We start from the raw sequence: 72,089 nt of genomic DNA on the forward strand, positions 1-72,089 counted from the left end.
CAGTGCTTTGCTGCTCGCTGACAGTAACTGCATTCCATGGGAAACAAATACTACTAAACCAACTGCAGAAAAAGTTTTATTGCAGTGTCACTCAATCCTTCACACATGGGACGGATTATTATCAATTATTATTTTTATTATTATTATGCAGTTGCTTCACTGAAATGTGCACTAAGATGTTTTCATGGCTGTTTTTTTTTTTTTTTTAGATAGTAAAGAACTTTCTGATTCTCATTTTCACAGTCATGATAGAATATAAACTCTATGTTTCCATGTCCAACCCCCTCCACCGTTATCTTCAGCCAAATGCTTGAATGCATTTTATAAGTAAAATATGCAATTTAATAACTGCTGAAATCAGATATAGAAATTCTCTACTTATTTATTGAAATTAAGGTGTATCCAATGCCTTGTTTGCAAAATGTAAAAGTAATCCTGGCAATATCATTGTTTACATAAAAAAATCACATGGAAAATTCAATCTTAGAGAAAGGAATATAGGAAACAAATTGCATACTACTATTCCACACAAAAGTAATTACTTAAATGATTGGAACTTTTATTAGGTTATTTTGATGAAATTTGAAAGCCAAACAAATGCACAAATTAACAGAAAAAGGAAAACAAACATCAAAAATGATATTTACAAAAATTGTTGGTATTATTAAGCCATTTGAAAGATACAAGTGTTCATATATATGACCTTGGTCTTTGTTGAAGAAAACATCATTGTATATTTTCCATGGGCAGCAGTTCCTCTGAACTAAATTAATCTTAGAAATTTTGGATGCTACCACCCAAAGGGAAACCAAGAATAATAAGAAGAACCTGAGTTCACAGTTGCATATAAAGATTATCATGGTCAATTCACACATCTTACTTTTGGGAATCAAATTTCTGAAGGAAGGGCTATAGGTGTAGGGATGAGAAGTAAAAGGCTATGGTAGCATTTCAAGTTTTAGTTTTAAGTCTTTGAAAATCAATTTTCTTGCCCTATGAAACATAGGAGAACTCTCAGCTGTGTTCTATCTCTCCTGACTCTGGATCCCAATCAAGCTTCTATGAATGATATTAGCCTCTTGTATTTATCATGGACAGAGTGGGACACATTGGTAACAGGAAGGATAGACAATGCCAACCCTTTGGACAACTAGGCCCTGGCCCATCCGACAACTAAAAGGTAAAAAAAAAAAAAAAAAGACTTCAGAGTGGCCAGGAGCAGAGCATATGACTAAAGGCTGTGCAGGACTGTGGACATACAGATAATACAAGGCGCTTCATAGATTTGAGAGATTAGAGAAGACAAGAGGCTATTAGGAAATAAAATAAAAAAAAAAAACAGAAAAGAAGAGCCATGACAGCAGAAGAATGGCAAGAAATGATTGAACTGGCTTCAGGAAGGGCTCTAAAGAGTAATCATTGGCCACCAAGGGTGGCTGACAGAGTTGTTACCATTAGCTGCTGAATGACAGACTTCTGTCCCTTACATCTCAGAGTTGCTGGCTGGCAGTGAGTGGGCTATGCTTTGCTTGTTCATGACTTGCATCTGAACAGAGTGAGAATCTCCAGCCAACTGTCCTTTATTCTGGAGGTCTCCTGAGCTGTCAGAATTCCTTGAAACCTGGTACCTTCTTTTCTTTTTCTTTTTTTTTTTTTAAATGATTTCTCCCTTCTACATGATGCCTGTTTTATAAATTTTTCCCCCTGTTGGATTCTTCTTCTTCCCTTCTTGATTTTTTTTTTAATAAAAATTCAGTAAAAACTTCTTCAAACTATCTCTCTTTGTAGGTTTGTTTCCTTCTTGGTACCAGATTGATTGAGAAAGGTATATATATTTTTTTCTGTTGGCTACTTTGGTGGTTTTATTTATTTTATTTTTTAAATTTTACTTATAACTATTGTTTGTAAGTGTGTGTTTGTGTGTGTGTGTGTGTGTGTGTGTGTGTGTGTGTGTGTGTGTGTGTTTGTATGTGTGCACATTCTAGAATGGCATAGTGTATGTGTAGAGGTCAGAAGACAGCATTTGGGAGTTAATTCTCTCCTTTCATATGGTTACCAGAGAATAAACTTAGGTTTATTTAAACTTAGGTTGCTTCTATAGATAACACCTACCTGCTGAGGCTACCTCACCTCCCATTTCTGTTTTAACCTCTCCATCTCCACCTTTTCCTATTTCTTCTCATTGAATTTTGAGAAAATCTACAAGAAGATTCAAATATGCTTGTCAAAATCTCAAAAGTAGATGCTTCCTCCCAGATTATAAATTTCTTAATTTATCTTAAGGTCAGAAAGTTTAGGTTTGGACATTTCTAAGACTGCAAGACTAAAACACCTGAACAGAAAGTCCAACTTCTTCTCCAAACTACATATTTCATATTTTTTATTAAAAAAAAAAGCCAAAACATGCTTCACTACGGGGTCTGTAGATCATCCTGATTTTTGACCTAAGTGGTCAAGACCAAGCATTCATCCATAGTGATTACTCACTGTCCTAGTGACAGAAATAAGATTATATTTGTTGAGGTTCCACTAATTGTCACCTACTGCACAGGGTAATTGCTATTCATGTACTGTCCACCCTGGGGCATACTGAATAACAGTAGAGGATAGGTGACAAATGGAGGGACTGCCATAGATTCAGTAAGTTTTTGTTCCTTAAAATCCCATATTCCTTCCCAGAGCCAGGCGGCTTCTCTCTATAAATCTGACAAATATGTTATTCCTAGCACAGCTGTGGGTTATTGTCTTCCTTAGGTTAAAAGAATACTGTTGTTGAATGATTGCCTATATAAGATCATTTTAAATTATGTTTGTATTTGGCCACTATACACTAAATTAAAAAACAAAGAACAACAAAACTCACCACAATCCCTATCTGTTTGTCTTATATACTGCCTTCTGAAAATTTTGTCCCATATTAGGCTCACATCATACTCAGCTTATATAGTAATGAGAAACATCTGATGCTTTCCTGAACACACACCTCTAGCCCATAACCAGGAATTGGATTTCGAACCTGGACTTTAATGTATTTTCTTGTTCATATTCCTGTCAGCCTTAACCTACTTTAAGCCTCTGAGTGGTTTTTGCATTACAGATTTATGCAGTTAATGTCAAAAAGGCAAGCAACAGCCTTGTCGACATTCAAATGAACAATGGCAGGACAACAAGAGCTTCTAAGAAAACATACGGAAACTCAGCTTTAAATAAATACTCAAAACAAATCCCTTCCCCCAATGCTAAAATTATGGTAAATATTCACAATCTTTTTCTATGTCTTTAGGAACTTATGCTCAACCCACAGAACTCTGATTCACTTCATGCAATAATTTATGTTCCCCACAAAGCCCATATTTCTGAAGAAACTATTGTCACTAGCCTTTTTTATCTACTGTTCTCGTGGTAAGAGATTCCTGATATTCTCAAGAATGAAATTTCAGTATTTCCAGCATCATACCTAATGTTATAGTACTCTTGACTAGCCTCTCCTCAAGTTCAAATTTGATGCATATTTCTTTTTTATTGTTGCTTTCATGTTGAAAAATGTTTGTGTATTGTTTAAATGTTATGCCACTTGCCAAAGCTTAAAATTTTAACATTATAATAATATATATCTATTTGAAATAAGTTTATTAAAGTGAAAGCCATAAAAAGGAAAGGAAGCAATTAGAGTTTTTGTAATTACAGTCCTTTAATGTCAGATTTGGTGCTAACCATGCTAGCAGCAAGAAAAAACAAGAGAACAATTCTAAATACTATAATTTCTAGTATCTGCCAAGAGAAAACACACCAATTCTTTAGAAGAAATAAAAATTTTCTTCGCACAGTGAAACTTAATAAAAGTACTCTTTATGGTAGCCAAAATCTTTAAATTCTTTTTAAAAATGGGTACTATTTTTAGTGCCCCTAACTCTTACTGTCCTTAATAAGACCATGTTAGAATTATAAGTAAGAGTTTTGTCAGGACTCTCAGATATGTGTCTTTTTTTCCCTCTGTGTGCAGTAAACATGAAAAGAATGGAATACAGTTGATGAATCTGGAAGTTGCAAAAGAAGTTGAATAGGTCTCTAAGATATTCTAGATAGACCAATGTAGCTGGGAAAAAACAAATCATTTAAAAACTATGGGAAAGAGAGAAGTATGCGGAAGACTGTGAAAGAATTGATGACTGCAGGGTCAGGGTTGAGGTCTGAGGTCCACGAGGACAGTGAGGCAGACAGCTCTTTAGAGGGGGTATATTTATTAAAAGACAGAAGCAGCAGCATGTGGGTGAGTGCAGGCACACACGGCAACATGGGAGCTCCTTCTCATACACTTTAGAAGAAGGAGGGTATAAAGAAGATTGAAAAAGTCTCTTTTTCTAGTTCCCACCATTTGCCTGCAAATTTCATAATTTCCTTGTTTTTCATTGCTGAGTAGTATTCCATTGTATAAATGTACCACAATTTTTGTATCCATTCCTCTATTGAGGGACATGTAGGTTGTTTCCAGCTTCTGGCTATTAGGAATAAAGCTGCTACAAACATGGTTGAGCAAAAGTCCTTGTTGTATAATTGAGCATATTTTGGATATATGACTAGGAGTGCTATAGCTGGATCTTGAGGAACTAGAAAAGATCATCATGAGTGAGGTATCCCAGAAGCAGAAAGACACACATGCTATATACTCTTTTAAGTGGATATTAGATATATGATATAGGAGAATCATACTAAAATCTGAACACCTAAAGAAGCTGAGCAAGAAGGAAGACCCTGGGTAAGATGCTCAATCTTCATCCAGAAAGACAAATGGGGTAGACATCGGATAAAGGCAAAAACAAGGAACAAGACAGGAGCCTATCACAAAGGGCCTCTGAAAGACTCTACCCAATAGGGTATTAAAGCAGATGCTGAGACTCATAGCCAAACTTTGGGCAGAGTGCAGGGAATCTTGTGAAAGAAGGGGGAGATAGAAAGACCTGGAAGGGTCTGGAGCTCCACAATGAGAACAACAGAACCAAAATATCTGGGCACAGAGATCTTTTCTGAGATTGATACTCCAACCAAGGACCATTCATGGAGATAACCTAGAAATACTGCACAGAGGTAGCCCATGGCAGCTCAGTCTCCAAATGTGTTTTCTAGTAAGGGGAACAGGGGCTGCTTCTAACATGAGCTCAGTGGCTTTGTTCATCTCCCAATGATGGGGGAATAGCCTTACCAGTCACAGAAGAAGACTATGAAAGAGTCCTGATGAGACCTGATACGCTAGGGTCAGATGGAAGGGGAGGAGGACCTACTTTATCAGAGGCCTGGGAAAGGGGCATGGGAGGAGATAAGGGAGGGCAGAATTGGTAGGGGACAAGGGTGGGGCTACAGCTGAGATACAAAGTAAATAAAATGTAATAAAGAAAAAATATTTAAAAAATAAAAAAAGAAAATTTCTTTTTGGGTCCACAGTTAGCCATTGCCTGGGTTAACCAGTGAGTCATCAGAAAATGTTAGATGATCAGTACACATATTTCCTAGTAAGTCATTATTGGGGGTCAATGGGTTAAGGAGTTCAGAATCTAAAAACGCTTATAACTTTAAGAAATCAAGTACTGCAGTTACTGGAATTCTTACAGTTTACACAAAACAGAGGAATTTTACAAAATGGTGCCGCTATGGCTAGCATACAGAGTTACAAACTTAATGGAGAGTATGGGGACTAGCTATAGTGACCCAGGGCAAAAGCAGGTTCAACTTCAATGCCTCAAATGGCATTTCAGTCAGCATCCACCCATTCATTTTGAGTAGCTTTGTCAAAAGGGTTACTCTGACCTTGTTACTATGGTGTTCCACTTTGTCCATGTTCCCACACCAAGTTGAAAATCTTTTCTTTTCCGAAGCTATGATCTTGGCCCAAACAACACATCCTTGTGGGGGCACTCATTGGATTTTAATGAGCATCTGGGGGGACTCTGGAAAAGAACTGTGTTCTCACAGAGCAGGGCAGACTTGACGCTCTCAGCCATTGGCACTGCTCACAGTAGATAGTGTTCTCAGGGGCAGGAGTGTTAGTAAACCTTCATTTGTGTGTGTGTGTGTGTGTGTGTGTGTGTGTGTGTCTGAAGAAAATTGGCTGCAAAAGAGAAGTTCAATTCTCTTGTTTCTGAAAGCAGTTAAGGATGTTTCCAAATGACTTCCTCTAATGCGTTTGGTAAGCTGCCCTCAAGGGCTGTTATTTGAGCATCTCAAAAACACAAGCTTTAGAAAAATTTCCTTAATACCTGACAATTTCAATAACCTGTTTAATCTTTGCAAAAGATCAGTATGTTTATCATTTTTATTAAAGCTTGTGTTTGAGGATAATGCAGTACCCCGAGACACTAGGAGAAGAGGGAAAGTGGGGAGATACAAATCGGGGTCCATGTGAGCTACCCAACTCCAAACTGCCCTGCAGAATGCTTTTGACTACTCCACTGGATAAAAGGAAGTGGCTGATGCTGTCACCCTGCTGACTCTCCTAGGAATCACTCTGGAGAGGTGCCACCATCAGAATTCAGTTCACACTTAGCTGATTCTATATCTTCCAGTACCCCATTTTGTTCCGCTCTAAGACCATTCTTTTCAAATACTTATCTCTGTCTCTGGTTTATTCTTAACTCTCACTTAGCCCTCAAAACTTCCCTATAAAGTTTAACACAGTCATCTTAGGCAACGCTTGTTTGTCTTAAAATGTTAGGTCTTCTGCACTGCTGTGGTATTTTCTTTATCTGACTTCAACTGGAAGCATTGGCTATTTTACCCAACTGGGTACTTTACATCTCCAACTGTAACTTCTACTTATGCACTTATCAGATTGTCAAAATTTTAGGAGAAAAATGTTCATTACTTATTTTTCATTCCCATTCCTGGTATGATTGTTGAATGAATCAATGAATAAATTAATGAAAGATAAGATCGCGAAGAGCAAGTCAAGTAAAGCTGAAGAAATTCAACAAAAGGAATATAAGTGAGAAGAGCTGAATACAAATGGCTTTTAGATACTATATAAAGTGCTGGAGAGAAACAGAATGGACAAGGAAAGACAAAAGTGGGGCATGGTTACAGGATAGGTGGTTGTCATGAGCAAACAGAGCAGGAACTAGCCCAGAAGCAGAGAGGCAGTGAGCTAGGACAAGTCAGAGTGAACTTTCATAGCACCTTAGCTCTTCGTAGGAGCTAGTTTGTTGGCTGACAAGATAGATCCTGACCTGTTGCTCTCCTCTAAGAGCTAGGTAGATAAACTGCCTGGACATAGAAATTGGGACTGTTACAGTGATTAAAGTTAATATTCAATGAAAATGAGATTTACAGTAGGAAAGCTGTTACTTTCAAAGACAGAACAAAATCTGTACACTTTGTTTTAGTGTATTTGGTGTTGTGTGTCAAGAATAGGGGCCAAGAGCAGGTTGTTTCATGAGTAAGTCCTAGCCTGTATGTGGACATTGGTCTCCTTTCCTTCTTTCTCCTTGGATAGGTAATAAATACTGGCTTTTCAGGGTGCCACACACCAGTCTTTTTATTTTGTATTTCCAGGTCTAGGAATTCTTGCCTGAATTATCCTTTTGCTGTTGTTGGCACCATTGTTTTGATAAGCAGTATTCTGATGGCTTTTCTGAAGAAAGGCCATTTGGTATATCACGCTTATTCATTTGATTTGGACAATACCCTGCCATTATCCTTAGTAGCGTGCTTTTTCCAAGAGGATGTGAAAAAAAAAAGTCTTTTCTACCTAGAGATGGGACAATGACAGATCAAAGCAATGATTCCTCCAAAGTCTAAGTTGGCGAATCAATAAGTTTATTGAGGTTAGTCCACAAAGGACGAGTGAGGGCTACTTACGGAAGCATGGGTGACCAGGAGGCAAATCTACCACCATAAAGTCTGCTCGAGCATGAGTGAAGACTCATGAAAAGTACACCCCCGGAGTTTGCATTTTCCCATCTCTGAGGGTCTCAGCATTGCTAATTTACTCTGCTTAGCCTGGCTCTGGCCCAAGGACTGCATTCTGGCCCTTGGAATCTGCTTCTGAAGCTGGTTCCTTGATTCCAACAGGCCCTGGGCCAGCCTCATGGCTGTCACCTTTCAGTCAGCCAGAACCGATGCCGGAAGGACAGTAGTCTGAGCAAGCAGTATTTCCTCCTCAATAGAGCTTATACTACATCTGCTAGGGGATAACGGCCTACCCTTAGGCCGTTTTTCTTTCATGACTGTTTATCAGGCTTTAAAACCTCCTACCAGCACAATATTTGCTTATTTTTCTCTCTCCTAGGAACTCCAGCTTGACACAAATCTTGGCACATTTACTTTTAAGTGACTCGGGCCTCTCTGTCTACTTTTCTCTTCTACTTTTCATTTCATCAGTGTGACTTTTACAAAGCTTAAACCTGATTTACAGGCTGCTCTGGATTATTCTGAGCTGCCAGAGCTGCTTCTACTTCACAACGAATATAATGGAGCTCAGCAAAACCATGACCGTGTTACACCAGTCACGGGAATTCCTTTTTCCTCTTAAAGCATATTTCTCATGACGGGGCTCAGGAAAATCATGAACATGCCGGATGATAGGTCCCTGCTAAATCAGAGTCTTTTAAAATCCTCTGTGAATATAGTTTTATCTGGTCCAGTAAATTGGCCTTTGTGCATTACTTCTCTCATGCCCAATTGTCTCAGTAATGCCTGCATGTCTTTTCTTATCTTCTGGGCTCTGATATTTATTGTTTTTTTTTTCCTGAGATTTTAAATTTTATTTTACTCTTCATTTATTGCTTCTACCTGTAATTCAACAATTTTTTGATATTAATTTATTTTTTATTAATTACATTTTATTCTACAAACTATTTATTTATTCATTCCAGCTGTAGCTCTCTCCCTTGTCCCTTCCCAATCCCACTTGCTCTCCTTCTCCTCCCATGCCCTTCCCCAAGTCCACTGATAGGGAAGGTCCTCCTCCCCTTCCCTCTGACCCTAGCCTATCAGGTGTCATCAGGATTGGCTGCACTGTCTTCCTCTGTGGCCTGGTAAGGCTGCTTCCTTTAAGCGGGAGGTGATCAAAGAGCCAGACAGTTCATACCAGAGACAGCCCCTGTTCCCATTACTAGAGAACCCACTTGGACACTGAGCTGCCATGCGCTACATCTGAGCAGGGGTTCTAAGTAATCTCTATGCATGGTCCTTAGTTGGCGTCTCAGAAAAGACCCCTGTGACCAGATTTTTTTGGTTCTGTTGCTCTCCTTGTGTATTCCTGACCCCTCTAGGTCTTTCTATCTCCCCCTTCTTTCATAAGATTCCCTGCACTCTGCCCAAAGTTTGGCTATGAGTCTCAGCATCTGCTTTAATACCCTGCTGGGTAGAGTCTTTCAGAGGCTCTCTGTGATAGGCTCCTGTCCTGTTCCCTGTTTTCTCCCTCTTCTGATGTCCATCCTCTTTGCCTTTCTGAATGAGGATTGATCATCTTACCCAGGGTCCTTCTTGCTTAGCTTCTTTAAGTGTATAGATTATTGTATGTTTATCCTATATTATTTGTCTAATATCCACTTATAGAGACCCTGTGTGTCTTTCTGCTTCTGTGATAACTCACTAAGAATGATCTTTTCTAGTTTCCTCCATTTGCCAGCAAATTTCATGATTTCTTTGTTTTTAATTTCTGAGTAGTATTCCATTGTGTAAATGTACCATAATTTCTGCATCCAGACCACAATATAAAACCAGACACACTAAATCTGTTAGAAGAAAAAGTGGGGAAGAGCCTTCAACTCATTGGAACAAGAGACAACTTTCTGAACGGAACAGCAACAGCTCAGGCTCTCAGATCAATAATCAATAAATGGGACCTCATGAAACTGAAAAGCTTCTGTAAAGTAAAGGACACTGTTGTCAAAACAAAAGGACAGCCTACAGACTGCGAAATGATCTTCACCAACTCTATATCTGACAGAGGGCTAATATCCAGAATATATAAAGAACTCAAGAAGTTAAAAAGCAACAAATCAAGTAATTCAATTAAAAAAATGGGTACAGAGCTAAACAGAGAATTCTCAATAGAGGAATATTGAATGGCAGAGAAACACTTAAAGTAATGCTCAACATCCTTAGTCATCAGGGAAATGCAAATCAAAATGACCCTGAGATTTCAGCTTACACCCATCAGAATGGCTAAGATCAAAATCTCAAGTGACAATACATGCTGGAGAGGTTTTTGGGAAAAGGGAACCCTTTTCCATTGCTGGTAATAATGTAAACTGTAATTCAACCTTGATTTGAATTTTTGTGACTTGCATATTCTTTTTAGGTTTGACTATTCTCATTGTTTTTTTTTCTGTTATTTTAATTCCTCTCTTTCTTCTCCAAGAAAATATATTTAAATTACCATTCACTTGTACTGTTTCCTGAAGGTTTTTGTAGATCTTGTTTCTTTCTCTTTTTGTGGATATAAAACCTCTTCTCAAATCAGTTTCTAAAAGACTCTAACTAGCAGTGTTTTCAAAGCAAAGACTCATGACCAAACCTTTGGCAGAGTACAGGGAATCATAAGAAAGAAGGGGAGTTAGTCTGATGAGGAAAGGATAGGAGCTCCACAAGGACCAAAGATATCTGGGCACAGGGTCTTTTCTGAGACTGACATGCAACCAAGGACCATGTATGAATGTAACCTAGAACCTCTGCTCAGATGTAGCCTGTGGTAGCTCAGTAACCAATTGGTTTCCCATAGTGAGGGGAACAAGGACTATTTCTAACAGGAACTCAATGACTGGCTCTTTGGCCTCCCCACCCCCCAAGGGAGGAGCAGTCCCGTTAGGCCACAGAGGAGAGCTTTGCAGCCAGTCCTGAAGATACCTGATAAAATGGGATTGGATGAATGGGGAGGAGGTCCTTCCCTATCAGTGGACTTGGAAAGGGGCAGGGTGGAGATGAGGGAGGGAGGGTGGGAGTGGGAGGGAACGAGGGAGCGGGACACGGCTGGAATACAGAGTTAATAAAATGTAACTGATAAGAAAAAATAAAATAAAAAAAGACTTAAAAAAACAAATCAGTTTCTAATAATCATTGTGTGTTAATTCTTATTAATTGATCACTTTTATTTTAGATAAAAGATATTGGTTGTAACCCAAGCTGTTCTTGAACTCCAACCTCCTATTTCAGCTTTTCAAGTTTTGGGACTGCTGGACTGTGCCCTGACATGAAGCTAAAATTTCTTTGTCTTTAAAGATTTTTTTCCCCATTAATGAACATATTTCATTTGCCCATGACTTTATTATTTCTTGTTTGTTTAGCTTCATCTTTTATTTCTCTGTACTACATGGTTTCTTTGATGGTGGAGGAAATTATTTTATTTATAATATTATGTATAAGTATATTTAATGTGTATAAAATCAATTATGTATAAGTAATGATGAGAAGGCTTTTTATGGAGGAGTATTTTTGGTTAAGCAGAACTTGCTGTAGATGAGTTTATAAGCAGCTAAATTCTATACCTCAGAGACCCTATCTATTTAAAGTAAAAGATTTTACATGGGTGTCTTAGTCAGGGTTCTCCCGAAAAACGGAACTGATAGAATGAATTCCTATATATAAAAATGGGATTCACTAAAGTGGATTACAGGCTTTGGCCCAGCTAGTCCAATAACAGCTGTCTCCTGTCAGAAAGTCCAGGAATCCAATAGCTGTTCAGTCCATGAGGCTTGGTTTCTCAGCTGGTCTTCAGTATTCGTTGGAATGCTGAACATGTAGGCTCAAATACCAGCGAAGGAATCAACATGCCACGGAGAGTGGGGGAAAGTAAAATGTAAAAAAGCTCAGAGAACCGCAATTTTTTTTGTTTTGTTTTAAAAGACTGAAAATTGGAAACAGTATTGGTCAACGTGAGAGGGAATTGACCATGGGAAGCACAAAGATTTCAATAACTTTAAAAAGAAGAAACAGGTAGTTAAAAATAACTATTTAGATAGGAGCTTGAAATGCTTACTAGATTCTCACCTGAAACAACAAACCCAGAGAAGTATAGAAAACAACATCTCGGTATACAGAAAAAGAATTTGATAGTGGACCGCGCAGGTCTTGGATGGGACCATGATGGGAGTGAGCATTAATGGTCATAAGAAGGACATCGAGCCCTTTGCTCAGCAATGTAAATGGGCCAGAGAGATATAAGCGAAAATGAAGAGCAAGTACTAGCTGCTATCAAGTTGAGGGAGAATGGTGCCCAAGAAACCATGAGAAAGGATGGACTTTTGAAAAAGGAAATGGGTGATTTATTGCCCATTTATCAATTAGTTGCTTCATGTCTCTCTAGTTGCCAGGTGGCATTCTTACCTAAGCTGGGCTAGTATGTAGTTTCTTCTCTCTCTTTTTGACTGGTTTTTTTTTTTTTATTGTTTGTTTTAACATGGTGCGTAAAAGTCCAAATCCCGGTATTTTCACTACCCACGTGAATCTCTGTGCAGTGAGGAAAAGCTTGTATCCAGAGAACAAATAAAATGGACATTAAATGGTCGAGAGTCTCCAGGCAGAGCTTTAGGTCTTCATTATACTTCTTCCTTTTTCTTTACCTTTTGATATGTTAAGTGATTCAAGGTGGTTCATAATAGATTTTTCTCCGCTTAATCAAATTCGGGCTTATTTATATGGCTTTCAACCCCAAAATTCCAATTGACAAACAGCTATCTTGGCTACAATTTGATTTGAGTTTATCTTTTCCTAAAATGTTGAAAATTTTCTTATAAGGTGGCTAACTTAAGGATAGGAGTTTGAGAATAACAAGGTAGTGTCTCCTCCCCTCCCCCACACACATACCAGTACATGGACCATAAGATCAAGAAGCAATCTTTAGAGAATGCATTAGTCAGGGCTCTGTAGAGTAGTGATTTTCAACCTTCCTAATGCTGTGGCTCTTTTATTCACTCCCACATGTTTTGTTTTTGTTTTTTTTTTTTTTCTTTTTTTTTTCCCTTGCGGTGCCCATCCAACCATAAGATTATTTTTGTTGCTAATTCATAATTGTAGTTTTGCTTCTGTTATGAATCAAAATTTAAATATCTGATATGCAGAACGGTCTTAGGTGACCCCTGTGAAAGGGCTCATTTGACCCCTTAAGGGGTCGTGACCACAGACTTAGAACTGTGCTCTAGAGGAACAAAGCCAATAAATTGAATTTATATTACAAAAGGGATATATTAGACAGGCTTATTTGATCAGTGTTGGGAATAATTACAATAGCCTCCTGTTCCCTGGAGAGTCTAATAACATAGAAGTTCCTCAGTCCACCACGCTGGGTGCTTTAGCAATATCAGTCTGGTGTTGAATACCTGGAGGATTTCTGGAGAGCTGCTGGTTTGCAGCCCACATTGGAAAACTGAAGAAGTTTGGTTCCAATGACAGCAAAAGACAACAGGAGTGCCCACAACAAAGTATGCACTTAGCCTCAAGAAGCAAAGGCAGGCAGGCCAAGGAGCACTGGTTTCGCTCATCTGCCTTCATATCTGGTAATTTATAGACAGCGCTTATCACTATGTAGGATCCTTTTATTGCCCCAGTCAATCCCTTGAGAAAATACTAACACATGCTTACCCAAGTGTTTGTCTTTTAGTTGTTTGTAGATCCAATCAAGTTGACAGCCAAAGATCAACCAGAGCTATTGACCATATAAAATTAGAGTCTGGGGTCGAGGAGATGGCTCAGTGCTTGAGAGGACTTGTCGATCTTCCAGAGGATCCAAAATCTGTTCCGGTACCTACAACCTTTTGTGACTCCAGCTCCATGGGATCGTGAGGGTCCCTGTACACCATCGTTTATCATATTGTCAATGACAAGCATAGAATTTAAAGTTGTAGCAGAACTGGTGGTAAGGAGGCAGATATTGAGAAAGTATGGTTGACTTCTAGAGGCTTCTAATGGGTCCTGTCTTCAGTACTAAACCATGCAGTACAGGGGTCATGAAGATACAAACATCTTTTTAGGTTATAACTAAAAAGGAGTATAAATATCATGTTCAAGTTTACTCCATACTTAAGCATAACTATTAGATTACTGTGTAGTAACAGACATTGAATAAAATTAGGCATTAGTAGGAAATAAAACGTTAAAACAAAATGGAGATGTTATCAAGAGGTGAAAACACATGTAGTGTAGAGAACACACAGAGAGAAGTCATACTTTTAGAGAAAAATGGCCATTTAACAATCAGAATCTGGGCAAAACAAACAAACAAACCCCCAAACAAAAACACAAACAAACAAAACAAAACAAAAACCAAACCAAAGCAAAATGTCCTTGGGCTGAAAGGAGGCTTTGTTACAGCTATAGTTTAGTTTACCAAGCTGGAAAATGGAAATGAGATTTTATGTAGTTTATTCATGTTTGTCCAATTATGCTTTTCAAATGGGAAAGTTATGTTGGGGAGACAAGCGGAAAAGGGTTGTGTGCAAAGTTGGATGAAGAAGAACGAACTCAAGTATACCCATTGATTGTACTGGGCAGTGGTATGGAAGAAACACATGAAAATGTTGATGAGGAGGGTAAGACCCACCTATCCTATAGGCAGATTCAGTTTTCTCAGCTAGTTTTACTGATGTGACAGAATTCTGAGAGAACACGCTTATAGATGTACTTCTGAGGTATTTCAGTTCAGTTAAATAACATTGGACATGGAGCCAACTAACAGGGCACAAGGGAGCTTGCAGTGACTGAAGCACCATGCCTCCTGGTACCACGGAAGCTAGTCGTCAGGGAAGGGGCAGTAAGGCCAATTCCAGATCAGGGGCCTCTGGGCCCTGAATTGGAAGTGCATGTGTCTTCAGCAATATCCGCTAACCTTCCACCTTGGCAGTAATCAAGGGCAACAGCAGTAGGCTGTTTGATCTCTTCGATAGTCATGGCCATCAACACAAAAGAGGACTTCTCACATCTGGTCTTAGGAGTTTTGTACAGTGATCTTTGTCTCTTAGAATAGGGTGCCATCAGCCCACAGGAAAAAAGTTCATTAGAACCATATACGTATATCTATACATTGAATTATGTACACTATAGGTGTTTTTTGGGGGGAGGGAAGGTGTTTGTTCTAGGCATTGTTTTTTGTTTTTTTGAAAGGAGAAAAGAGAAATGTAATTAAAATACAATCTTAAAAATAAACAATAGAGAATTACATAGAAAATTAATTACATCATTTTCCTGATTCCTTCTTCAACCCCTCCCATGTTCATTCCTTTCAGCCCTTCACATTGCTCCCTTCCCTGCATACCTCATTTCAAATTGACGCCCTCTTTTTCTTTAGCTCTTATATCACACACACAAACACACACACACACACACACACACACATTGCTATGTAGATACAATGATGAATCCATTTAGTGATGCTTTTGTGCACATAATTTCATCATTGATCACTTTTTTGCCTGGTTTTCCTCTGGGAAACCACGGTCTTCAAAACTGTATTGTAGACATATGTGGGGCCACAACGTTTTCATTGTCTAATGTATAGAATTTGAGACTTAATTGTAGTATAATTCATAGGTACACTATAGTTCTTGAAATGCTAAGCAGCCAATGGCTTCAACTTAAAGTTACCAGCTTTAATCCATTCCCTCAATACCTGCTAAAGAAAGTCAACTAGTTCTCTTAAATTTTGAGATCTGGCATTGAATTCTTTAAACTCATTAAAGTTCTGTATGACATCTTCCACTATCAGGCTATCTCACCCATGTAGGAAAAAAAAATTATTTGGCATGGCTGGCCACTTTTATCAATGATCTTAATGGGATTTTTTGAAGAATTTGCCCCAGCTTGTGCATCAGTGGTTAATATTTCATTTTTGTTCTTAGAATAAGATTATGTTCTTAGAGATTCTATGCATCCTTAAACCTCATGGACCATCTCAAATTTGAGCTTCCTTTGTTTGCATATTTGGGAGAAATAAAACTGTCATTGTTTATGTAAGCAATGAGCATCCATGTACAAAATCCAGAAGAAAACACAAAACTGAAACCTCACAATTATAGTAATGTCACAGGATACAAGGATGATATAAAATTCAAAGATCTCACATGTCAGTGATGAATAATTAAAATTTACAACAATACATTACTATCCAAATGAAATGCAAAATTGATTTAAGATTTTAATGAGAAAAGATACAAAGTTTATGTTAAACGTCTACTACTCTGAATAGAGATTTTTTTCCATGTTCATGGATATGAAGACTCAATAGTATCCGAATGTCAATTCTTCCAAGTTTTATAGATTGTATAGGTTCTATAGCTTCAATGTTATCATAATCAGAATATCAGAAAACTGTTTTGTATATGTTGGTGAACTAATTCTAAAATTTGTTTGAGACGGTAAAAGATCCAGAATAGTCAATATATAATTAAAGAAGAATAAAACTGGCAAACAGATATGGCTTGACTTCAAGAATTCTATGACTCTCAGTAATCAACAAACCACTGGAACAGATAGGAATTTTGGCAACACAATCTGTGTAAGTATTCTCAACAGCATTTATAACAAGATTCACATGTAGTCATTAGTTTGACATTCCCAATGCAAACTCACTTTAAATTTAACAGTAAAGTTATGTGGATGGACGTTAATCGTTCCTGGAGGAGAGACATTTTCTCTACTGGGGTTGTCAGTGGGAGACTGGCTGGGAAGAACTTGTTCAGAGAGAAAGGAAAGGGGACACAGGATGTAATGGGAGATGAATAGTGTTACAACGTATGGAATATATGTATAGGACTGTCAAAATGAAAAAGAAATACTTTTTAAACTGAACACTGTACATTGACATGAAAAGCCTAGAAAAATAAATCTATTCACAGAGCAACTACTACTCACAAAAATCAACTTACAAAAGGGATAAAAATCTAAATGTAAACACAAATTTTCATGCTCCTAATAAGAAGCATGAGAAAATCATCTTAGTAAGTTTTTTTTGTGTGTGTGTGTGTGATAATACATCTGGATAAAAGCAAATTGAGGTAGAAAGGGTTTGTTCGGCTAATAGTTCAAGATGCCCAGTCAGTCACAGAGAGAAAGCCCTGGCAACTGGAGCTGGTTATGTTGTACCTACAGTCAGGAAGCAGACAAACACTATCGTTGGTGCTAAACTACCTTCCTCCCTTTGATGTAGTTCAGAAAGCAAACTCAGGCAACCATTTTGTCCACTTTAAGATGGGTATTACTCTCTCAAATAAAATGAAACTAATGAATATAATCTTTCACAGGCTTGTCCAAAGGCTTATCTCCTAGGTGATTTTGGATCCCGTCAAGCTTATTGTGAGTATAAACCATCGCAAAAAACTATCAACCTTTTCAGATATAATACCAAAGAAAAATCCATGAAAGAAACTGAAATTTTCTGTACCATGAAACAGAGATCAAGAAAAGTAAAAGACATAAATTTGAAGACTGATTTCAAAAGGCATCTGAAAAATGTTATCCAGTACACAAAAAGGACTCAGAATTCAATAGTAAAAGCATAGCCAAGTTGTACAGTTTATAAGTTCAGCGGTTTATAATGCTGTGGGCTAGTATCCTTCTCCGAAGAACTTCCTGAACCATCAAATAAAGCTACAAAATTGGATGCAGTGTGAGCAAGGCCATGCATGAACAAAAATACTCACACATTTGCAACAGTTTCATCCTTACTATTTGACACATGACACTGACACATTCAGAAAATGTGTTTTTCTTAACAAAAATTCAGTGAAACATTGTTTGAGCCATAATAGCTGAAACCTTAAGTATAATTGTTCTAATTTAGCTGTTTATGTCAAGCTTTAAATTATATAGAAAAACAACTGACCAAAATTAAAGTGACTGTAAGAACAAGAAACTTGACAATTGTAAATTTTCACATTATAATATTGTCATTCAATTTGGGATACTAGTTATAAAACTGATTTTAACTGCTTGTTGAAATATGGTCTTACTTGTGATTGATGTAAAATTCAGAAGCCATGGGCTCAGTCATTTGAAGTAAACAGCTGAACTTATCTTTATCCTGACTAATATGAAAGTACATCAATTGTTCCTTCGGTTGCCATTTAAGATCAATATGCTTTAGAAATCTTTAAACACTTACTTTGATTTTTACAACTGATTTTATGGATAAAAAAAGAGCATCTGAGGATAAACATCAGCTATGGGGTGGACTTGAGTGACATCTAGTTCTGTCTTTTTAAGCTCTTGTTAATTATGAGTATATCAGTCTTTCTCATCTTGCTGATCAATCAGCTTAAAAAATAATTACATTCATTGTCATAACTCTTTACTAAAGTAATTACATTTCTATGTCTATGAGATATTTATGTTTTTAGGGTGTTATTTCTGCCTTCATTCCATGTTAATTTCTTTCCTGTAGTTTTTCATTTCCTTTGTTTCTGTCCTGTCCTGTCTGGGCACTTTGAAGCTGTGGCTGTGAGAAATTTATCATTCCCTCCTAATGTTTCTGGCTCTTCTTCTCAAACAATTGCCTATTTCTTTAAATGCTTTAGATGAAAGTCTCCATTTCATGCCTTTCCAAAACAAAAAACAAAAAAACAAAACAAAACAAAAAAAAACTTGCTTCCTTGGACTGCTGAAACTTTACTTCAAAGTGAGTAATTAAAAAACAAAAACATAATTTGGCTCAGTCTCATTATGGAGGCTAGAATTCAGAAAGAGATGTCTGGAAGGCTGTACAATTTCAAAATGTTTTCTGACAGTGAGAGTCTCCTTTGCTTCTCTGGTCTCGGATGACCGCCTAAAAGCCCATCATTCTCTGGGTTGTAGGTGTCTCACACCAATGGCTGCTTCTCAAATGGCTTCCTTGTACTTTTCATGGCCATCTTTGTGGCTCTTTTTTTTTTTTTTTTTAAATGAGGACATCAATTAAATGTGGTCAGAGCTAACTCTCCTGTCGATTATGACTTAATTATTTGTGTATCCCCAATAAATGTATGTTTTATTCCCAGAGATTCTGGGAACAGCATGAACTTTATGAGGGGGCAGATACCTTTAGAAAAGAAACCCTGCATGGCATCATGTGGTGATTAGTTAATCTTCTCTGCTAAGTACTTTGTTGTTCTTACCAATTTTTCTCTCTATCTCTCTCTCTAAATCTATCTATCCATCCATCTCTTTATCTCTCTAAATCTATCTATATCTACCTATCTATCATCATCTATTACCTATTTATCTTCATTTGTGTGAATCTGTGGTAGTGTGTGTGTATGTGTGTGCATGTGTTTGTGTATGTGTGTGTGTGTGTGTAGGTGTCATTTCCTATCATTCTCTACATTTTGAGACAGATTGTGAACTTGACACTTGATTCAGTAAGTTTCACGGATGCACCTGTTTTCTCTCCTTGCAGCCAACTCCAAGGCTTGGCCTACACGTATGTGCCACCATGCCAAGATTTTTCTTGGGTGATGGACAAGATTTTTCTTGGGTGAGGGACATCTGAATTTAGAAGAACTGTCTTGTATTCCAGGCCTTTTTCCAACTGCAACATCTCCCTGGACCCCCGGGTTGCTCTTTCCATCCATAATGATTATACTTATATCTGTCTGCATTCTTTCTCCTTCAGTCTTTTGGTACAGTTGAACTGCCATTCTGGATGCACAGATGAAAGAGCAGAATATAATGGGCAGGAATGGACAGAAGGAGGTACAATGTGCTTACACAAAATTAAAAAAAAATATGTGTTACATAAGAGTAATAATTAAAGAATAGGGGCCTGGAATTTGAGAGGTAATGGTGGTGGACAGTGAGCACAGGAGTTTGCAGGACAGAAGAAGGGGGAAATGATATAAATACAGCACTCACATATGAGATTCGCAAATTTAAATTAAAATTTAAAATTACGTTGAAAGCCATTTTACTGTGTTTATGTTTTTTCTAACCTGTGAAGACCCTACACCGAAGTCAGGTTGAAATAGAGAATAAAGAATGCTTAAAGATATCTATGAATATATATTCTTTACTATGTACCATATGAGAGTTTAAAATGCATGTTGGAACACACTCCATGAATTTGACAAAATCTGTATAGTCTTCAAAGAGCTTATAATAATTTTATTTATTTATTATGTATTATTGTCATAATTTTAGTATTTCCCATTTTCAGATACCAGGACTCACTTTTGCTTTTAATATTCAGATTAAAAAAATTAGGTCTCTTCTTATGGTTCTTTGGCCACTTTCATGTTTACATTTAATGCTTGTCAATGCTTTCTGTGAATTCTTAGTCTCTTGTGTTCTTGGATTTCACTCCTACTAAATCATGCAGATTTACCCCAAGCCTGGATGTAAGTGCTGTATCACAAGAGCAGAGGCTAAGGGAGTTTCATGGGCATTTATACAGACCCAGTATAGTTGCTGTTTGTTTTGTTTTTGTTTTAATTTGAGAAGTATTTCATTCTCAGTGTTTCTGCCCATTGTAACAAAATAATTGATGCTAACATACACACTGGTAGGGGAGCTCAGCAACCAAGTTGTAGTGAGGATTTTTTTTTTTAAACCCAGTTATGTCATTCGATTAATCAACTCTAGGTGGGGGCTGGGTGAATTTGCTAAGGCTGGGCCTATGGCAGGGGCTAGCCTTGTCACACTGCTGTAGTTAGCACATAAATCATTGTGGCTTTGTGCTGGGTTATTGTATATATGTTCCAACTTTTCTTTACAGTATTATACATATGCAACTCATTTAAAAGCGTAGTATAAATTTCAAGTCCTTAAAGGCTACTATTGCAAACTGTTTAGGATAATTAAGAAGTAACTTTAAATAATCAAACTTGTACTCTTGTTGGGTACTAGTTTAATTAATTATAGAAATAAACTTTATTTAGGTTCCTGTGTATTTTTTCATAGTTAAACAGAAAATAAATAGTTAGAAACAAGCAATGTTTGTCCAGTTAGATATACTGAGATAGATTGGTGGTCTTCAAACACTTTAAATATCTACAGAATATGACATTTAAGATGTAATAATAATAATAATGATAATAATAGTAATAATAATAATAATAATAATAATAAGTGTGGATTTTTTTTGACAAAGAAACACATCAGCTCCTGGCAGCTCCTCAATCTACTGCAAGGACGATGATGGGCACTAAAGAACTTCCACACGGAGTTTGCTTCAAATTTGGCAAAGCTAGAGACTCAGCAAAACACTGCCATCACCTCAACTGCTAACAGTATTCTGTCTTAAGCTGTGGACAAGCAGGACACTGGGAAGTCAACTGCCAAAAGTTGCTAAAACAAGATAGCCCAATCCTTCAAAATTCCTGCTTCATAGAAAAGTCTGTCAGTTATTCTAGGCCTGTTGACTGAAGACTGGAATACAGAGGCACCTTGGGTGACTGTTCAGGTAGCCATCGCTCTCTGTCATTTCTATGCATTTGGATGCTGCTTGCTCTGTACTTCCTGTTTACTCAGATAAAATTCATCCTTCTCAGGTCTTTGATGGGTTGAAGACTAAAGAGTTATAGTCTTACAGTTTTTCTCATTATCAGATACAAAAGGTTAACTCACAAAAGAGATGTAAAGACATAAATGCTTAAGTTGTGAAGGATCTAAGGAAGTGTTTTACAGTCTAAGATGTTTTAAAGGTGGTAAATGCAAGTTATGATAAGAAAGTGATTTAGGTACCGAACTTTGAACTTACCAAGATAGTATAGATAGTAGAATACTTTCTCTAAGGTAGTCAAATACAAATGGACTGGACATTGTAAAGATAATTTTTGCCCGATAGTTCTCATAATTGTTCTTATTGTATACAATTTATTTATGTTAGGGGAAAAAAACATTTATCGGATTAAAAGGGGAAATATAGTGAGGATTTTGACTTCATTAAAAACTCAGTTATGTTTACTCAAATATGTAATCACATTCAAATGTGAATTACAACTGTTAGAACACAATGAAACATATATATTGTTAATTAGATTGTGACAAGCAAGCAACTGGGGATTCTATCCACATACTCTCTTCTAAGAATACACTTCCCTGTACATGCCACCCCCATAGACCTCCTTTCTAAATGTACATAGTGACCCAAGACCTTTACCTGGGCTTACTGTCTGGATAATCTTCTTTCCGAACAACATGCCTGAGAAACATCTAGCAACCGAAGACCCACATTTATACTGAGCACACCCTACTGAAAACAGTGGGATAAGTTTCTCTACCACTTAATGAGCAACAAAAATGTATTTTCAATGCTAGCAACAGGCTGATCTGGTCTATATTGGTTTGGAGTGCATACTCAATAAAGTAAACTGTCCTTTAAGTGGACTTTTTAAGAAAAAATCTCTATTTTTACTAACTTATGACTATGCACTATTGGGCATGCATATGATGAAACTCAGATGAATTATGTGGAGGGGCATGGACCATAGAGAAACGGTTTTGTAAGCCAAAGTCTGTCACTTGATAGAGACCAACTTAAATTATGCCCCTAGTAACCAAATTCCTCCCCTTAAACTCCATAAAAAGAAGGCACAAGCAATAATGAAGGCTTGGTCATTGTTCTAGTTAGTGTTTCATTGCTGTGAAGAAATAGCACGACCAAGGCAACTCCTACAAGAGAAAACATTTATTTGGAGCTGGTTTACAGTTTCAAAGGTTCAGTCCATTATTATCATGGCGGGGAAGCACGGCAGCATGCAGGCAGCCATGCTACTGGAGGAGCTGAGAGTTCTACATCTTGATCCAAAGGCAGCTCTTTTCTGGACGGGGTAGAGCATGAGCATAGGGGACCTCAACTCCCACCCTCACAGTGATACACTTCCTCCAACCTGGCCACACCTCCTAACAGTGCCACTCCCTATAGCCAAGCATTCAAACACTTGAAGCTATAGAGACCACAGCTATCCAAACCATCACACTCATTATCTAATAATGAAGTCCCTTCATTCACAGGCGCTCTCTCCGTCTTCAGGGTGCATGTTTTTTTACTATGTACTACTGCTCTGCTTTGAACAAAGTATTCTTGTCACTTTCCAAATATGTGCGTACATTTATTTCATTCACAGGTAAGATGCCTACGACCTAAAAACACCAGGCCCGGACCTTGACCACCAATAACGAGACAACAGAATTTGCTTTAATTAGAGAAGATAAGCATTTGTGACTTCCCTGACCAAACTGTTAGGTAAATATTTTGCATAACTTTAATAATTTCAACCTCATACAAATCTATATGTATGAGACCTCATATAAATCATATAAATTAATATCCCAAGGAGCCACCATGATAGAATACCTGTACTCTCTAAGTAAATTGGCACACTAAAAAGTACCACAAGCATGATTGGTTCAAATAATTCAGGGCATATTCTCTTCCATATTTACTTCTGTTTATATGCAAGCACATCGAATTTCATCAAAACATAAGCCTTTATCTGTAATTCTCAGTACTTTCTTATAACACCCAGGAGGTTAAACCAAGCATGTTGTAATAAATTAGAAACAAATATGAAAAAGAACCTCCCTAAGGAAGAGCTCCACCGTGAGACTGGACTTGCTGTGTATTTAAACAAAGTCATGATTCATTAACGCCAGGCTTTAACAATCAAATAAACAAAACTGTGCTCTACAAGGCATCCATTAGCACATTGACATGCATAAATCACTAGCCATGTGACTTAGAGCTCCACCATTTGCCAAACAGCTGCTTTCTCAGCTCAAATAATGAAGAGGGGGGAAAAACAGCTGAAGCCAATTAGAGGATAAGCATTCATTCCCAAATATCTGAGGCAGTTCAGTGGTTTATTTTTGAGGCCAGATATGTTGTTACTCAGACTCAAGGAAGAAAGCTCCTTTTGCAAAAAAATTGAGGGGTTTATGTTAACCCTTGTTTGTATTGGGCTCTCCTTCAAAGAGCAGACAGACATAAGCAAGTAAACAAACACGCAAACAGACAATTAAAATCTAGGATCCTTGAAAGCAGTGCAGCAAATCATTTATTTAGAATTGCTTGGTCCTTTGCTTGTGAAATAGTCTAAGCATTCCTGGTACTAGGGAATCTGAGTATAAAGTTCTAATGTGAAACAAAATACCTATTTCAAGCAGAACTTGTGTTTAATGATCAGACTGTAGCAGACAGTAGAGAAGGCTGAGCCTATTTTGTGTGCTTAGATGCTGAAAGGAAAGCTATTTCCAGGCGAGGACTAGCTTTAAGCATGTTGCATTGGAGGGTGGTATGGTACTTTAAATGAAGAATGCCCCACATAGGCCCACGTATTTGAATGCCTGGTTCCAGGTAGGTGGAGGCATTTGGTGACATTATGCAAAGTGCAACCTTTATAAAGTTTGTTACTGCTGGCAGGCTGGGAGAGCTGGAGCTCTTTGTCACCCCACATTGCTCTTTGTGCTTGGTGTTTTGCTGTTGAAGAACTTTCACCATACTGCTCCTGCTGGCAGGACCGCAGCTTGGCAACCCCTGGGCCACTCCTCTGAAACTGTTAATTCAGATCTCTCTTCCATAAGTTGCTCTTGGTCAAGGTGTTTTATCCCAACAACAGAGAAGTAACTAGTGTTAGGACCAATGAAATGATGATGGACACAACAGATTTTATATGAAATGGTTTATTAGATGGAGATCAAGAGAGAGAGAGAGAAGGAGAGAGATATGATATGATAGGAGGAAGGGAGGGGAAACCCCAACAGAGAAAGGGGAGAGGGCAGGAGAGCAAGAGAGTAAGAGGGCAAGAGGACAAGAGAGCCACAAAGTGGTGGGGTGGTCCTTTTAAGAGGCAACTTAACCATTTAACCATTTAACCATTTAGTCCGGTGTGGCTACTTGTCAGGTGACACATGATGACATCATAGGTTGCTAGGCAACCCAGAGGCAGGCTGCCTAAATACTAACAACTACTATAGTTGGAATCTACACTACTATTATCAAAAACTAAGTTTTCGCTAAAAATTCTTCTATTACAATATTTTATGTGCCGCCTCTTGCAACAATAAAGGCATAATCTGGAGCCTTTCTTGAGTTGCAAATTCTGATAACTACATTGGTTACTATGAGCCACTAGTAAAATTTTAAGAAACATAACATGTTTTTGTTTGTTTGTTTGTTTGTTGTTTTGTTTTTCCTGGAAAGAATCACCAAGCAAGGTATCAAGACACACTCTTTCTTTCAAACTACCTTAATGCATGTAGTAAAGAAAGCAGAATGTAAGTTCTGACTGAACTAGGTATAAGTTAAAAAACGATTAGTAAATTCTAATTCCTCTCAATTTGACACAGTCTACGTAATGGTTCTCAGCTTGTGGGTTGTGACCCCTTGTGTTTGAATGGTCTTTTCACACAGGTCACTTAAGACCACCCAGAAAAAAAGATATTTATATTATGATTCATAACAGTACCTAAATTACAGTTATAAAGTGCCAACATGAGTAGTTTTATGGATGGGGGTCACCACAACATGAGGGACTGTATTAAAGGGTCATAGCACTAGGAAGCTATGTAATATGGTTCATTATGTCTTCCTCAGACTCACAAGTATGTGTTGTTAAATTTAAACGGGCTATCTGGTTCTGGTGAAGCTGGAATATTAATAGTTAATCACTTAAAAATACAAATAGTTCAGTTTTCCAGGATAAAGACAGATTTGTACTTTGAGAGGAAATCTCTCTGGAGAAATATCATTATTGCAGAGTTACAGCAGTACCTAACTGCCCTTTAGGGGAAGAGTTCGAGGTGATGAATTACAGAAAACATAGTTGTTTCAAAGAAAATGTTGGACATTCTATTGAACTTAATGGTTTGTCCTGGAACTCTTGGCAGAGTTGACCTGCAGTGCACAGGAATATTACATATTACAGGGATTTACATTCATAGACAACTATGAATGACTCAGAAGAGATTAAAAGATTCATACCTCTTTTCTCCTTAGGACCTATGGAGGAAATAGGGAATGACAGAAGATGGTGGGGAGATTCTCATGACAGTCCCGCTAGAAGAAGGCAGGCCTGAAATAATGACATGTAACGGCGTTTAATGCATTATCATACAATTCCTCATGAATGTTCCATCACATGACTTTCAATTTTGTCATTTGACATATAGAGAAGTGCATTATTTTATCCCTTACTGCTTTTGCACTTTCAGTTTCAGCAAAAACACTAGCCAACACAAGTCAGTTGGTTACTTAAGGTTCAGGAAACATAAATTTTTCAAATTAAAAAAAATAAATAAATTTTTACCCTTGGTGCAATAAGACCTAACTAGAACAAGAGAGAAAATACATTGTTATTGAATATTTCAAATAGTAGTTTAGTAGTATAATTATAAATTTATTCACAGTGTAAAAATGAATGTATTTGAAAAGATATTGTCTTACAATACCCGTAACAACTATAATAATAATTTCAATATTCCACTTAATTTACTGTTTCTTTTTGTATAAATAATTTCTTGATAACATGAGAAAATTCAAAGAAATAGTGTAAGCTAAAGAAATTCTTGATTCATATATAAGGTTATCTAACTCATGACAAGTTGCAATAATCATCATATTCCAACAACCAAGTAAGTTATAGCTCTTAAGATATTAAAATAGTACTACAAGATTGACAGTAGAAACTACGTGAGTAATATTGTAACTGTCAACTTTTCTCTGTAATTATTGAGAAAAAAAAAGCTTCAAAAGGTAGTGTCAGTTTGGTTCGCAGCCATGGGTGACTGCTCTGGCCCCTTGGGTCTGTGATGGCCCAGTTGATAATAGAAGGAGAGCAGGGCACAGAGGCTCATTCACCTCCTGGATAGGTATGAAAATAAAAAAGAAGGAAGATAAGGGAACCAGAGTCTACAATCAGCCTTGAAGTTATCCCTGATAACCTAAAACATCTGAATAGGTCTCAAACCTTTCGGTTTCTCCCACTTCCCAAGGTGTCACTGTAGAAACAAGCCACTTGTACGCAGGTCTTTGGGGGACAGTTTGTGACCAGGCAAGATGATGCAGAGGTTCTTCCATCCTGAATTCTTCCTGAAGCATTTCTGGTTTAAGTAGAAGGTGATTTCCTTGGTGGAGAATCCCATGGAAAATTATTCAGCTGTAGTCTAGGAACCCAAGGTCATGCTGCCCCAGCTAACTTCTCATAGCTTCTGTTAAACTGCTTGCTTCTGCAAAGCCGCCTGTGGTCGCTGAGCAAGCAAGATGCCAGGATGTGGACTGTGCCTCCGAAACCTCATGCTCCCAACACTTCGGGCTACACTTAGGACTTGAATATCTATACCTGAGTGCATTCCTAGCCGTCTGCAATACAGACTTTCAGTTAGCTATAAACTGGGTCTGAATGAATGGCCGTCTCTGATGGGCTTCTGTAACAATTTGATCTCCAACTTGCAGCAGATTCAAAGAAAACAACAACAAAACAAAACAAAAACCAGTTGTGCAGTCAAACTATGCAAAATGTGTTTATGTAAAAGAACGATTCCAGCTAAAGTACTTTTACTTGGATAGCTGAAAAAATCATGTTTTAATTTTTCTTTAATTTCTTTTCTCAATAAAACTACTTAAATGGATTTGTATCTCAAAAAAAAATCAGTAAAAGGTGTACCGCGTGTATGTGTGTGTGTGTGTGTGTGTGTGTGTGTGTGTGTGTGGTGTGTGCATATGTAGGTGAATGTGTGGGATTTGAGGTCAACAGATAACCTTAAAACGACTACCTTCGACTCCTTCCACATGACCTTGGAGACAAGGTTGCTTATTGGTCTGGAAGGAACTCTTGAGTAGGCTGGGCTGACCAGCCTGTCTGTCTTTCTTCAGTGCTGTGATTACAAACCCAAGCCCCATGCCACACTTAGTGTTTTACATGGGTCCTGTGGCTCCAACTTAGGTCTTCGTCTCTTGCAAGGCAAACTCTGTATTCACTGAGCCATCTCCTCAGTCTATAAACGACAAGTCATGGAATTACCTTATGAATTATGCCATTACTTCTTTATTTTGTTATTCGGTGTGTGTAAAAGTGAATGTAGCTTTATGACCAGGGCTCGTCCTGGCCCTTGTCTAGGCGTCCTCCACTGAATGGCAGCTCTCAGGAAACAGTTCCAGGACTCCAGCAGGGCATTCTCCTACCAAAATGAGAGTTGTAACTCACCACACTGCTTAGGTTACTCTTCTGAGAATTTTTTCTTGCATTCCTTCCTCTGTATTATGACAGACTCCTTCTCGTGTGCCTTTGAATGTGGATTTCCAGACTGGGCAATTGTCTCGGGTCCTTGTCTGTGTGTTTGTATTAGAGAATAAAAGCTTCAAAACAGGGCTCTTTGTTTGAAAAAGTGCTTTGGATTCTGCTTAAAAAGCAGAGAAATGATCAAAATAGCATCCCTCAAGCAGGGCTGGCAGGGCTAGGTTGTGTTTTCTTTATTCTCAGAACTGGCATTTGTTGAAGAACTTTGCAGACAGTAGACACCTTAGAGAGAGATACACTCAGCTCCACTCAGTGTGTAATTAAATTAGTGGATCAAATTTCCTGACCTTGAGATGAGAACTTGAGTGACAGGAATGATCTAAGAAATCTTTTCATATTCGCTTCTGATGGGGAAAAAAATTCTAAATATAGTGCCAGCAAGATTTATTTCATTTCTTTTTGGTGGCTCTTTGTGAAGTTGTGTCTTTAGTTTGGATAACGTTTCCTGTCACTTGAAAATTACTTTAAAACAAAATTACATTAGTCATTTTTTAATTGAAAAGGGGGGATTAAGATAAAAAAGAACTCTTTTGGTAGGCTTGCAGTTGGCGTTCCTCGCTGGCGTTGCTTAAAACACATTTCTTGGGTCTGAATTGCTTTGATTTATGGTCACTTGAAGTGATCCTGAATGCACCTCCTCTGTTTCCATTTCCTGCTTCGTTGCCAACCCTCCCAATGCATTCTATTATTCTGGAATTTGTTTAGTTGTACATGAAAGGAACTTCACTGTACTTGGTCTCAGAGTTTCTCAGACTGTGTGTGTGTGTATGTGTGTGTGTGTGTGTAATAATCACAGGGGAAACTGGAAATCTTCATTGGACAATGTGGTACTTTTTATAATCTCCCAGATATCATACTTTTGCGATTTTTCTGTTAAATAATTCAGAATAATAACATCTTTCATAGAAACTTTGGAAACATATTAAATACATTTAAAGTTAATGACATTATAATTAGTTTCCATGGTGCTTTAATTACTGTTCTTTTGGTTCGAAAATACATTTTGGGAGGAATTGGCTCAAATTTATTATTTTTCTCACCGAAACCTAGTGCAGCTACTTTGTTTCGAGAATAAGAACATTTTAATGTTGGTTTTAAGAAAAAAAAATCTTTTTTTTTCTCTTAGAAGTATGTGACCATTTATTATGATCTATGCTTCAGAGTTACACTTCTAGAATAATCAGGAGAAGTCAATCACTTTGGGAATATCCTGACCTGTATATTTTACCAAACACCACTTGCTAACAGAAGTACAGTCATCCATATATTCAAGATGGCAGAAGAAAGAGGCCATACCTGTTCTGCTCCTCCACCAAGAGTAACAGTTAAGTCTACAACTGCACTAGCACAGACTGCAGGAGATCATGGTGGACCAAATAAGCAACTATACAATTATGTAACTATCCAACTTTCAACACAAACGCACTGAAAATATGAAAGCAATGAAAAGAGAATGTAACACTCTAGCAATAAACACTCTAGCAATAAATAAAAAAATTGTCTTGCGTATAATACCTGTTTTATAGAAATTGAATGTGATAATTTTATAGGCTCATGATTATCCAAGAGAATGCAGGGAAATTAGGCAGACAATGGAGGATATGAATGAGAAATTCAGCAGAAACTAAAGTTTTGAAAAAAACAAACTAAAAAATATCAAGCAGAAGAAAGAATATCTGAATTTTAGAAGTGTACGAATTATAAATAGAAGAGAAAATAATCTAAGGAAAAAAAATGAACAGAACACTCCAGGTCTTTAAGACATTATTTAACAGACACTCATGTATGTTGATTACCCATAGATAAGGGGAGAAGGTTGTTTAAGGCATAGAAAACTTATTTGGTAAAATGATAGCATAAAGGTATAAAATAAATAAATAAATATAACCACAAACAGGAACAGCAAAGATTATCATCATAGCATATTGTACATAAGGTAACCAAAACACAATACAAAGGCAACTTTTGGAAATCCGCATGCACACAGTGCCAAGTCATATTTAAGATGTTAAGACTAACAGCAGATTTCTCAGCTGAAACCTACAGACCAAGAAGCTATACAATGATGTTTTCCAAATTCTGACACAAGGTAACTTCAAGACGAAAACAATAGCCAAACAAGGCTATTCTTCAGAAATAAAGGAGAAATAAAATTCTGAGAGAAGAACCACATTGAGGTAATTCAATATGACCAGGCAAGCCTTCAAAAAGATGCTTAAGGGAGTTATCGGTCTCAAAGTGAAAAAAAAAAATAAGCATCTCTATGAAAGCATGCAGAAACATAAATCTCACAAAAGAGAAACAGAGAAAGGGATCAACATCAGTACTGCAAACCATCAAACCACCAGAGACGAAGCAATGGAAACAGTCTTCAAAGCAATGCAATGACAGCAGTGAGTCCTACCTATCAAAAGTAACCTCCCTCTAATAGAAATGCATTAAGTTGCCAGCATAAAAGATGCAGCCTAGCTGGATAGCAAAACAAAACAAAAACCAAAGAAACACAACTCGTTATTCAAAATGAATTCAGGCACATATGGACGGAAAGTAAGGGGATGGAAAATGATACTCCAAGCAAAAGATCATGAAGTATGGTCGTATTTATCATCTGACGAAACATGCTTTAACCTGAGTTTCTCCACAGTGCTTGACCAAATACTTGACAAGAACATCTTGGGAGACAGAGTATCACTCTATGCATGACTCTGGGGATTAGCCCAACTGGGGGCAGTGAGAGAATGAAGAAAGGACAAACCTACAGACTATTCAGAGAAGAGCTGGAGTTGGGTGCTCTGGCTCTAGGATAGGAAAACCCCAGCACCTTGGAAGCTTGTCTGTGTGTTATACTCAGTTAAACAGGGAGGCAGGGTTATTATAAGCAGCCAAACAAGAGAGCAGGTTTAGCTAATCTCAGTAGAGCTGTCTCTGTAGGAAACAGCCTTCAGGCTATCAACATCCAGGGAAGAAAGCTATCGTGGGCATTTACTGAATATATTATCAGCATTCTCACTCAGTCCAGAAGAAGGTTTTGACACTTCTACAGGATGCTTGACATGGCTCTGCCTCTGCCAAACCTTACACATTCATTCAGGATTTTCCTTACTCTCTACAATAAAGTATCTCCTTTGGCTCAGTGTGAGGGCACAGTCAGTCTTCCCCAGGAAGGCATAGCAGGGGGCATGATACTGCTTGATCACATTTTGTCAGCAGTCAGAAAGTGAAGACCAGACAGGGATTGAGACTAGGCATACATGTGTGGGTGGGTACGCGTATATCTCTAGCGAGGATACCAAGGGAGAAGGCATGTGGTAACCAAAGCGCAACTTCAGGAATTGGTTCTCTCTGCCACCATTTGGGACTCAGAAATTACACTTGGGTCATCAGTCTTGTTGTCAAGTCTCTGTTCTTGTTTAGCCATCACTTCAGTCCCAGCCTAGGTTTTAAATTTATATGAACACAATGTTTTGGATCTCAAATTAAAAAAAAAAACACTATTGTACAAGTAATAATATAATATTATAATATAATAGTATTTTTAATGTTCCATATTATTCATGAATACAGAGCTCTATAAGACCAAAAAACAAACCATCAAACAAACAAACCAAAAAAAAAACCAACAAAAGAGATATCAAAGTTAAACTGTATTATAAATCAAATAGACTTAGGAGATAGTTATAGACAAATCCATTAAACATATGCTTAGACGTTAACATATAATAACAATGTATTAGATCACAATAAAAGCTTATGAAAATTTTGAAGAAAATTAAATTACTCACTATCATTTCTGATTACAACGTAATAAAGGTAGGAGTCATCATCAATGTAAATTTTAGAAATGACACAAACACATTCAACAACAACAACAACAAAATATACTTTAAGGAGAACGGCTCACTGACGAAGTAAGAAGAGATAAATTTTTCTTGAAATCAGTGATAAGGAAAACACAATATGCCTAAGCTTATAGGACAAAGTCAAGGCAACACTGGAAGAGAGTCATAGGACTGAATATATGCAGCATATATTCTGCTGTTCATATAAACAACCTTCTGAGGGTCTGGGAATATATAGATGAATGGCAGAGCATGTGTGAAGCCTTGGATTCAATGTCAGCAGTGTGAAAAACAAACACACACACACAGAAGCTAATTATTTTTTTTTTCAAGACAGGATTTCTCTGTGTAGCCTTGGGTGTCCTGGACTCACTTTGTAGACCAGGCTGTCTTTGAACTCACAGATATCTGCCAGTCTCTTTCTCCAAAAGTGCTGGGATTACAGGCATGTGCCAATGCACCTGGATATGATTTTTTTTAAAGAATTTAAGCATCAAAATAAAGTCCCTAATGCCACAAACTAGAAGAAAAAAACCAGAAGAATAAATCAAACTCAATGAAATGAAGGTCAGAGAAGAAATAATACTTAGAATAAGAAGTATAAAATATCAGTGTTGAAGTTGTTGTTGTTTTTGAAAAGAAGCAAAATTGATAATACTCTAACTAGGATGCCAAGGGAGAAAGCGTCAGGTGGGGGAGGGAAAAAAGATACAGAAACTTCAGAAAGTAAAAAGATTTTATAGCCGACACCAACAGGAGTATAAAAAGTCCTTAGAGTCTACTGTAAAAAAACACATGTGCCAACAAATTAGAAAAAACTAGATGAAATGGAGAAAGTTATTGACATGGGATTATTCAAGTCTAACTATGAGACCAAGAAAAACAAAGGACTGAAAACAAGTAATGGGGTTGAATAAGCGATGAAAAGTTTTCAAGCCAGAGTGAAAGAGATGGCTCAGATGGAGAGCTGCTTTGCTCTTCTAGAGTTCAATTTTCAGCAACACCATGGTGGCTCACAACCATCTGAAAGATCCGATGCCCTCTTCTGGTGTGCAAGAGTACATGCACACAAAGCACTCACAGAGATGAAATACATAAACAAATAAAGCTTTATTTAAAAAGTCTTTCAACCTAGAAAGCCCAGGAGCACCGAGCCACATTGCCAGTGACTGGAAAGCTTTTAAAGAAGTATTCCTTATCTGTCTAAAACTACGTCAGAGAACTGAGAAGGAGGGGCTCTTCAATAGTCATTCCTTGACGTCATTAACTGTCAGTCAAACTATGTAAGGGTATATCAACAAAACAAAAACCATGAAACAATTTTCAGAAGTAGCATAGATGTAAAAGTTCTCAGCAAATACTGGTAAAACAAGTTCAATGTCTTAACTGGCCAGAGATCGGTCATCCCCAGGTATGTTGTATGCATGTGCTGGACCAAGCTGCTCTTGACGGGCAGGTAGTTAGGCAGCGAGATTCTTTAGCAAGTAAGGTGGAAGGCTATTTTAAGTTTTCACATCCAGAGCTGAGGGAACAAGCATAAGGGTGAGAAGAGAGAAAGTAGGTTGGAAAAGATACTCATTGGAGCTAGAAATCGCAAAATAAGAATGAATGTAAAAAAGTTATAGATTATATAAACACAACCAAGGAACTTAAAAAAAAAAAACTATTGTAGATCAATCCTGGCTTTGTATTCTCAACAGATAAAGGAGTCTAGATAGCATGGTTGTGATTGAAGTTGTCATTTAAGATTTCATGACAGATTCAGCTTCTGTGCATGTCTGTTTAGGTGCTGCATGGAATTATCCGAAGGATCCATACTCACCTAGACACCTGCTAGGAGGGGTGTTTCCTGAAAATTTCCAATGTCGCTTTTGACATCACCTTTCTGAGTCTAAGCAATAGATGAGGGTGCATTCGTGTTCTTTGAACAGTAAACCATCAGACTGGACTCATCATCAACAACAGACTGGATCCTGTTACTATATGTGCACAGCATTCCTTCACTTGGAAGGTCTATTCCAGAAGTATTACCGGAGCCAAAAGGAAACTTCAGGTTCCTTAAGTGACATTTCTGTTTTGCTGAATTATTGGGCAGCCTAGCCTTTATCCTTCACTCCAATACGGCAAGAAGTCCCATGCTTAGAAACAACTGAATCAAGATCAAAGGAATGGAAGACAAGAGGGACACTTCCAATGCCTTTAATTGTCATTAAGCAAGGGAAGGCTGCATTTTTAACTGACAGTAACACCTTTCTTGAACTTTGAATGCAGGTGCTCTTTGATGACCTAAAATTGATTTCTTTTCATTGTTTTAGAGGGAATTAACTACTATATGAAGGTACAGGATGAATATCTTCTACAAGCTGCTACAGTCTGGTTACTCAGTCATGTTTAGGAGACCCTAGCCAGTCTTTGGGTCATTCCAGGCAATGATATCATCATGCACCCGAGTGTGTTCTTGAGTCCCTTGTACTCTACTTTGCATAACAAATAAAGTGGTTACTCTGCCTATCAATCATTAAACAGGTTGTGTGTATTGTGTGGAATTGTTAGGGTGGACCCTGGCAAAGATATTTTGAGTTTGTAAATAAGAATGTAATCACTATTTCAAATAGATCCCTGTCATAATGATGCAAACATATATTTATTTTCCAGACTAGGAAATAACAGTCTCTTAAACACTGCCCATGCTTACATTGTTCCCTTTCCACACATGTTGTCATTTTATTTTCTGAAAATGTTGAATTAAGTGATTTATTTCTATTACACTATTTTTACTAGAAATAAGTGGTGGATTGGAATAAATGCTTCAGTATTATTTTCACCATTGTTCGCATCAGAGTTCATTAAGTGTCTTAAATCAATGGGAAGTGTTGACTACTACACACAATTTAGTTAAAGCTGAACTTCAAGAGTTGGATATAAAAGATCAGTGGACACTGACCGCTTTGCATATGTCACTAATTAAATAGGTGAGAGTAGCAAAACTTTACTTTTATTTATATTTAATCTTTTATGGTATCATAACATTATTTGCTGTTATTAAAATCTTTGACAAAATCATCTATTAAGATTTTAAATTTTTTATTCACTTATGCGCTAATATCTTTGCCTTGTTAATGAATATGTTTCATGGAAAGTGATCAGATATGGATAAATGGACATGAGTCTGCGCGGCAGAGGGCAAAAACCTACTTTTGTGAGTATATAAAATATTTATTTCATAATTTAAAGTATATAAAATAAAAGCAATTTGATGTAAGATATTTTTTGGTAATTATCATTAATAGTGTGCTTTCATTTTAGAAGTTGCAGGTTTTTTTTAAAATTTCAAAGCATTTGTACAATTCAGAGTTCCTTCTACGTCTGTATTTCTTTTGGAGATCTTGTTACTGTTAGAAAAACTAATCGACAAGAAGAAGTTGGAATAAAGACAGAGTTGAGTTATGTGTGCCTCTGTGGATAAAATTAGATCACTACCAAAAATATTAATATTTTCTCTCAGGTCCCATATGATTAATGTTCACACTCCAGAGATATGTGCCCAGGGAGAATTTATTTTGCTTTGGAAAGGGCTCTCTGTGGAAGAAGATGCATCTGCTACAGAATAAATTAGTTGTGTTGAAGGAGGAGCGTATATTGAGTTTTGGGTGATTTATTCAGTGTTTTGCAATTCACGCTTGGAATAATGTAAATACAATCTTCACCAGTAAAGCTGTCTATACTAACCACTGATCATATAGCATTGCTTAGAATATTATTTCTGCTTTCCAACCAGAACCAGATGTTGACATTCACAAACAAGGTAGTCCTGAGGACTTCAAAGTGCATCTGGATATTGGGTTACTGATAGCAAAATGTAGCTGTAGTATTCTCAAAGGTAGGTATTTGCTATATGGTCCAACAAGCCAAGGAAAAGTTCACAATGCACATTTTTGTAAAATTTATGGGTGGGCTCTACCTTTCACTTGAAATATTTCTGTAGCAGAGTGATTGCTCTGATTCATCAAAAGAGTAATTTACATAACTGAATTCACATGTGACTGCTTGGAATCCCTTGCCTATTTTAGTCTGCAACATGTTACTATGGATTCCTCCTCTCCAATATTATCAGACTCTTGGTACTCAGAGGTCATACTTGTTTGTCATTTGCTTACTTAATACCAGTGGGTGGAGACAACTGACTGCTACTTATTTAAGGATGGTCGGTTCTCCTAATAGCACAGTTGAGAGGAAAAATGTTCTCATAATAAAATTTAGAAATCCTGAGGTCTGGTGGGGGGTGGAGATTAAGCAAGAATGGGGTGGGGAAATGGAAGATATGAGAAGGTGGTCACCAGGGGTTAACATAAACTAACAATGTATTTTAAAAGCCCTTGTAATTTTTGTTATTTTGTAAGTCTATTAAAATATAATTTAAAGCATTTTAACAGAAACAATCTACCGGGATGAATAATGCTCCTCCCAGAAGACATAGGTGATTAAGCAAAACCCCAGTAACAGGTGAAGAATATGTTCATACAGCTTAAAGATGCTCAGATGCCCCAAAACATGAAAGGTTATTGTCAATGCCCTTGCTTTCCCACCAGAACTGTATTGTAAGACCCTATTGCTGAGTAGCCAACACATATGGTTGCAGGTCATAGAGGAATCAAGTTGGATATTAGATAGAAGTTTCATTCTTGTGGATATGCATACACAGTGCTGGGAGATATGATGCCAGCTGCTGGCAGAGAAAAGTCATTAATGGTCTTCTCAGTGTGGAACTGATGAGCTACAATAATTGCCTTTCTGGTAAGACATGCTCATTGGTGTAATAGTGGCATGACTATTTTGGGGTAACCAACTGATTTTTGATTAGATTTGAGGTTCCCTCCATAGTAGTTAGTTCACATCTGGCACCGTACACCTCATTAAGTGCTTTGGCTGAGGAGATCCTCCGTCTTAGGGAAGAACCTACAATGATTGTTTTGTTAAATCGACAGTGTCAGGCCGCTCTCTAAAAAAAGGTATACCCATAGATTAGTGCTGTTCACAGCCTTCATTAAAGAAGTTTGTTTGTTTGTTGGTTGGTTGGTTTGTTTTCGTTGAGTAGTGGCTAATGCAGAGTCTCACAGTTGGTCAAAGGGTAAGAAATAAATGATTGAGGAATGCTCCATATTAAACAGGACATCTGGTTGTAAAGTCCTCCTCTGTGGCCTAGCAGGGCTGCTCCTCCCTTGGGGGGTGGGGTGGTCAAAGAGCCCGCCATTGAGTTCATGTCAGAAATAGTCCCTGTTGCCCTTACTAGGGAAACCCACTTAGTTACTGAGCTACCTTGGGCTACATCCGAGCAGAGGTTCTAGGTTATATCCATACTTGGTCCTTGGTTGGATAAACAGTCTCATATAAGACCCCTGTGCCCAGATATATTTGGTCCTTGTGGAGCTCCTATCCTCTCCACGTCATACTAACTCCCCCTTTTTCATATGATTCCCTGCATTCTGCCGAAAGTTTGGTTATGGACTTTGCAGCCAGTCCTGAAGATACCTGATAAAACAGGGTCAGATGAAAGGGGAGGAGGTCCTCCCCTATCAGTGGACTTGGAAAGGGGCAGGGAGGAAATGAGGAAGGGAAGGTGGGATTGGGAGTGAAGGAGGGAGTGGGATACAGCTGGGGTAAGAGTTAATAAAATGTAACTAATAATAAAAATTAAAATAAAAGAAAAAAAAAACAGGACATCTGTATCATCCCCTTCTATGCTCAGGGAACATAATGGAAAAGGAAGCAGAAAAATAATGTGAAAAACAGAAGTTGGGAAGGACTACTGAGAAAGTGTCTTTTGGATATAACAGACAAAAAACAAACAAATAAACAAACAAAAAGCAAAAACAAAACAAACCTTATGAGCTTGGGGCTGTGATTACCTTCATATGACCTACATGAGATTTCTCTTGTAATGATTTCATCATGATCAAGATTGTAATAAGACTTTTCATGTGTGATGAGGAGGGGTCATTTTTCTTCCGTGGTGTGGCCAGTGATAATTTGCCAATGGTTCATTAAATAATCACCAATTCATGCAAACAACCTTAAGTAACATCAATAAACGGGGAAAAATTAAAAAGACATCAAATTAGGTGGGGACTTATTTGAAAAAGAAGATTTTTTTAAAAAATGAAAAAGGGTAGTGGGCATGAAAATGACCAAAATTCAGTGTACATGCATGAAATTTTTAAAGAATAAAAGAAAATGAAGCAGTGGTTTATATATGTATTGTTAGTGGATACTATTACAGAATTTATAAAATTTAAACTAAAAACAGTCTAAGATGCCATAAAATAAGATTTATACCTGAGGTTTGATTGAGTTTTTCTTTCATTTTTTTAATATTTTTTTATTTTTAAATAATTTTATACATTCACTCGTATCCCAGCTGTAACCCTCTCCCTCTTTCCCTCCCAATCCTCCCCTCCCTCCCTCATCTCCTCCCTGTCCCCTTCCGAGTCCACTGAGAGGGGGTTTCCTCCTCTCCTTCTGTCTGGCCCTAACTTATCAGATATCCTCAGGATGGTTGTAATGTCCTTATCTGTGGCCTAGCAAGGCTGCTCCTCCCTCAGGGGGGAGGGGAAACTCATAAGTTCATGTCAGAAACAATTCCTGTCCCCCTTACTAGGGAACCCACTTGGATACTGAGCTACCATGGGCTATGTCTGAGCAGGGGTTGTAGGTTATATCCATGCATGGTCCTTTGTTGGATAAACAGTCTCATAGAAGACCCCTGTGCTCAGATATATTTGGACCTTGTGGGGCTCCCTGTCTCCTCTAGGATATACTAATTCCTCCTTCCTTTATATGATTCCCTACATTCTGCCAAAGGCTTGGTTATGAGTCTCAGCATCTGCTTTGATACACTGCTAGGTAGAGTCTTTCAGGTGCCTTCTGTGGTAGGCTACTGTCCTCTTACTTGTTTTCTCCTATTTCCAATGTCCATCCCCTTTGTCTTTCTAGATGAGGATTGATCATCTTACCTCTGGACCTCTTTCTTGTTTATCTTTTTTAGGTGTACATATTTTAGTATGTATATCCTATCTTATACATCTATATAAGTGAGTATATACCATGTGTGTCTTTCTGCTTTTGGGATACCTCACTCAGGATGATTTTTTTCTAGATCCTACCTTTTGCCTGCAAAATTCATGATTTCATTGTTTTTTTATTTTTTATTAATTACACTTTATTCATTTTGTATCCCCCCCATAAGCCCGTCCCTCCTCCCCTCCTGATCCCACCCTCCCTCCTGTTCCTGCATGCATGCCCCTCCCCAAGTCCACTGATAGGGGAGGTTCTCCTCTCCTTTCTGATCTTAGTCTATCAGTTCTCGTCAAAAGTGGCTGCATTGTCCTCTTCTGTGGCCTGGTAGGGCTGCTCCCCTCTCAGGGGGAGGTGATCAAAGAGCAGGCCAATCAGATTATGTTAGAGGCAGTCCCTCTTCCCATTACTAGGTAACCCAGTTGGACACTGACCTGCCATGGGCTACATCGTTTTTAATAGCTGAGTAGTATTCTATTATGTAAAAGTACCACAATTTCTGTATCCATTCCTCCGTTGATGGACATCTGGGTTGTTTCCAGGTTCTGGCTATTACAAATAAAGCTGTTACAAATATGGTTGAGCAAATGTCCTTGTGTCCTTGAACATCTTTTGGATATATGCCTAGGAGTGGTATAGTTGGATCTTGAGGTAGCACTATTCCTAATTGTCTGAGAAAGCACCAAGATTGATTTCCATAGTGGTTGTACCAGTTGACATTCCCACCAGCAATGGAGGAGGGTTCCCCTTTCTCCACAGCCTCTCCAGCATGTGTTGTCTCTTGAGTTTTTGATCTGATGGATATAAGGTGAAATCTCAGGGCCTTTTGGCTAAGATCAAGTGTAGTATCTGTTCTTTCATTTTATATTTATTGATTGCTTACTTATTATGCATTAAGGGCTGATCTAAGCTGTGTGAACACAGAGGGAAGCCAAGGAGACAAGGTCCCCTGACTTCTTCGAGCTTTCATTCCAGTGGAAAGAGGTAATTTAGGTAATATCAGATATAAAGATGATAAGAGAGAGGTACTTGGGAATCCTTTGGAAGTCACTTGAGGTATCATCCTCTAGGAAAAGTTTTGAGAATCCAATTCATGAGAAAACAGAAACCTCAAGAAAAACAGAAGCCAGATGTGTATGCAAAAAGAGGGAAGTGAAAATGCAGAGTGTTCAAATAGGGAATCGATTAGGGAACACAAGCAAAGTATTGTGTCTAGTTAGGTATTCAGTGGGACCAGGGAAATGAGTTATATTACATAGGCTATAGTCATGGTCCCCATTAAACACCTGGGAATCTGCCTCTGGAACATAAATAATTTTTATTAGGACCACTCTCCAAATCATCTTTGAAGAGTGAATATGACATAGGCTGCAAAAAAGCAAGATATGTGTAGTTTAACTTCCAAATGTGCCAGCCATCTCCTGAAGAGCTGAAGTGGCTTTTGTGACTATTCCTCTCTCTGTGTGTGTGTGTGTGTGTGTGTGTGTGTGTGTGTCAGTCAGCGAGAGAGAGAGAATGCCTGCGTGAAAAGAAAGAAGGAGGGGTCAATTTTAATCTCATTTCCTTATTAGTAATAAAGTTAACCTAAGTTTTACAACTATCTTTTTCCTTCTAATTTCTGGTTTCATGTCTTACTTTAGGGATTGCTGATGGGTCACACATGAGAGATCCTCAAATGAATTATGAATTTCATTTGTTTTAAAGAATGTCTTTGCTCAGCATCCCTATGAAATATGTATTTGCTGGATGATTGGCCTACTGATAGAGATGATGGTAGGTTCAGTATGTGTTTGTCATATACAAATATGAGTGTGCTCTTCATGGTTGCAGGATTATTCTGTATCTTGCCTCTAATAGTGGTTACATGATCTATACGTGTGAATAAACTGATTAAAAAACTACTAAAAGCCATTGTGTCTATGTCTACAGCCTGCTTTGGATACTGTTCATAGTTATGCATGTGTACCTTACTAGAAAAAACTGTGTGATGCTTACCTAAGCCTTCTCTGTGCTGCACTCCCAATGCCCTGGGGATTAATAACTATTTCACTATATATCTGTGAACATATATCTTTCTAGTGGCATATATGGTCCACGATCCTCTGTGTACTTTCCTTGGATTATTGTACCCACTCTGGTGACAAACATTGATTCAGAGAAAATAAGAACAATAGAACCGTTATTTCCTTCCAACCTGAGTTCCAGGTCGGAAATCCTAGACAGCTTCTAAGACTCAGCACAGGAGAGGGTTTATCCTCTTTTCTTACCACAAATGGATTCCGGATTAAGAACAAAATTTTTTACACGTGTTTTATCTTCTCAAAATATTTTTAGGTACTTCTTTGGTTCTCACAGCATGTGTCCTCACTGGTGAATTACTTGTACCCTTATTCTAATTTGGTATGTAAAGGTGTCGAGGAGAAGTTAAGTGACTTTTTCTGAGGTCTACAGCTAATATAATGGAAGAATAAAATACTTGGGCCACATCTCCTGACATGCACTCCAGTGCTTTGCAGCAGGCTCTTACTGTTTTCTTAAGTTGAATACACACTGGTGAATTCATGATACAACACAGGAAAGTAATTTACAGCACATGCTGTGTTTATTCTTTGTTTCTAAAGCACCTGATTAAACAGCTCTTAAAAGAAACTGACATGAATTACTTCTATATTCTTTGGCATTTTAAAAAGGACACTGAAATGTTATGTTTTGTTCACTCATTTCACCTGTGCTGTTTTCATTTTATCTGTTAGTTTGTGCTTTAAATTCCAGGTGATAAGGGTAGTAAATCTGACATGATATGAGATGGTATATAGAGCCCTCTTCTTTTCCTTCCTTCCTTCCTTCCTTCCTTCCTTCCTTCCTTCCTTCCTTCCTTCCTTCCTTCCTTCCTTCCACCTTCCTCCTCTTTCTCCATTCTTCTTCCCTCCTCTTCCTCCTTTCTCCTCCTTTTCTTCCGTTTTCTCCTTCTCCCCCTCTTTTCTTCTCCTCCTCTTTCCTTCTCTCTCTCTCTCTCTCTCTCTCCTTTGTTTGGCTTTATGACCAAAAAGAGAAATTAAATTCTTGGTAAGGAAAAAAAAAAAACTCCCTGAAATACAAAGTGTCCACCATCTGTTTCCCTCATTTCTTTGGATCTCTTAAGATCGGCTTATCTCTCTTGGCTCTTGGAGTCTTAAATTGAAAACATTGCTTTGATTTATGTAAGCTGCCTTGATTTATGCACTGTTAAAATGAATATCAGATGGCTTCATACTTTTTCAAAGGCAATAACTCAAACAGGTAAACTTTATCATATCTGAAAGTCATGATACTGAGACATGTGTATTAAATAACGTTGCTTAATTGTTTCAACTACCTTGGTATGTGAGATTTGGCCTCAACAAAAATTGACTTAAGTTGAATTACAAGACTTACATCCAACACATATTTATTTTGTGCCCAGATAGACATAGGAAGCTAAAAGGTCCTTTCACCAAGGAAGTTAGGTAAAGATAACAGATAAGTTCCATTTTTAAAGAGAAGCAGATGACTGGAGGGAAAGGCACCAACAAAGAAAAGGTTGTTCTTGGAAAGAACAAACTGAAAAATTGGCTGTACCGTGCATCGTGAATCCTTCAAGAGGAAAATGATAATCGAGTAAAAACTAAACATTAAGCAAAATGCCTGGAGAACTTTTGTGAGATACTTTCACAGGAAATTTGAAACTGATGAAGCTCAAGGACATGCAAAGCGACTGCTGAAATTAATTTCTGAGCGCAGTCCTGTTTTTTAGATGAATGGTCTGATGAAGTGGAAGACTCTAGGCACTACCTTGTCCTATAATCCATGGCCACAGTAGCAAGTGTGCCCCTGCTTCACTAGACCAGTAAACAGTAGATGAAAAGGACTGAAAAAGAACTTGTCATCTTGTAAAAACCAGTGCTGTTCCTGAGGTCAGGAGAATGTATACGTATTGGAGGTGTTAGCTGTCGAATTACAGGTTTAAGTTTTGTGTACATACTCTCTGGTGAAATCAAATTTTATTAAATTAATATCTTACACTTTCATGTGTTACAGCACAAATAAAACCTTGCAAAAGGAGCTTTGCAGACAACATAGTGGGTTCTGTGACCCTACTAACTCTTTAACTTCATAATTTATGTAGATCCTTGAACCTCCCATTATTTATTTGAATATAGCTGCTCACCAGAAATGTAAGGTTTACTGACATTTGTTTTGTTTTGTTTTTTTCCACCCAGACTATGGATCCTGGAGACTGTGTTCCACAGTGACATGATAAAATCTCTGATGAGCCTTTGTAAGTATACTTACTTCCTCAAAGCTCATCTAGACAAATATCTGTGGTGGTGGTTGTAGGAGTAGGATAGAGAGAAGGAGAAAGAGAGGGAGATTGACATAGCTACACTTTTAGCTGATAAACTTGGTCATCTTTTGAGACAGAAAGTGCAGGTATGTTCTTAGTAGACGGGACTGAAATGAAAGAGGGCTTTCGTGGTTCTATGGACTCATTTCATTGGCTAGCTTCCCCTTGTCCTGTCCTCCCATGACTTCTACTACCTTAGGCATACATGTGTGCAATTTTGATCTTTACCACTCTCCTGAATCAGAGACATGAATCTAAGGGAGTATGCAAGTGCAAATAAATGCAGCCACTATTAACGTCAGTAGATATTTCTCAAAGACACGGAACAGGACTACTATATGACCTAGTTATACCATTCTTGGGAAGATATCGAAAAAACTTTAAGTCAAAGGACCAAAGAAATACTTGTACAACACATCTGCCTTTATTGTTGCATTACGCACAACAACGGTCAATTGATTTGATCAAATGTCCATCAGAAGATGAACGAGGAAAATGATGTGCATAATCCAACAGAAGCTTATGCTGACTTTAGTAAACAGTTTAGAATGCTAGCATGCCTTGCTTCCAAGTAAGAATCATCTTGAATAACTGTACTAGTTTGTTTCTCACCAAAACCAACTTGGGGAGGAAAATTTATTTGGTTTACAGGTTACAGTCGATCATGGAGGGAAGCGAAGGCAAAAACTCAAGGGGAAACTTAGAGGCAAGAACTGAAAAAGAGTATTTAGAGGAATGGTCCTTACTGTCTTCCTCAGGTTTGTTCAGCTTCCTTTGTTATCCAGGCTAAGTCTGCCTCCCCAGGAGCAGCATTGCAAGCAATGGGAAGCCCTCCAGTTAATCTTTAATCAAGACGATGCCCCCATAGACTTCAATACAGACCAGTCTGAAGGTGACATTTTCTCAAAGCTTTCTCTTCTCAGATGACCCTGAATGACTCAATTTGACAAAACACTAACCAGACCAATAACCTACCACCAAACTGATTAAAGAAAATTATTTAAATTTCTTGATTTTTTTAGTAATACTTTTTGTCTTAAGAAATAGAAACCAGTATTGTTGCTCTATAGTACAGCTTGAGATCAGGGATGGAGATACCTCCTGAAAATCTTTTACTGTAGAGAATTGTTTTAGCAATTCTGGGATTCTTGTTGTTCCATATGAAGGTGAGAATTTTTCCTTCAAGATCTCTAAAGAATTGTGTTGGTAATTTTATGGGAATTTCATTGAATCTGTAGATTGCTTTTGGTAAGATGGCCGTTTTTACTATATTAATCCTGCCAAGCCATGAGCATGGGAGATCTTTCTATCTTCTGATAACTTTTTCTAATTCTTTCTTCAGAGACTGGAAATTTTTTTCATACAAGTCTTTGACTTGCTTGGTTAGGTTCACACCAAGGTACTTTATGTCCTTTGTGGCTATTGTGAAGGGTGTTGTTTCCCTAATTTCTTTCTCGGCCCTTTTGTCCTTTGTATACAGGAAGGCTACTGATTGCAGGTAAATGGTGGGATCTGGAAAAGATCATCTTGAGTGAGCTATCCCAGAAGCAGAAAGATGCACATGGTATATGCTCACTCATATAGACATATAATATAGGATAAATCTACTAAAATCTGTACACCTAAAGAAACTAATCAAGAGGGAGGACTCTTGCTAAAATGCTCAATTCCTATGCAGAAAGGCAAAGAGGCTGAGCATCAGAAGAAGGAGAAAAGAGGGAACAAGTCAGGAGCCTGACACAGAGGACCTCTGAAAGGCTCTGCCCTGCAGACTATCAATGTAGTTGCTGAGACTTATGGGCAACCTTTGTGCAGAGTGCAGGGAATCTTAGGAAAGAAGTGGGAAACAGTAAGATCTGAAGAGGACAGGAACTCCACAAAGAGAGCAACAGAACCAAAAAATCTGAGCACAGGGGTCTTTCCTGAGACTGATACTCCAACCAAGGACTATGCATGGAGATAACCTAAGACCCCTGCACAGATGTAGCCCATGGCAGTTCAGTATCCAAGTGGGTTCCATTGTAATAGGAACAGGGACTGTTTCTGACATGAACTGATTGGCCTGCTCTTTAATTACCTCCCCCTAATGGGGAAGCAGCTTTACCAGGCCACAGAAGAAGACAATGCAGCCACTCCTGATGAGACCTAATTGACTAGGATCAGAAGGAAGGAAAAGAAGACCTCCCCTATCAGTGGACTTGGGGAGGGGCATGCATACAGAGGGTGGAGGAAGGGAGGGATTGGGACAGGAGGAGGGAGGGAACCACAGGGGGATACAAAGTGAATAAAGTGTAATTAATAAAGAAAAGAAAACCTGGAAAAAAATAGAAACCAGGGGCTTGAGAAATGGCTCAGTGGTTAAGAGCACTGGCTGCTCTTTCAAAGGACCAGGGTTCAATTCCCAGCACCCACATGGCAGCTCACAACTGTCTGTAACTTCAGTTCCAGGGGATCTGACACCTTCACACAGACATGCTTGCAGGCAAAATACCCATGTACTTAAAATAAAAATAAATAAGTTATTAAAAAAAGTCAGGCATGGTGGTACATGCCTTTAAAAAAAAGAAATAGAAACCAACACACACACACACACACACACACACACACACACACACACACACACACAGATGTCAAAACTAAAAAGAAAGTAAAAGGAACAAAGCAAGTAATATTTTTAAGTAGGTCTATAAATACTTATAGATAGCCAGTTAATGAAAGAATTATCTTTATGGATTTTCCAACCAAAATGGGAACAAAACTAGCATGCTTTTACTCAAAATTGCTTAATATGCACATACGCTTAGCTTCATAATAAATCACTGATTTGACATTGTAGCATACTAACTGATAACATGTTCACTGGACTATTTGGAGCTTGTTTTTCAAGTTCAGTCATTAATAATAATGTGACGGCAAATTTTGTGGTAAATGTAGCATCTGCTTTTCAGCTTGGCAGAAAGCGAGGAATTCATGTACATAAATGGGAAAAGAAAAAGAACCCAAACTCAGAGTATATGTGTGTAGCACCATTAATTCAAAGCTTTGACTATATAACACAAGGAGTCAGATAAAGATGGATGAAAAAAATGAATGAACAAGAACATTTTGACGTTTCCCACTTTTCATATGCATTCTATGCCATGAGTTATAATCCAAGAGTATTCTTTTATACTGCTTCTAAAAGGGGCTATCAGTTTGGATTCCACAGCTTCAAACATAGATTCTCAAAATAAGCTAGCATTTGAATCTAAAAGCTTTCACTTTGCGGTGCCAAATGCTTCAGAACAGACCGTAAGATTTAGTAATTTAAAAGAGGATTAATCTAAACTATGACAAAAACATATTTGTGTTTCAACAAAGATATGAGACTGTAGGTGCTCAATTTTTTACTTGAAATGTTTGCTTTAAATATTTTTAATTATCCTTTGCTCCACTTGAAATGTCTATCCTTATTTACATTTCATTTAAGTCTCTAGGAACAGTGCTCATTTTGTCATTTTAAATGCATTTTATTGGTATAATTTTAAAAAATGGTACTTAAAATAAGGTATTGCACACATTCCTTGCAGAGAGGATGTCACAATCTCAGTATCATGTGTTTCGCTGTCACCAGCAGCAACAGAGGTCAGTCACAGGAGAACGACTTCTTTGAACATCATTTTGAGGTACTTGAAATACACCGTACTTTCATTTTTATATGTGATAATGTAACCAAAATGTTATAATTTTTGGCTTCATATCACATTGCACAGAACACTAACATTCAATATAGAGCAAAACAGCCTTCATTTTAAGACAATTAACAGACCAAATGTGGGGGAAGTCAGAGATTTAAAGGAAAAAAAAATATTATATTTATTTTACTGCAATCTACTTTCCATGGTATTAGGAGAAGCACAATGAAAAGGAAGAATGACTGAGAGTCTCTGATCAAATCTTCCCTGAATTACTCCATAAAACATCCAGAAAATACTAATATTGTAGTTCATAAGGCAGGCCTAAATCACAGCTTTAGTAATCAATCTCTTTGTCTATCATTATTTTTCAAAAATATCCGGAGATGAGGATTGGGTAAATATTAATTTACTCTGAACATTCTGATCACTTAATCATTTAAACTGGATATCAACAATATTCTTGGAGTTGGGTGATTGAGGAAATTGTCCATTTTATATCTATGATAATTTTTGAAACAGCTAATGTGAAGAGATGTTTAACACGAAACTTGGTTCTGGGAGGATTAGATTATTAGCCACAGTTCAGTATTTCTAAGACAATTCCCAGATGTGAGTATTAAAGTATGCTTAATATAAACACAGACCCCCTACCTATACCTTAGGCTATGACATAAATATAACAGATTGCAGATAAAGCTGTTCTTTAAATGGCTTCCTAAAATAAAAACATGAATGCTGAAATATAAATTTATAATTGATATGGTTATTCACATTTAATAGGAGAGAATCCGAGAACTGAGGTCAGTTTTGCATCAGGTTTCATGGTGACAATAGGCTGGACCTACTTAAGCCAGAGTGGTTGGCTTGCCTGGTCAGATAGTGGTTCATGAAAGAGCCCAGATACCAAGAGATGAGGCATTTTAGTTCTTGGATCCCAGTCACGTTCTCTTCAATAACCTTAAATAAGATTCTCATGAGAACAGAACTTGTTTAACGTATTCAGCCTGGGAACATAAATTAAAACAGACAGTTAAAATTATATGTTTGCTTTAATTGTGCATAAAAACAAACAACTCATGCTCAGATCTATTTCTAATATTAGAAATACAAATAAATTTATTGAAGTAAATAATTCTAGTAGTAGACATTTCTTTAGTTTGCCGATGAGGAAAGGTTACTGTAATTACTAATGAGAGCACCACAGATAATTGGAAAGAATAAGTGATTTATTTTTAATTAAAAATGTTAATTTCACTTAAGTTTTGGTTAATCTGTCTCAAATGTGGTAGCCTGGAATTATGACTACACAAATTAAAATCTAATCACTAATCCATAAAGCAACAAAACAATTTTACGTCATGAGCTAAACTATCAGTTTTAACCATGTACTCCAATATCATGAAGCTATATAACATAAAAACTATATCTTACATGTCCCTCCTTGATTAATCCCTGTGATGATTAGTCTGGTAGTAATTACTAAAGTAATGCAATCTTTTATCAACTTTTTAAATTTAAATTTTTATTTTCTTCTTCACAATTTATTCATTATATATCCTGATTGAAGACCCCTTCCTCAACTTCCCCCAGTCCCACTCTCCCTCCCTCTTCCCCCACATCCCCTTCTTCTAGCCCACTGAACGAGGGAGTTCTCCACTATTGCTTTCTGCCCATAGCTTGCTAAGTCTCATCAGGACTGCCTGGATGGTGGTGACCATCCTTGGTGGCCTGGCAAGGCCACATTATCAGGAGCCAGTGCTCAAAGAGCAGTCAGCTTAGTTCATGACAGAGGCAGTCCCTGCTCCCCTCACTCAGAGATCCTCATGGAGACCATTGGCCACATCTGAGCAGGAAGTCTAAGTCTCTTCCATGTAAGGTCCTCAGTGCATCAGTCTCTGCAGGCCCCTTTGGGCTCAGATCCTTTAGCTTTGTTGTTTTCCCTGTGGGGCTCCTGTCCCCTCCACGTCCCTCTATCCTCACTCCTCTCTTATGTAAGATTCCCTGTGCTCTGCCTCTTCTTAATCACCACTGATTTCTTAGCTCCAGCTTAAATCCAGCGTCAATTGTCCTGGTGAAACAAAAATTTTACTTTAGTGGTTCTGGTCTCTAGTTAATCACAGCCAATTATTCAGTCGTTCTTTCTCTTAGGTATTTTGGAAGTTTGTATAAATTGGAATTATTCCTTCCTCAAGTGACTGCCAGAATTCTCCAATGAAACTTGAGTGTGGAGTTTTCCTTCATAGGGAGGCTTCCTTCTAGACACCCAGCCATCACAGGTCACTGGTGTTCTCTTGTTCTTTTTAAAGGAACTTTTGGAGGTTACACCCTTTGACTAGGATCAGAAGGAAGGAAAAGAAGTCTTCCCCTATCAGTGGACTTGGGGAGGGGCATGCATGCAGAGGGTGGAGGAAGGGAGGGATTGGGACGGGAGAAGGGAGAGAAACACAGGAGGGAATACAAAGTGAATAAAGTGTAATTAATAAAGAAAAAATAAAAATTAAAAATAGTATAATAAAATCACAAGAAACTTTATACCAAAATTAGATGAAATGTAATATTTTCAGCCTTCTTTCTTATAGAACCTAGGATGAGCAGCCTGGAAATGGCACCACACACTACAGCTGCGCTTATGGAGTCATTTCCTCAACTGAGGCTCCCTCTGTTCCCGATAGCTCTAGCTTGTGTCAGTTGACATGAAACTAGCCAGCACATGGAGCTGGAGAGGTGGCTCAGTGGTTTAGAATATTTGCTGCTCTTCCACAGGACCTATTCTATTCCTAGCACCCACTCCAGGTAGTCTGCAACTACTTATAACTCTAGTTCCAGGATTTCTAATGTCCGCTTCTGGACTCTGTGAACACCCTGACACTCATGCACCAACCCACACGCAAACACATGCATGTATATATAATTCACGACAAGTAACTTTCAAGATATTACATATGTTTATATACATGTATTTATGCATTATATATAGACTTAGATATGTAATGAACAGGACATAGTAAACAAGAATACATGCATGACTTTTATTACTACTGATGTCTTTATGGATATGTGTTATGCATACATATTTTATAACTGAAAAGTATGCTAAATATACTAATTTCCTGCTATCCTGAGTGTACATCACCTCCTCTCCCATTTTCTCTATTGTTTCTCAAAAGAATCTTCGACATTATTCTCATAAGTAAAAGGTGGCCTGTCAAATAATTAAAGGTAGCCCCTTCCGCCTCTCAAAAATTTTCTCAAGCTTACAGTTTGCTCATTGACAATATGAATTACAGTGTAAATACAGGGTGAGTGTGCCGACTAGGAGTTATTGAAGTAAAATGGAGTGCATACCTCTATAACTGCCCCCAAGACACTCATTGTTTTAGTAAAAAAAAAAAAATGACAATTTCATTTTTATTTCAATTTATTAATTTGAGGAAAATAAAGCATGCTTTCTGGCAAATTCAAGAAGCTAATTATAATGCTTTAATCGTGAGCTTTATTTTCTGTTAAAGGACTCTCTGTCTTTTGTGTTCTGCAAACTTAAAACAACACAATGATAGTAGAAGCAATAGTTAGATCCTTCCAGGGTCAGAATCCCAGGTGGCATGATTTTTAAAAAGTAACAATCAATAGCAATTCAACATTCATTATATTTGTATTTTAAAACTGCAATGATTAGATTCAGCATTTGCACATACTTTTCAAAAATGCAACTATTTATTTTACATGTGAATATTTTATCAACTATTTATTTTACAACTATTTCATCAACTAATTTACATATGAATAGGCTTTATTTCTAGTTTACTTTCAGATTCTTAGCAAAATCAGAATGTTAGGAGAATACATACATATATAGCCTTTCTTCCTCTCTCTCTATATGTATGTACATATATATATATGTATGTGTGTGTGTGTTTGCATGTATGTAGGTATCCTCTGCTCCACAGGAAAGAAAGCATAGTGCAGAGAGCAAATTTTTTTCAGTCATGGTTTGCATTATGGGTCCTCCTTGGTATTATGCATCCTATATATAATGACATTTATCTGTCAGTGTAGTATCATATAGAACAGTCTCACCCCTCTAAAAACAGTTTGGTTCTATGTATCTGCCTTCCACAGAAGCCCCTGGGAGGCAATGATTATTTTATTGTCTCTATAGTGAGAAGACTCTTAAATGTATGTTTAGTAGAAGAAAAACTTCCATAGTATATGATTTCACCTGTACAACATTCTAGAAAAGTAGCTTATATATTTGTAAACTTTATCTAATGATTAGTTATTTTATAATTAACTTTTTAAATCACTAAAAGGAATTTCACACAGACACACCTCACTGGATTAACAAAAATTTAGTATTTCTTTGCTTTTTTTATTCTACAATCAGTGCTTCTATGAATCATCAAAATTATGGGATTGTCTTTACATGTGCATTAAATGTGAACTGTGTGTGTGTGTGTGTGTGTGTGTGTAAGAGACAGGTAGGAATCAAATGTCTATCAGCAACATCTGCCTGTACCTCTGTCTGCCCTGGATCTCGCATCTGACTGTCCACTATGGATTGTAGCAGGCTGTCCTCCTCTGTCCGCACTGGCCTCTGCACTGATCCTAGAGCAGTATCTCTGAACGTTAAAACTAGGTATCTTTAGCTTGAATTTCAGAGAAGCAGACCCTAAATCAAAGATTTGGATGAATATGTGGATGATAAAAGAAGCATTGCTGTCTTACTTTCAGACTTACATGGTAGACGTGATGCAGAAGGGTAGCTAATCAACAACAGAAAATGATTCTCACACTTTTAAGAAACTGGGAGTCAACAAGTGTGAACTAACACATTTTGTACTTGCTTAGGAGTCTCTTACTATTTCACACACAGTGATTTATTTTCTCCATTTTCATACAGTGGGAGGCACTAGACATACTCTGTTTTGGAATTCTCATGAGAGCACTAAGACCATTTGTGAAGATCCCATCCTCATGACCTTAGCCAATCCAATTACCCTGCCAAAGCCCTTCCTCAGTACCATCATTGCTACCTGATACCATCCCACTGAAATCGAGGTGTCTGGGCATAGGAGGGGACAACAATATTCAGTCCATATCAACTAGTAAGGAACAGAGACCTGAGGCCAAGGGGAAAGGCTATGGATATTACCTCATTAGTCAACTGCCACATGTACAATTTGCTTTTTATGACACTGGGGAGATGTGGAAGACAATGAATGCAAAGCACCTCGAGAAATATTTCACTTGGATAGAGGAAGCTGACATGTACACAAACTCCAGAAATTTTTGCACTGATGTGATGAGTGTGACAAAAGAGAGAGCTGGATCACCTTACCCTATGAATCCGTAAGGTTGTCTGAAGTTTTTCTTTTTATAATCACTGATGCCAGTGAATAATACAATGTTGTTCACATTATACTCAACTTTGCTGTCGAAATACTTTTAATTGGAAAGTAAATTTTAATACTCCATGATTGGAATTTTTTTTTTTCAGTCTGCCCTATACTTTCTTATTTTTAAGCTACATTCTTTGTTCTTTTTTTTTTGCACTTCAGGAGATGTTTCTCTCCAGTAGCACATGAAACTGTTTTTGTTTTGATGCCTTTTCCATGCCCAGTCCAAGCTGCTTCTGTCAGAAAAAGTTTCTAATATTCCAAGGAGGCTCCTCTACCCATTCCAGACTTCTATTATATATTTGTGCTAGTGAATCAGTCTTAAGTACCTTACTGGCATGCTCAAACATTGACTGCTTTCTCCTGCTTTCCAGATGGCATAACATACAAAAATTTGATACCTTCAACTTCAGTAAAGCTTACTTTGATACCAAGCTGGGATGGGGGGAAATGGGTTACCAAGGCCACAGTTCTCCCCATTTGGATGCTCACTGGTGTCACCTAAGATTTTAGTAATATTCTGAGATTTCTAAATGTACTATTTGATCAGATTTGGGAAAGCTTTGAGAAGAGCTTCCTACCACTGTAGGGCAATGTAGGGCACCTACCCAATGTAGGGCATTCCTACCACTAAGAGCCTCTCCAGGTGCTGCTGCTGACCAGTCAGCTGTGAGAAATGCATGATAGACACAACCAGCCGGCTACATCCAAGGGGCCTTTCCCTTCGCATTTAAAGACATAATCACAGAAATATCTTCTTACACTTTGCATTCTCTTCATTTCTTCTGCTACTGTACCAGGTCAGACTATCATTGGCACTGGCCTGGGGATTTAGGCAACTTCCTAACTGTTTCTAGCCACCTTTCATTTGATCAATACCTGTCACTGAGAGAAGATCCAGGTTTAGGCTTCTGCTCATTTTATATGCAGCTGCCTCACTTTGGCTCATACGGTCACGTCTATAGAATGTCATGTGCATTTCGTTATTGAGTCCAAGTCTTTCAACGGAGTTTTAAAATATCTCTTTACAACTGACATTGACAACCCCTTGGGAATATTCTGAGATTCAGTTTAGGCAAAGAGACATTCACTCACTTCCCTCAACCTCCAAAATTTCCCAAAGTCATATTTTGTCTTCTTTGTCTGACATCCACATAACCCCATAATTTGATTACAAGCAGCACTACAAACTCCCTGTTCTTACTGTAAGCCTGAGGGAACACAACCCCTGGTTATACAAATCTCTTTCTTCTAACTCACTGAGCATCTGCTTTTGGCCTGCTTCGCTGATGAGAAGTCTCTCTCACATTTCTCAACTTGCTTTCTAGCCTTATTTTTCTGTACAACACTCACATATTTTATTTGATTTTATTCTGTATAAGCATTTATATAGCCTAATTAGTTTTCTGGGGTAGTTTACTGTATGTAATTGGCACATTACTTGATAGAGTATCATATTGGTCATAAACGTTAACACCAAGAGGATCATTACTGTGATAAATCAAAACAAAGAAAAGCCATCATTTTTAAAGATGGGAAATACTCTGTGTGCATTTATACTTTTGATTCAGTATTTAAGTTATCATTGTTATGGAAAAACTTCTAGGAAGTCAGTAAACTATCTATATGAGCTAATGCTAATGCTTCTAATAGGACGTTCACCCTTCTTCTCACTCAGTGAAGATGCTGCAAGTCTATGAGGCCATGGAGATGAAAGAGAATCATATGTGACATCCTCCAACAAGCTCCTGCTTCACTTAAGAAGACACTCGCTTCATGAGTAGGGCTGCAGAGATTAATGTCACATTGTCCTATGGAGTATCTAGTGTAACCAAGACTAGTATACCAAAATTAAACCAAGAAAATATGTGCAGTTGAATCCAGAACCACCACTTGTTAGCGGTGTGATTTGGTCATTCCGTGATCATTTGCTTTTTTATCTGCAATAGCATTCTCTTTAAAGGAGCAATGTAGCACACCCCTCCCCCACAGTACATGAGGGAGCCACTGAAGTTCAATCATCAATAACAGTAGCAAAAAGAATATAGACTACATGGTAGTTCTGAGAAATTGAGTATTTGAGAAATATCATTTGCCTTATTCAGTCTTACACAAGCAAAACTTATATCCAGTTTTCCCATATGGTCTCTGAGAAGAAAACACACTTCACTAATACTTCTTTACATGGACTGTGTCAGATGCGCTTTTGTTTGATGTTCATGGCTTCCTTCTGGTATATTTAGACAAATCTTCTCTTAGATGAAAAAAACTGGTTCAGAAGGACTGAACCCTTTGCTCCCGGTCACACAGCAAACATCTCATCTGTGTTATTTGTAGCATATACCAAACCCTTCTGCTTTCATGTTATTTCCTCAAGACAGATCAGTTCTGAACAGAAAGTAGGAATGTGCCATTTAAGAAATGGGCAACTTACTATACGCCAAACAATAGATTTCGTGGCTTTTACACTATGAATGTTTTTTATTGATTATTTTTAGCACCCAGTGTACAGTTCTTTTAAGAAAACCTTTCAATTTTTATTTTTGATTTATGACTGTAGGGACCAGAGGAAAATTATATTAGCTATACTTAAGAAGAACTTGTTTGGAAAAATTTACTAGGTTATACACCCAAAAGAATTTTTTTCTCAGTAGCTGGATGTTTAATTTGACTAGCCATTGTAGGGCTGGATGGAGGCACAAGATAAACAGAGTAGAAAATGTACATTGCTCCTATTTACCCATCTAGTCCACAGTTCCTTTTTCCTTCTTCTAGAACAAACAAACAAACAAACAAATACAACTGTTCCTGCAGTTTTAAGTGTCCAAATAACACAGTTCTGGCTACTGCTGTGGTTTCTTCTTTTTCTACTTTTTTAAAAAATTTCATTTTGACATATAGAGAAACAAATGACATTTGAAAGCAGGAATCTGGATCCACTGCTGGGTGGAGCCTCTCAGAGGACAGCTGTGCTGGGTCCTGTCTGTGAGCACAGCAGAATATCATTAATAGTGTCAGTGGTTGGCTTTCTCTCATGGAGAGGGTCTCCAAGGGTTGATACAGAAGAAAAGTAAGAAACCATCTATATCTGCTTATCACTGGGTCTCCTGCATGGAAAAGGGACAAGCATGATATTTTGGGGTTTCTAAAGGCACCATCTTGCATTTGCTGCTGACTGGAGTTCTTAGATAAGAGATAGCCTGCCACTCACAGTTCTGCAATACACAAGCCATGTTTTATGTACAGTTGGAAAAGCTCCTGATGGGAACATTTGGGAGTACTTAATGATAATGCATTGAAAACAAAGAAAGCAGATCTTTCACAATGGATGACAATTAATTACTTTGCTGTCTAGGAAGACTTTCTTCAGAGTAAAGTGAGATATCAGGAGCAAATAACAGAATGCCGGGACTGGAGAAGTGCCCCAGCAGTTAAGACCACTTACTGCTCTTCCATAAATCTGCATTTGGGTCCCAATATCTTCTGGAACTCCTGCCCCAATGCCCTCTTCTGACTTTGGTGGTGCACATAAAAACACACACACACATGCATGCACACACACATGTACTCACACATATGCATACATATATGCACACACATACACACAAAAACGTATGCACATACATACAGAAATCCTTAAAACAGAACATAATAACTCCTTTAGTGACATCAAAGAAAAGATATCTCCATCAAGGATATGCAAAGATAACAAGGATATGCAAAGAACCACTAACGGATGAGCCCAGTGAAAAGAAAGCTGGTTTTGGAAAAATGACCAATAGGAAAGACGAGGAATTCCAGGCGCTGCACTATCTTTGGGGTTCTAACAATTGTTTTTTTTAGTACGTCTTTAGACAAATTATATGCTTTCTTTTTGCTTAGGCATCCTTACATTTTTTTGAGTGCAGTACAGAGTGCTCTTTCTCTCAACTTTTCCTCCCAGGAAGATAAATGTAAACTATGGATTTGTACTACCTTTAAATGAGAATATTTCAATGTCAGAAATATATGCACGTTTGTTGTGACCACTCGACTTTGGGGGAATGATCTGTATGCCTTTTCACTGTCAGACTATATTTATCTGCACTAACCACACTGATATTAGTGTAAAACCCAAGTTGTAGCCAAAGATCTTCTTGCTTTGAATGTAAAAACTTTCAAATGTGAGTTTAATTGGGGCTTCTCAGCTTCTGTTATCAATGTGTCTGCCAAAATCCTCTTGGTATTTTGTTATTAGCTCAAATTTTAGAGATTAAAGATTGCCAAATGTTAGAGTAGAAGTGAAATATGCTTATGGAAGTTATGCAGAGTTTATTATATTTTACCTTTACTCCAAAACTCAGTCATCTTCACTTTTTCTTGCCTAAGTATCTAGGCTTATTGTGTTCTCAAATTACAATTCAGTAAAAATAAGTTTTCTGACATGCTTGGAAAGTTTTTTTAACTTAAAAGTTTAAAATACACACACACATGTAGACATATACACACACACAAATATATGCACATATAAATTTATTTTTTTGTCATTGATTATTGGATATTAATAGAACTCAAGACTGAGAATATGAGATAAATGGCAAAATTCCATTTCCCGATTCAACAATCTAATTGTTTATACGTTCCTGAAAGCCAGACTCTGTGAAACAAGTCAGATGGAGCTAGTTACGTGCATTAGAACACGGATTTTAGTAAAATTATTTTGTGTTTGTTCCTGTAATTTTTCTCAGCACAAAAAAAAGGCAGATTGAATTTATGTAAGACTATAACTTTTCTGAGTTATGGAAGAAATAAAGAGAGGGTCGGGAGATTTCAGAGCAATAGTACAAGAGGCTGTGAACCGATGAAGCCTGAGAAGTGCAACTGATACAATATGCAAGAGCTGGGAGGAGAGGGCTGCACGCTGGGAAAATGTTTGGGAGTTACTGAATAAGGATTTCCTTTGTGGTCAAAAAAAAAACATGGACTGGGAGCCATCGAAGTAATGGAGACTACTGCCAGCGAATAGGATGTGTTTGGAAAGTAAGTCTCACATTAGTGTGGTTTTCATATTGATTGTCATCGTGACAGGAATTAGATACTGAGGAAAGAAGCCTTTATGTACACTGTTGATTGTCCAGATTACTGAGGTAAAAGACCCACCTGCAAGAGGAAGTCCTTGGGGAAGGAGGCTTCTGTCTCTTTTCCAGCTGGATTGCTTCAGGTCCTGTCATCTCTATCTTCTAATCCGCTTATCCAGAGTTTCTTCTCCACTCCCCAAAAGATATAATACATAAGTGTAGAAAAGGACTTGATAAATAGGACTCCAACTGTCCAAGGATTAAGTTAACAGTTGACAAATGGGACCCCATAAAGCAAAAAAGCTCCTTACAGCAAAGGAAGTAAGGAGGTCCACAGAATGGGAAGGAATTTTTGTAATTTATATACCTGACTGAGGATTACTATATGGAATATGGAAATAACTCAAATGAAATGAACAAACAAACAAATAAAAAAACCAAAGTGCCAGATCCCGCCGGCAGAGTCAAAGAGTACCTGAGTGGGGAGTGAGGACTGAAAGAAAAAAAATAATAACAGAAAGTACTTTGGTATAAAGTACTTGTTCTAACCAAGCAAGTGAAAGACCTGTTTGAAAAAAATTTTCAAGTCTTTGTAGTTAAAAATTGAAGAAGATATCAGAAGAAGGAAAGATAGTTCATGCTTATGGATTGGTAGGATTAACATAGTGAAAATGACCATCCTACCAAAAGCAATCTACAGATTCAATGCGATTCCCATCAAATTACCAACACAATTCTTTACAGACCTTGAAAGAATAATTCTCAATTTCATTTGGAAAAACATAAAACACAGAATTGCTAAAACAATCCTGTACAACAACAGATCATCTGGAGGTATTTCTATCCCCGATCTCAAGCTATAATATAGAGCAACAGTAATAAAAACTGCATGGTACTGTCATAGAAACAACCTTGAGGATCAATGCAATCAATTAGAAGACCCAGAAGTAAACTCACACACTAATGGACACCTTATTTTTTACAAAAAGACAAAACAATACAGTGGAAAAAAGATAGCATTTTCAAAAAATGGTGCTGGTCTAAATGGATGTCTACATGCAGAAAAATGCAAATATATCCATATTTATCACCCTGCACAAAACTAAAGTCTAAGTGGATCAAAGACTTCAACATAAAACCAGACACACTAAAGCTGTTAGAAGAAAGAATGGAGAAGAGCCTAGAGCTCATTGGCACAGGAGAAAACTTCCTGAACAGAACACCAACAACATAGGCTCTAAGAGCAACAATCAATAAATGGGACCTCATAAAACTGAAAAACTTCTGTAAAGCAGAGCACACTGTTGTCAGAACAAATAGAAAGCCTACACACTGGGAAAGGCTCTCACCAACCCTATATCTGACAGAGGGCTAGTTTCCAGAATATGTAAAGAACATAAGAAGTTAAACACCAACAAACCAAGTAATACAATTTAAAAATGGGGTACAGAGCTAAACAGAGAATTCTCAATAGAGGAATATCCAAGAGCAGAAAAACAGTTAAAGAAATGTTCAACATCCTTAGTCATCAGGGAAATTCTAATCAAAACAACCCTGAGATTTCACCTTACAACCATCAGAATGGCTAAGTTAAAAAACTCAAGTGGCAACACGTGCTGGAGAGGATGTGAAAAAAGAGGAACCCTCTTCCATGGCTGGTGGGAATGTAATCTTGTACAACTACTTTGGAAATCAATTTGGCACTTTCTCAGAAAATTAGGAATAGTTTTACCTCAAGATCCAGCTATACCAGTCCTAGGCATATATACAAACTATGCTCAAGTACAGAACAAGGACATTTGCTCAACCGTGTTTGCAGCAGCTTTATTCATAATAGCCAGAATCTGGAAACAACCCAGATGTCCCTCAATGGAAGAATGAATACAGAAATTGTGGTTCATTTACACAATGGAATACTACTCAGCAATTAAAAACAAGGAAATCATGAAGTTTGTGGACAAATGGTGGGATCTAGAAAAGATGATCCTGAGTGAGGTATTCCAGAAGCATAAAGACACACATGGTATATACTCATTTATAAGTGGATATTTGACATATAATATTCGATAATCATACTAAAATCTGTACATTTAAAGAAACTAATCCAGAAGGGGGACCCTGGGTAAGATGATCAGTCCTAATTCAGAAAGGCAATGGTATATACCTCGTAAGAGGGAGAAAACAGGGAACAGGACAGGAGCCTACCACAGAGAGCCTCTTAAAAACTCTACCCAGCAGGGTATTAAAGTAGATGCTGAGATTCATAGCTAAACTTTGGGCAGGGTGCAGGGTATTTTATGAAAGAAGGGGGAGATAGAAAGACCTGAAGGGGACAGGAGCTCCAAAAGGAGAGCAACAGAACCAAATAATCTCTGCCCTGGGGTCCTTTCTGAGACTGATACTACAATCAAGAACCATTCATGCAGATAACTTAGAACCCCTGCTCAGATAGAGCCCATGGTAGCTCAGTTTCCAAGTAGGTACCCTAGTAAGGGGAACAAATTCAAATGCTAACCTGCTCACCAAAGTTTACTCAAGAAAACCCTAATGTGTACCTAACTGTATCTAAGAATCTTCTCTAAGGAAAGTTTTTAATATAAACATCTTTTTATTACTTTATTTATTATTCATTACAATTTTATTAAAATTATATCCCTGCTATAGCCCCCTCCCTTATCTCCTCTCTGTCCCCTGCATCCTACCTCTTCTCCTCCTATGCCTCTGCTCTAGCCCACTGATAGAGGAGGACCTCCTCCCCTTCTATTTTACTCAAGCCTATAAGATCTCATCAGGACTCCCTGTGTTATCTTCCTCTGTGGCCTGGCAAGGCTGTACCCTCTAAGGGGGAGGTGATCAAAGAGCCAGCCAATGAGTTCCTGTCAGAGACAGCCCCTGCTCCCCTTACTAGGGCACTGAAACAAACTTAGAAACTGAAATAAACATCTTCACCATAGAATTCTACCATATTTTTCTAAGAGAGATAACATGAGCTACAGTATAAGTCTTACAAAAAGCTGAAGAGGATGAGGACACCTCACCTTGTCCACAAGCTGCTGCTGGGTAAAGAACTTGAGCATTGTTAGGCAGGGCTCAAGGAAACAGGAAATGTCTTAGAGCAGTGTCTAGTCAGGTCAAAGTAAGACTGTACAGCTGTTGTTGTTGGCCCCAGGTCTCATCTCTTTGGGGCTTAATGTGGTCTTGGAGCTGAGAGGCTCAGTGTTTCATGTTCCTTAAAAGCATGGGCTCAAAATGGTGTGGTCAGAGCCTGGGTGATTCACCCCTAGAGTGTTTTTTTAAGTGCTTCACACAAAGAAGCTCATCCTTTGCCTCCAAATCTCTCATGGAGGTACCCCAGCAACCAGGAAGCCCTTGATTCATTATTTCTCATCACAAACATATTGGAAGGATTAAAGATATTAAAGTGGTCTTATAACTCACTAGTAAACAAATACTTCCTGCCAATAGCTCTGTGCAAAACAATGGGATTCTTGGAGATGAGAGAGAAGGAATGAAAAGTATCTTGGACAGGGGCCAAAATCTCCATTTTCTCCCTAAAATTAAATTAGATTATTGAAAGGAAAACTCAGGATCTAGAGCACAATTTTCATTTCCCTCCAAGCATTGTTCTGTGGTTATTAACATGTTTCTTCCTTGGATTGTTGAAATAAAACCTATTTTTAAAAACAAATAGAAATATATTACACGATCATTAAAATCTCTACTTAATTGGAAAAAAATGCTCTTCTTTCAATGTATATGTTGTCAGCTAGCAATAATGCATGGCCTGTGGGAAGTCTGACTATAAAACATGCTCAAAACACTGTGGTTATTCAGTTAAGGTTTGGTTTGCATCTGGCTACACTACATTTAGAGCCATGAATATTCTATGTTTCTGTTAGAATTAATCACAGTAAGCCTTCAGCAAGTGTAATTCTGACGTCCTTAGCACAGCTAAGTCCATGATACAGTACATATTATTTTGCTGTAGGGTCCATGAGAATAGATGACTGCTCAGTGACCTAACATGCAGCTGAGTGTAGAAAGGTTCACAGATTGCCTACAGGGCTCAAAATAGAGATTAACCCACATGTGCGTCTATACACATAACAGTATGGGTGCATATCATCTATCTATCTATCTATCTATCTATCTATCTATCTATCTATCTATCTACCTATATGTGTGTATGTATTATTCCTTTAAATGATGGAGAATTTATTAGAAATGTGGAAACTGGACTTTGCTTAAGAAACTTCAATAAATAAACCCACCTTACTTTAATTTTTTTTCTCTTTTAAATACCCCCAAGTCATCCTTGATTTTAGAAAAATACATACCCTCCCTCCTATGTAAACACTCTTATATTGGGGATAAAAATATAACCTTAGAAATTTCCTTTTTGAAAAAATAGTGATTCTCTAAATGATTGCTATTGCTCGTTCACTTGAGGACTGACCTCCCCACGTTGAGAAAATAAAGCCTGGAAAGAAGTCCAAATAATCTACAATAAATTAAATTCTTACATTCTTGGGGAAGCTGTTTCAGATCAGGAAACACATTAACATATTTCTAAGTCTCCAGATGTGCTCTTGCATAACATGAGCCACTTACTGAATTTTAATTTTTTATATTAAGAACTTTATATTAAGTTCCACGTAGCATTTATAAAATAAATAACCCAGGGCAGTGATACTTGACATCAATCATGCTGCACTGCAACTGGACTTCTAATGTTGCTGACATTGGGACCAAGTAATGACATGACCTGCACACTGGAATAATCCATGAAGTCTCACAGTTGTCCCCAGCAATCTCCATGTTGCATTTCTCTTCATCTTTGAGAAACAAGTGGCAAACATAGTTGAAAGTAAATGAGCTGCTTTTTTTCTTTCTATTTAATTCAAGATGTTTTTAGAACTCTATACAAAAAGACTTTAAGAACAGTTATTTTCTTCTTCTTCTTCTTCTGATCTTTATAATGCCCTTTGAATTAAAAGCTTAGCTGGCACTTTAATTGTTGTCTGGCCAAAGCAGTGTATTCATAAATGGGAATGAATGCTAATTTGTCAGCCAGGCTAAATTATGCATGTCGTCCTATCTTTTAATTTCCCGTGGCTGTTCACAGTTGGGGGTTGCTCCTCCATCCTGGATTTTACTGTTTTCTCAAGAAATCTTTCCAATTGAATCTCTGAGACAGTGAGAGGCTGAGCTGCTTCCTGTTAGAATCAGACCATCTCTCTCTCCTATATTCCTCTCCCAGTAAGTGCTCATCATGAAGTTTGTACTATCTATGAGATGATTAATAAATGCTATGCAGAAAAAATAAAACAGGCTTACTTACTTCCAAAATCAAGTCTTTTTAAATTTCCTTTTTATAATGAAAAATTTCCCAAAACCATGAAAAACAAAACAAAATATAAACAGCACATTAGTAGACACTGAGCAACACTGGAGAATTCTTAGTTATTGTTGGAAAGGGCTAATGGAATGAAATAGGCTTCATTTAAAAATTTTCATAGCTTTGTAAGGAGGCTGTGTAGCATTTTATTGTGAGAGAATTTGACTGACAGACTGTAATTTCTGTATCTGGTTGTGGAAAACCTGTATCTAAAGGTAAAATAGGACAGGAGAAAATCAGGAATCTTTGACTAGCAATCTACAAAACCACATGGGTGACCAAACTGGATAAAATAAATCTAAGCAGTAGTGTTGAGCCCAAGTCAGGATCATCAGCCCAACTTAGAGCTAATTCACATCTTAAAATGCATTTCATGTCTGAGGTAACACACTGCTTTACAAAGAAACGTAATAAATGTTTCAAAAACCACTTAATTCACTTCTAGTCACATATTGCACATAAAATTAATACAACAACTGAGGCAACTAAGTCAACCTGTAGGTGATCCTGAGCTTTCCAGGAGGAAGTCTAATGTTTACTGAAGATGAGATTTCTTCTTTGCTGGCTTTGCTGTAGCTGACTCTGCACACAATGGAACCTCTGGCATTGCTTACATACATTAGATGGACTGAGCCTGTTTGCAACATCTTACATGAGAAGCTCACCAAGACTTCTTACAGAGACCTTTACCACTTGGTCATTTGGCTAGCTCAGAGGTTGTCAATCTCTGGGTCGCAACCCCTTTTGGGGTTGATGAACTCTTTCACAGACCACCTGGAAACACAGATATTTACATTATGACTCATATCAGTAGCAAAATTACAGTTATGAAGTAGCTCCAAAGGTAATGGTTTGGGGACACCCCAACATGAGGAACTGTATGGGAAATGCAAATGAAATGACCTGAGATTTCACCTTACACCCATCAGAATGGCTAAGATAAAAACTCAAGTGACAATACATGCTGGAGAGGATGTAGAGAAAGGGGAACCCTCCTCTATTGCTGGTGGAAATGCAAACTTGTGCAACCACTTTGGAAATCAATCTGACACTTTCTCAGAAAATTAAGAATAAATTTCTCAAGATCCAGCTATACCAATCCTAGGCATATATCCAAACTATGCTCAAGTACACAACAGGACATTTGCTCAACCATGTTTGTAGCAGCTTTATTTGTAATAGCCAGAACTTGGAAACAACCCAGATAACCTTTAATGGAAGGATGGATACAAAAATTGTGGTCCATTTACATAATGGAATCCTACTCGGCAGTTAAAAACAGGAAATCATGAAATTTGCAGGCAAATGGTGGGATCTAGAAAAGATCATCCTGAGTGAGGTATCCCAGAAGCAGAAAGACACAAACTGTATATATTCACTTGTAAGGGGATACTAGACCTATAATATAGGATAAACACAATAAAATCTATAGTCTTAAAGAAGCTAAGCAAGAAGGAGGACCCTGGGTAAGATGATCAATCCTCACGCAGAAAGACAAATGGGATGAACATCGGAAGAAGGGGAAAACAGGAAACAGAACAGGAGCCTACCACAGAGAGCTTCTGAAAGACTCTACCCCGCAGTATATCAAAGTAGATGCTGAGAATCATAACCAAACTTTGGGCTGAGTGCAGGGAATCTTATGAAAGAAGGAGGAGATAGTAGGACCTGAAGGGGACAAGAGCTCCACAAGGAGAGCAACAGAACCAAAAAATCTGGGCTTGGGGTCTTTTCTGAGACTGATACTCCAACCAAGGACCATTCATTGATGTAACCTAGAACCCCTGCTCAGATGTAGCCCATGGAAGCTCAGTGTCAAAGTGGGTACCCTAGTAAGGGAAACAAGGACTGTCTCTGACATGAACTCAGTGGTGGGCTATTCGACAAACCCTCCTGAGTAGGGAGCAGCCTTGCCAGGCCACAGAGGAGGACAATGCAGCCCGTCCTGATGAGATCTGATAAGCTAGGATCAGATGGAAAGGGAAGAGAACCTCCCCTCTCAATGGACTTGGAGAGGGCCATGGGAGGAGATGAGGGAGGGATGGTGGGATTCAGAGGGAATGAGAGAGGGGGCTATAGCTGGGATACAAAGTGAGTAAACTGTAATTAATATAAAAAATTAAAAAAAGAGTCACAGCACTGGGACCATTGATAACCACTGGGCTAGAGCATCTGCCTGCTTTGGATGGATTCAGTTTGAGAGCAGCACAAAACACTGTGGTCAAGGCCTAGGGGGTTGCATAACTTGATAGGCTTCAGTCCTGAAAACAAAATTCTCCTGCTGCAGTAAGGTGGTTTCTTGAAGAAATAATTGTTTGGAGATTGAAAAACAGAAAATCCAAAATGAGCAAAGCTGTGTGAACCTGTAGGAATTAAGACCAGTTATAAAGATGTAGTTTCATATAAATCAAAATGTTTAAACAGTGTTTATCTTTCTCTCATGCCTACTTTGTCACTTCTTGAAGATTTTTATCTCAGTAACTTTGTTACTCAGTTGTCAATATATTGGTGTAGTGCTCCCACATTGGCTGTAGTCCCTTGATGTAATGAAAAAGTTAACTGACCATACCACAGAGACAATTGGCAAATGTGCTTACTCATGTGTGGAAGTGGAAACAGTTGATTTCTAGAAACAGAAAGTAGAATCAACACAGGCTAAAAAGTGAGCAATAGCAGCACAATAGGTGTTAAAGTGCAAGTAGATGAGAGGAATGTGTTCCAATATTCCATAGCCTGAGGGGTGTCTGCAATTTATAATTTATTATATATTTTGTAGAGAAGAAAACAGAAACATTTGAACACTTCTAAAACAAAGAAATGATAAGTGTCCAAGGAAAATCAGATGCCAGTTACATTATTGGACCTTTACCTGGATGAATTACATACTAACACTGTACCCTAACACCCTACTCTCCAGCAAGGGCTGGAGCGATGGCTCTGTGGTTATGTCATCTGGCTTCTCTTCTGGAGGACTCGGGTCCAGTCCCATACGGCTATCTCAAACTCCACTTCTAGGGGATCCAATGCCTCTTTTTGCCCAAACACCCGGCATGCATGTGATATAGGCTTTCGTGAAGACAAAACATCCATACACAGAAAACAAATAAAAATTTAAAAAATGTAATGTTAATAAATGTATACTGCACTTGAGCCATTAATAAATGCAGTATTTGTGATGCCATAAAACAAAAAACAATCAGTTTTACTTTAGAGCTTTAGATCATTAAATTGTGCTTTGCTTTGCTTTGTAATGCTCTGTTTGTTTGTACTAAAGCTACTTCTCAAGCCCTGCCGATTTGAATATTTTAGGACAGTATAGAGGTTGGCACATTATGGCTTCTGGACTGAATCTTGTTCTCAACATACTTTAGAGTGGTCTTCTAGCCAAGGAAGGTTTTCTATCGTTTTCATCTTACCCCAATCAGAAAAGCTGTGGTCCAAGAAATAAATGATAACAAATGACTTGTGTGGATATGAGGAAAGGAGAACACTTATTAATTACGGAGGAAGGTGAAAATTGGTGCAGCCAGTATGGAAATCTGTGTGGAGCTTACACAAAAACCTAGAAATGTATCTACCATATAATCCAGTCATATCGCTCTTGGGCATATACACAAAGGACTCTATATCCTTCTATAGAGATACCTATATATCCATGTTCATTGCTGCTCAATTCGCACTAGCCAGGAAATGGAAATAGACTAAATATCTATCAGCTGCTGAACGGATCATGAAAATGCAGAACACTTATACTGTGAAATATTATCCAGCTGTTAAAAAAATACGAAATTTGCAGGTAAATAGATGGATCTAGAAACAATAATTTTTAATGAATTATCACAGACCCTAAATAGTTATAGATATTAGCACTGGCTCTTTATATATGTGTGCTCTATTTGGAATGCCTTGGTTGGAGTATCGGTCTCAGAAAAGACCCCAAGCCCAGATTTTTTGATCTGTTGCTCCCTTTGTGGAGCTCCTGTCTTCTCCAGGTCCCAATCACCCCCCCCCCCTTTTTTTCATAGGATTCCCTGCACTCTGCCCAAAGTTTGGCTATGAGTCTCAGCATCTGCTTTGATACACTGTTGGGTAGAGTCTTTCAGAAGCCCTCTGTAGTAGTTTCCTGTTTCCTGTTTTCTCCTTCCAATGCCCATCCTGTTTCTCTTTCTGAGTGAGGATTGATCATCTTACCCAGGGACATCCTTCTTGCTTAGCTTCTTTAGGTGCACAGATTTTGTTATGTTTATCCTGTATTATAGGTCTACTTATAAATGAGTATATACCATTTGTGTCTTTCTGCTTCTGGGATACCTCACTCAGGATGATCTTTTCTAGATCCCACCATTTGCATGCAAATTGCATGATTTCCTTGTTTTTAACTACTGAGTAGGATTCCATTGTGTAAATGTACTACAATTTCTGCATCCATTCCACAATTGAGGGACATCTGGGTGGTTTCTACATTCTGGCTATTATGAATAAAGCTGCTACAAATATGGTTGAACAAATGTCCTTTCCTATAGAGATGTTTGTAAGGCGACTGTGGAGGCATGCAAGTGAGTATAAAAGGTTAAGGAGAAAATAATAACACAGGATATTGTAAAGAGGGAATAGGAGTTTAGGGTTGATAAGGGAATGCAGGGAAGGTTAATCAACACAATAAAAAATTCTGAAATCTTTATATGTAAGCCTACTACTATATAAGCTTCTTAAAATATATTCAAATACATTATATAAAGAGTTTAAGTGGAGTTACCTTATAATGTGGTAGGAATGTTCTTACTGGATACTTCAGGGTAGAAAATAAAATGCCCAGCCCCAGGAATGAACTAACTCTTTTGGAGATGTTGGATTAGAGAGGTTCCCGTAGACCTCCAAATACTACAAGACACGACAATCATTTTTGTTACCCTGAAAATTTCAACAGTAAGACTCTGTTGCTGATGACATCATGTTATAGAACATGAAGAAATCAAACGTGTTGATCTGGAAGCTTCATCTCTACTGCCCATCTTTCATTGTTCTGGAAGGAGCTTTTCATAATACTGGAGGAGAAAAGGAAACAGAAATTTTGCATAGCTGTGACCTCTGCAGCCTACAACATTGACCAGTCAAGCAGAGCTGCCAACTGGTACAACAATGGTATAAATGTCAGGTAAGTAACCAACCACTTTCTGATCGAATCACAAGGAGAGCAACAGAACAAGAAAATTTGAACACAGGGAACTTCCCAGAGACTCATACTCCAACCAAGGACTATCCATGGAGATAACCTAGAACCCTGACAATGCAGCCACTTCTGATGAGAACTGATAGACTAAGATCAGAAAGAAGGAGAGGAGGACCTACCCTATCAGTGGACTTGGGGAGGGGCATGCATGCAGAAAGGGGGGGGAGGGTGGGACCGGGAGGAGAGGAGGGAGGGGCTTATGGGTGGATACAAAATGAATAAAGTGTAATTAATAAAAAAAAAAAGAAGCATTCCACAATATGAAAACCATATCAGGCACCATTATAAGGGACAAGAACCTGTGGCCAGGCAGGTCCTAGTCCTGCCTGGGAACAGTCCAGGGAACAGCCTATTACTATTAATTTAATAAATGAACATTGTATTAAGTTGACTCATACCAGCTTACTGTTATACCTATGGATTAGTGTACATTCAACCCTCATCAGAAAATGACAATTAACACCAAGACCCACAGCCAACTGAGATTCACAGAATAAGAGACTGGCATGCTCAGGCCTACACAGGACATCCTTATAACACCTTCTCCTCCTAAAACTAAGGGATCATTGTAGCAGAAGGTGTAGATAGATTGTGAGAGCCATAGGCAGCAAATGACTACAAGGACAATCATTTCAGGACACGGTGGGGCAGGTACACATATATAGTCACAAAAGTCAGGATAGCAAGCACAGGACCTGCAGAAGTTCAGGCCAGAACAAAACTTCCAGTTTGAATAGGGGAGATATGGATGAATTTCTACCCCTAACTAAGGAACTAATACCATCTAACTAATGTCTGCTTGGGAAGGAAGAATCAGTTTTCTTTAATGGTGCTGGCTCTCCTTGTTGGATTGACCAACCTCTTGCAAAAGACACACATCCAAGAGTATATGGGCAGCATAGACTGTACTTAAGGGGAAAAAGATACAAATTTGGGTCTGTAGTACAAAGCAGGAATGGGAGGAGAAATGAATAGGGTCAACATAACACTTCATAGAATTCCTGAAGAACTAATAAAAACAAAGATATTTGAAAAACATAAAAACTATTATATTTGAAAATTAGGTGAAATTTGTCTTTAGTGGCTATAAGTTTTATGGAAACTAAGCTACAAGCATTGATGTAGGCATCACCTATGGATCTTTTATGCTAAAATCAGAGTTGTAACTGGGAGAGTATGGCTCACGGTGTAATATTTAATGCTAGCCCTTCACAGAAAAACACTGACTCTTGGAATAGTAATTTTTTTTATAGCTGGCTCTCAATATAAATTTTGTATCCTTCATTCGGCTACTCCAGTGGAGTTCCAATTCGGGAGGTGGTGCTGTTTAACTGCTGGCTTGTCCGTAAATTCTTGATAGAATAATGCTTTTCTGTTTAGATGTAATATCCCCTGACTTGTCATATATTAACTCTTTGTTCTGTAGCTTAAAAACAGGAAAACAACCTGCGATCTCACAGTGAGAGAGCGCACCACTTCCTTCCTTCAGGAGGGACCTAGAACTGAGGGAGCAATTTTTTTAAAGGATGTTTTTTTGCACTCTCAGTCAGAAAAGTAGAAATACAAAACAAGATCTTTCCTTCTCTCTTCTGCTTTGCAAGTTACATACACCAATTTACTCGTTACTAAATAATCGTGCTTCCTTCAAGGATGTTGAATGATAAACCATGAAGAGTATTTGGAAAAGTGAATAGGAATTGGCTAGTGATTTAAGAGGTCCCCCAGGATACAAACTGGTCTATTCTTTATTGTTTTCCCTGTAGTTGTAGATGGAGTATTTTCACTTGATCTAGGGTAGTAGAAACCTGTGATTTCAGCAGACTAAAGAAATTATTGGTTAAATGAATCTTATTTCCTGGATAAGTCAGTATGGCACAGCAACTTTTCTATTTGCAAACACTTTTAGAATCTATCTATAGCACAGTAAGACTAAGGAATAAGATGCAGCACAGCTACACTCTGCAGCATTTTCCTTAGGTGTTTCATCCTTAAGCACAGCTTTGAAGCTGTGAAAGCACTTCTGTAAGTGTTTTGAATTTAAATTGGTGCCATGTGATGATTATTACTCTATTTATAGCATGGTTTCTTGGCTCACATATATTTGGAATGAAAGATAAGTTTATTATTCACTATACACTCATATATTGCATTTCGAATAAATGTTAGAGTAGGTCAAATTTCATAGTTCAATAATAGTTTTCTTAAATATGATAATGTTCCTAATCCTTATAAATCTTTTCATTTTTTAAAAAATAGCATCCCATAACCCTTGTGAGTAAAATACTTGTGATGTGAAGAATTAATTGTGGATGTGCTTCACAGTACCCTCCTATGTTTACTCTTCAATACCATGAATAGGGTATCAACTTAATCCATTCTAGTCTCCATCACCTGTACCTATGCTTGATGAATCGACGGTACCAAATATTTATTGAATGAATAAACTAAAGGTATTATTCAATCTGTAAGAATTGAGTGGTAAAATTAGCATATGAGGTATGGTATGACTTCTCCATAAAAATTGCCTTCCATATCTTTAGAAATAGCAAATTGATAAAATGACCATGAAATCTAAATTAATTTAGAAACCAAGAGGTGTCTGTAGATATATCACGATATTAGCATCTGAGAAAAGGATGTATTTATGTGTAAGTCAAGAAGGTAGAGCCTACAGGGTAAGAAGGTCAGATCCTCTCACTTTCCTAAGTGGTGAAATATGGTGATTAGGGGACTTGAGAGAACTGAGGTCTCTCTTTCAACCAAGCAGATCCTTCCAGAGCAGCAATTCTCAAGCTGTGGTTCATGACCCTTTATGGGAGTCAAATGGCCCATTCATGGGGACTGCCTAAGACCATTGGAAAACACAGATTTTTATTATTAATATTTATTATTTATTATTTATTATTATTTATTATTATTATTGTTGTTCCTAACACTAGAAAATTACAGTTATGAAGTAGCCAAGAAAATATTTTTATGGGTCACCCCAACATGAGGAACTATACTAAAGGGTCACAGCATTAGGAAGTCTGAGAGCCACTGTTCTAGAGGTTTTAAAATCAAGCAACCAAATCTCTATACTCCAATCTCTATCTCATTACCAAATATTTCCATAGTCTTGGGCATGTCTGCCCAGCCTCTGTGATGTCTCCTCAAACACACAAGATAGCATTCTATTTTGCTTCACGTGAGTCTGATCATCCTTGAATCTGACTACTCTTGAACATGGGTTTACTGCCATTTTACTAAACGATGGTCCCCATACTATACAGGCTTTAGGGCTTTCTCCAGTTACAGTTTTAGCTGCTACTTTCTAATCGACTGGAGGACAGACACACTAGGCTGACTTAAGTGAAAAGTAAAACCAACAATGACAAAGCCAAGCAGGTCGCGAGTAGGTTCATTAACTTGTTTGTTTATTATCTGTTGGTTTGGTGTTTTGCCTTTAAGAGCTGACGTACCTGGCCAGCATGCAGGCACTTAGAGAAGTTGGAGTGTGCTGACCTCCTGACACTGGACTTGTAGACAGTTATAAGCTCTTTAGTATTGGCTCTGGTGACAGTTAAGTGCTCTTAGGTGCTGAGCCATCTCTCCATCTCCCAAAGTCACACGTTTCAAAAGATAGCTTAGTAGTTTAACACATTCAAACTTGTCTCTTCCCTTAACAGGGTCTATTGCAGATCCTGGAGAATTAAGGCGACATGATTGTATATTTATTTCTCTACCCCCCCAAATAATTTCATGACACATTCCCATTTTCTAAACTTATGTTTCTTCCCATCTGCCCCTCCCCCACTCCTACTTCTAATCCACCTTCCATCACTATAGTTTTATCTTCTTCCAGAATTTTATATCAGTGGAATCATAT

General features: G+C 37.8%; 1 pseudogene; it reads left to right on the top strand.

Annotated features, from left to right (window-relative positions):
- Positions 1-39,913: 39,913 nt before the first annotated feature.
- On the top strand, positions 39,914-40,080 carry LOC129683486 (U2 spliceosomal RNA; annotated as a pseudogene).
- The last annotated feature ends 32,009 nt before the right edge of the window (positions 40,081-72,089 follow it).

The sequence above is a fragment of the Psammomys obesus genome, unplaced genomic scaffold (genome assembly GCF_907164565.1).
Source record: "Psammomys obesus unplaced genomic scaffold, mPsaObe1.curated_primary_1811, whole genome shotgun sequence".
Classification (NCBI taxonomy): Eukaryota; Metazoa; Chordata; class Mammalia; order Rodentia; family Muridae; genus Psammomys; species Psammomys obesus.